Raw genomic sequence first — 62,108 nt, 5'->3', positions numbered from 1 at the left:
ATACAGAGAAGGAATGTTCTGGGCACACAATAAGCTGTACCCCCATACTGTACTGTCTAAGGGAAACACTATGGCACCCCCTACCCATATGTATAAATACAAATATACAGAGAAGGAATGTTCTGGGCACACAATAAGCTGTACCCCCATACTGTACTGTCTAAGGGAAACACTATGGCACCCCCTACCCATATGTATAAATACAAATATACAGAGAGGGAATGTTCTGGGCACACAATAAGCTGTACCCTCATACTGTACTGTCTAAGGGAAACACTATGGCACCCCCTACCCATATGTATAAATACAAATATACAGAGAGGGAATGTTCTGGGCACACAATAAGCTGTACCCCCATACTGTACTGTCTAAGGGAAACACTATGGCACCTCCTACCCATATGTATAAATACAAATATACAGAGAAGGAATGTTCTGGGCACACAATAAGCCGATTCGGATATAGTTAACCCCTCGTTAGTGGCCAATGGGTTAACTCTCACATCTGTTAGTTTCTCCGCCCTTTCACCTACTTTCATTGCCCAGGAGCCACAACAACTAAAAGTGCTTTTAAAGAAAAACACGGCCTTCAATCCCGCAATGTTCCGGAAAACAACTCGTCTTGTTGTCATATTCGGGCTGCCGGGGGGGGGGGGTGCAGGGGCAAACGAGTATTATTCTGGGACTTTGACACCCGCAGCACAAATATTGAAATTTGGAAGAGGAAAAAAACTTTTGGTCCATAATAATCAAGAGATTTGTCCAAAGTTCTGCAGGTGTATAGTGTAATGAAGGGCAAAATACCCCACAGGGGGTTATAGTTCAGCTACACACCATGTAACCTGTGCACAGTCACCCCCATGAACCTCTGTATTTCATGACAGTCACCCCAGTATGTCACAGCACCTTGGGTCCTAAACCACATGGCACAATGATCACAGCATTTCCTTACTTAGTGATCCCTCAGTGGCCCAATCATTTCATGGCACAGTGGCCCCAGCATTTCATGGCACAGTGGCCCCAGCATTTCATGGCACAGTGGCCCAATCATTTCATGGCACAGTGGCCCCGGCATTTCATGGCACAGTGGCCCCAGCATTTCATGGCACAGTGGCCCAATCATTTCATGGCACAGTGGCCCAATCATTTCATGGCACAGTAGCCCCAGCATTTCATGGCACAGTGGCCCCAGCATTTCATGGCACAGTGGCCCCAGCATTTCATGGCACAGCGGCCCCAGCATTTCATGGCACAGTGGCCCAGCATTCATGGCACAGCGGCCCCAGCATTTCATGGCACAGCGGCCCAGCTTTTCATGGCAGCAGCGGACCCCGAGCATTTCATGGCACAAGCGGCCCCAGGCATTTCATGGCACAGGTGGCCCCAGCATTTCATGGGCCACAGCGGCCCCAGCTTTCATGCACAGTGGCCCCAGCATTTCATGCACAGCGGCCCAGCATTTCATGGCACCCAGTGGCCCCAGCATTTTCATGGCACAGTAAGCCCCCAGCATTTCCATGGCACAGCAGCCCAGCATTTCATGCCACAGCGGCCCCAGCATTTCATGGCACAGCGGCCCCAGCTTTCATGGCACAGCGCCCCAGCATTTCATGGCACAGCGCCCCCAGCATTTCATGGCACAGCTGGCCCAGCATTTCATGCACAGCGGCCCCAGCATTTCATGGCACAGCGCCCCAGCATTTCCATGGCACAGCGGCCCCAGCTTTTCATGGCACAGCGGCTCCCAGCTTTCATGCACAGCGCCCCAGCATTTCATGGCACAGCGACCCCAGCATTTCATGGCACAGTGGCCCAGCTTTCATGCACAGGCCCCACATTTCATGGCACAGTGGCCCCAATCATTTCATGGCACAGTGGCCCCGCATTTCATGGCACAGTGGCCCCAGCATTTCATGGCACAGTGGCCCAATCATTTCATGGCACAGTGGCCCAATCATTTCATGGCACAGCGGCCCCAGCTTTTCATGGCACAGCGGCCCCAGCATTTCATGGCACAGTGGCCCCAGCTTTTCATGGCACAGCGGCCCCAGCATTTCATGGCACAGTGGCCCAATCATTTCATGGCACAGTGGCCCCAGCATTTCATGGCACAGCGACCCCAGCATTTCATGGCACAGTGGCCCCAGCTTTTCATGGCACAGCGGCCCCAGCATTTCATGGCACAGTGGCCCAATCATTTCATGGCACAGTGGCCCCGGCATTTCATGGCACAGTGGCCCCAGCATTTCATGGCACAGTGGCCCAATCATTTCATGGCACAGTGGCCCAATCATTTCATGGCACAGCGGCCCCAGCTTTTCATGGCACAGCGGCCCCAGCATTTCATGGCACAGTGGCCCCAGCTTTTCATGGCACAGCGGCCCCAGCATTTCATGGCACAGTGGCCCAATCATTTCATGGCACAGTGGCCCCGGCATTTCATGGCACAGTGGCCCCAGCATTTCATGGCACAGTGGCCCAATCATTTCATGGCACAGTGGCCCAATCATTTCATGGCACAGCGGCCCCAGCATTTCATGGCACAGCGGCCCCAGCATTTCATGGCACAGTGGCCCAATCATTTCATGGCACAGTAGCCCCAGCATTTCATGGCACAGTGGCCCCAGCATTTCATGGCACAGTGGCCCCAGCATTTCATGGCACAGTGGCCCAATCATTTCATGGCACAGTGGCCCAATCATTTCATGGCACAGTAGCCCCAGCATTTCATGGCACAGTGGCCCCAGCATTTCATGGCACAGTGGCCCCAGCATTTCATGGCACAGCGGCCCCAGCATTTCATGGCACAGTGGCCCCAGCATTTCATGGCACAGCGGCCCCAGCATTTCATGGCACAGTAGCCCCAGCATTTCATGGCACAGCGGCCCCAGCTTTTCATGGCACAGCGGCCCCAGCTTTTCATGGCACAGCGGCCCCAGCATTTCATGGCACAGCGACCCCAGCATTTCATGGCACAGTGGCCCCAGCATTTCATGGCACAGTGGCCCCAGCTTTTCATGGCACAGCGGCCCCAGCATTTCATGGCACAGTGGCCCCAGCATTTCATGGCACAGTGGCCCCAGCATTTCATGGCACAGTAGCCCCAGCATTTCATGGCACAGCAGCCCCAGCATTTCATGGCACAGCGGCCCCAGCATTTCATGGCACAGCGGCCCCAGCTTTTCATGGCACAGCGGCCCCAGCATTTCATGGCACAGCGGCCCCAGCATTTCATGGCACAGCTGCCCCAGCATTTCATGGCACAGCGGCCCCAGCATTTCATGGCACAGCGGCCCCAGCATTTCATGGCACAGCGGCCCCAGCTTTTCATGGCACAGCGGCCCCAGCTTTTCATGGCACAGCGGCCCCAGCATTTCATGGCACAGCGACCCCAGCATTTCATGGCACAGTGGCCCCAGCTTTTCATGGCACAGCGGCCCCAGCATTTCATGGCACAGTGGCCCCAGCATTTCATGGCACTTCCCCCACCCTTATAGCACTGCCAATGCTGCTGACACAAGGCTTTGCTGCCCGTTCTTTGCCCCGGTAGTGCCGGCAGTGCACGAGCCCTTGTATCAGTGCTGTTAGGCAGGTGCTTTATGGGGGCTTTTGTGCGTCTGATTTAGTAAAGTTGAGGGGCAACACAACATACAGTACAGGCATTTCTAAAGGGGGTATCTGAGATTGGGCTGGGCAGTGTAATTACTAAATAGAATGCTGCTGCCTGTAATATATATGTATATAACCGTATCAGGCAACAGCGCTCTGCAACTGCTCTCATATACAGGCCGGCACCTCACTGTGACTATCCAATAAGCTGCACTTATGCAAATCCCTGGGCTATAAATAAAAGCCCCGCCCACCCCAGTGCCCCGGTTAACCCTTTGTTTGCTGCACCCTGCAGTGCTAATAAGGCTATGGTCTGTCCCCTACCCTAAGTTTCTTATTCACGATTGCTAATAGTTTTCTACTGCAGAGGTGCAAGTAGCAGGGCGCAGCTGCCTGGCAGAGTTGGGCCCCGGGGAGGTTCTGCAGCAGAACAGCCCAGCAATAGGCGATGCCTTTAATCAGGCAGAGTTTCCTTGCCAATAGCAGACACACACCTTGATCGAGCCTCCGTGTCCCATCCAATCAGCTGGCTGCAAGCAGACTGGGCCTACCTGCCCCGGCCCAGCCTCCCCTTGATGTCATAACTGGCTCCAAAGTCACAGCCGGGCCCCTCTTGCATCAGGTTGCAACTGGGCCAAAGGGGAGTGTGCCCTCAGGCTGCCCCGCATACAGGAACATTGGGAGACTCAGTCCGATTGATTATCTAGAAATACAATTAGTATTGGCTTCCATCCCCAGAGGCACCCATGCTGCCCCGGGGCAAACCGGCACGGGTACTGTTACTGCTACTGATGCCCCAGGGATCCCCAGTACTCTCTGCAGGATCCGACTAAATCCATAGGGATCCCCAGTACTCTCTGCAGGATCCGACTAAATCCATAGGGATCCCCAGTACTCTCTGCAGGATCCGACTAAATCCATAGGGATCCCCAGTACTCTCTGCAGGATCCGACTAAATCCATAGGGATCCCCAGTACTCTCTGCAGGATCCGACTAAATCCATAGGGATCCCCAGTACTCTCTGCAGGATCCGACTAAATCCATAGGGATCCCCAGTACTCTCTGCAGGATCCGACTAATCATAGGATCCCAGTACCTGCAGGCGACTAATCCAGGCCCAGTACTCTCTGCAGGATCTGACTAAATCCATAGGGATCCCCAGTACTCTCTGCAGGATTCGACTAAATCCATAGGGATCCCGAGTACTCTCTGCAGGATCCCCAGTACTCTCTGCAGGATCTGACTAAATTCATAGGGATCCCCAGTACTCTCTGCAGGATCCGACTAAATCCATAGGGATCCCCAGTACTCTCTGCAGGATCTGACTAAATCCATAGGGATCCCCAGTACTCTCTGCAGGATTCGACTAAATCCATAGGGATCCCGAGTACTCTCTGCAGGATCCGACTAAATCCATAGGGATCCCCAGTACTCTCTGCAGGATCTGACTAAATCCATAGGGATCCCCAGTACTTTCTGCAGGATTCGACTAAATCCATAGGGATCCCGAGTACTCTCTGCAGGATCCGACTAAATCCATAGGGATCCCCAGTACTCTCTGCAGGATCCGACTAAATCCATAGGGATCCCCAGTACTCTCTGCAGGATCTGACTAAATCCATAGGGATCCCCAGTACTCTCTGCAGGATTCAACTAAATCCATAGGGATCCCCAGTACTCTCTGCAGGATCTGACTAAATCCATAGGGATCCCCAGTACTCTCTGCAGGATTCGACTAAATCCATAGGGATCCTGAGTACTCTCTGCAGGATCCCCAGTACTCTCTGCAGGATCCGACTAAATTCATAGGGATCCCCATTACTCTCTGCAGGATCCGACTAAATCCATAGGGATCCCAGAAGCCCAGTGATTGCCAGAACTGAGTCCTGAGGGGTCAGGGGAAGCAGGTTTTTGGGGGGATTCTGGTCAAATTTGAATATACAAATTATCTGTTTACTGTCTGACACTCTCCCCGGTTGTACAGCACCGTCTGACACTCTCCCCGGTTGTACAGCACCGTCTGACACTCTCCCCGGTTGTACAGCACCGTCTGACACTCTCCCCGGTTGTACAGCACCGTCTGACACTCTCCCCGGTTGTACAGCACCGTCTGACACTCTCCCCGGTTGTACAGCACCGTCTGACACTCTCCCCGGTTGTACAGCACCGTCTGACACTCTGCTAGTAATGGGGCTGAGAGACTGCTTAATAATCACTTTAGTTACTTACAAGTCAGTCAGGAATCAGTTCAGCTGCTGCAGGTTTGGTTACTGGCAGAGAATCTCCCTGCCCTGTAGTTGGGTGCAGAGAACCAGCCATGAAACACATGGCCCAATGGGCAAGGGATGGCATATACTGAATATACTGAGTGTAACCCCCTCATATACTGATCTGGGATTCCTCATGTTTGTTAACCTGCTCTTCTCACTGGGACTCACACTCGGGGGGGGGGGGTCACCATTGAGGACCTAGACCTTTGGGCAATGAGGCCCCTCTGTGCAAAATCTGTTATGAAATATCAGGTCACATTCTACTCTTACACTCTCTTTCTGTAGCGACATTACCAACTGCCCTGCTTACAATGGGGCAGCATAGAACAGCAGCTGTGGTAGGAAGAGATAGCAGCCATTATAGTAACAGTAGGACAAGATGGGGACAGTAGGGCAAGATGGAGACAGTAGGGCAAGATGGAGACAGTAGGGCAAGATGGGGACAGTAGGGCAAGATGGAGACAGTAGGGCAAGATGGAGACAGTAGGACAAGATGGAGACAGTAGGGCAAGATGGAGACAGTAGGGCAAGATGGAGACAGTAGGACAAGATGGAGACAGTAGGGCAAGATGGAGACAGTAGGGCAAGATGGAGACAGTAGGGCAAGATGGAGACAGTAGGACAAGATGGATACAGTAGGACAAGATGGAGACTGTAGGACAAGATGGAGACAGTAGGGCAAGATGGAGACAGTAGGACAAGATGGAGACAGTAGGGCAAGATGGAGACAGTAGGACAAGATGGATACAGTAGGGCAAGATGGAGACAGTAGGGCAAGATGGAGACAGCAGGGCATGATGGGATTAGCAGAGTACAATGGCAGGTAAGACAAAGCCGGTTGCCCTACACCAGGCTGCGCGGGGCTGTACATGAGTACCAAGCGCACATTTCCCGGGATCAGCAGTTTGTATTTAGCCGAGGGCCAGTTGAGTTTAAAAGTGTTGATTTGAGATTTTTGTTTGTGGCCGGCAGAACTTTGGCTGCAGTGTGCCCCAGTGGGGCAATTAGTGTCACAACAAGGTGATAATGAGTGAGCACTGCCTGTTCCCTCGTCTGTCACTTGTTAAATCATTAAACTCTTAAAGGAATTTTGTTGTTTAAAAATATCTGCTGTGACAAAGCATGTTTGTGCCCCTGGGAGCAGGACAGTGACGTTGGGGCAAATTTACAGGAGCTGTTTTTTAACCCTTAGTCAAAAAAAAAAATGAGGGAGGGGCAGTGTGGGGGAGGCGGGGCTTAGGGTATTTAAGCCTTACCGGCATCACAAGAAGCAACAGAGGAAAGAACAGATAGAGAATTCTTCCCTGGAGAAGAACATTAGAGAGAAGAAAGTTTCCTACAGTGAAGGAACCTACAGTGAGTATCTGCAGCTAAATATTATTATTATTATTATTAGTGTTAATATTGTCTCTTTATTGGGCTTTCTACTCTCTATTGTATATAATTCTGCATTGAACTGATCTCATGGGTTCCCAATATATATATTGTGCATTGTTGTCGCCCATTCTTTGTATTTAATTCTGCTATATATATATATATGTGTGTGTGTGTTAAATATACAAATATATATGTATATAGATAGATAGATAGATAGATATGTGCAACAGAGCTTACAATCTAATGCAAATTGGAATCACAAGTGGCTTTTTAGATGGGAGCTAATAGAGCTTGTAGTGCGAGAGACATAGTAATTCATCATTCATGGAAATCTTTGGTGAAATCATGAGTATTCCTGTTCCAGGGTTTCAGGGGGTTTATGGGTATGGGGTACCCACAAAGAAATAGTGAGTAAGTAGGTTTCCCAGCAGTGATGTATTGTACCAGTTGCTATGCTGCATAGGGCAAGAGGGTAAAAATAATAACCTCACAAGGATACATCGTTTCCACCCTACAGAGAGTCTATCGACCCCAGCCATGCCCTCACAAATAATGACAGAGCTGCAGATTGCCGGTGCAGTGAAACAGGGCAACCTGAATCGGCTCAGCCCTGCCGTACAGAACTTTATCCTTGCCAATGCCAAGATCTGCCAGCCCGACTATATCCATATCTGCGATGGCTCCGAGGAGGAGAATAAGAAGCTTCTTCACTTGATGGAGGAAACGGGCATGATCCGCAGACTGCACAAGTACGAGAACTGGTAAGTGGCCACTATAGATATATAGATATATCTGTCTGTCTTTCTATCCAGTGCTACTCATATATTGTATATAGATATATCTGTCTGTCTTTCTATCCAGTGCTACTCATATATTGTATATAGATATATCTGTCTGTCTTTCTATCCAGTGCTACTCATATATTGTATATAGATATATCTGTCTGTCTTTCTATCCAGGGCTACTCATATATTGTATATAGATATATCTATCTGTCTTTCTATCCAGTGCTACTCGCATATTGTATATAGATATATCTGTCTGTCTTTCTATCCAGGGCTACTCATATATTGTATATAGATATATCTGTCTGTCTTTCTATCCAGTGCTACTCGCATATTGTATATAGATATATCTGTCTGTCTTTCTATCCAGGGCTACTCATATATTGTATATAGATATATCTGTCTGTCTTTCTATCCAGTGCTACTCGCATATTGTATATAGATATATCTGTCTGTCTTTCTATCCAGTGCTACTCGCATATTGTATATAGATATATCTGTCTGTCTTTCTATCCAGGGCTACTCCCATATTGTATATAGATATATCTGTCTGTCTTTCTATCCAGGGCTACTCCCATATTGTATATAGATATATCTGTCTGTCTTTCTATCCAGTGATACTCGCATATTGTATATAGATATATCTGTCTGTCTTTCTATCCAGTGCTTCTCATATATTGTATATAGATATATCTGTCTGTCTTTCTATCCAGGGCTACTCCCATATTGTATATAGATATATCTGTCTGTCTTTCTATCCAGTGCTACTCGCATATTGTATATAGATATATCTGTCTGTCTTTCTATCCAGTGCTACTCGCATATTGTATATAGATATATCTGTCTGTCTTTCTATCCAGGGCTACTCATATATTGTATATAGATATATCTGTCTGTCTTTCTATCCAGGGCTACTTATATATTGTATATAGATATATCTGTCTGTCTTTCTATCCAGTCCTACTTCCATATTGTATATAGATACAGTATATCTGTCTGTCTTTCTATCCAGTGCTACTCGCATATTGTATATAGATATATCTGCCTAGGCAGTGCTTAGAGACATTCATGTATACCCTCTCTCCCTGGCACAGCTGGTTGGCACGGACAGACCCACAGGACGTGGCCAGGATAGAAAGTAAGACTGTGATCGTCACTCAGGAGCAGAGAGACACCGTTCCCCTGGCCAAGAGCGGACAGAGCCAGTTGGGGCGCTGGATGTCAGAGGAGGATTTCAAAAAAGCCTTTAAATCCAGGTTCCCTGGTTGTATGAAAGGTGAGTGCTACTTACCTTCCCACTGGAGGTACCTAAGGGAGGGAGCTGCCATGTATGTTGGCCTACAGCTAACCCTTTCCCTACTGTCATACACACAGGTCGCACAATGTACGTGATTCCATTTAGCATGGGGCCAATCGGATCCCCCCTGTCCAAGATCGGGATTGAGTTGACGGACTCCCCGTATGTGGTGGCCAGCATGAGAATCATGACTCGGATGGGCACGGCCGTACTGGAGACTCTGGGAGACGGGGAATTTGTCAAGTGTCTGCATTCTGTCGGCTGCCCCCTGCCCCTGAAAAGTGAGTGCTAAAGTGGGACTGTCTGACCAACTGCCCTATCAGCTGTCAGTGTGCACAGTACTACAACTCCCAGAACTCCCCACATCTTTTCATTTTCACTGACCGCTTGGCATTGTATTTCAACAACAAGGACTGCAGTCATCTTGCCCTACTGCCTCCATCTTGCCCTACTGTCTCCATCTTGCCCTACTGTCTCCATCTTGTCCTACTGTCTCCATCATGCCCTACTGTCTCCATCTTGTCCTACTCCATCTTGTCCTACTGTCTCCATCTTGCCCTACTGTCTCCATCTTGCTCTATTGTCTCCATCTTGCCCTACTGTCTCCATCTTGTCCTACTGTCTCCATCTTGTCCTACTGTCTCCATCTTGCCCTACTGTCTCCATCTTGCCCCACTGTCTCCATCTTGTCCTACTGTCTCCATCATGCCCTACTGTCTCCATCTTGTTCTATTGTCTCCATCTTATCCTACTGTCTTCATCATTCCCTACTGTCTTCATCTTGTCCTACTGTCCCCATCTTGTCTTACTGTCTCCATCTTGCTCTATTGTCTCCACCTTGTCCTACTGTCCCCATCTTGTCTTACTGTCTCCATCTTGCTCTATTGTCTCCACCTTGTCCTACTGTCTCCATCATTCCCTACTGTCCCCATCTTGTCTTACTGTCTCCATCTTGCTCTATTGTCTCCACCTTGTCCTACTGTCTCCATCATTCCCTACTGTCCCCATCTTGTCTTACTGTCTCCATCTTGCTCTATTGTCTCCACCTTGCCCTACTGTCTCCATCTTGTCCTACTGTCTCCATCTTTCCCTACTTGTCCCACATCACTAATTTCTGTCTCCTTCTTCTAGAACCTCTAGTAAACAACTGGCCGTGTAATCCTGAGCAGACTCTCATCGCCCACATCCCTGAACAGAGAGAGATCATTTCCTTTGGAAGTGGTTATGGAGGAAATTCCCTGCTGGGGAAAAAGTGCTTTGCCCTCAGAATTGCCAGCCGCATTGCCAAAGAAGAAGGGTGGCTAGCTGAGCATATGCTGGTAAGAGAAGCCCTCCATGTAGAACTTATTTTATGGTAGTCATGTGGCTTCTTTTAAGACAGCAGTCCTGCCCTGCTTTATGGCTGAGACTCTAGCTATCTTTATTACATTTTGTATGGCATAACCATATGGCAATAAAGATGACAGTTTGGCTGGTTCTTTGCAGATCTTGGGTATCACCAATCCAGAAGGTGAGAAGAAATATTTTGCGGCGGCGTTCCCCAGTGCCTGCGGAAAAACAAATCTGGCTATGATGAAGCCTTCTGTTCCGGGCTGGAAGATCGAATGCGTCGGGGATGACATTGCGTGGATGAAGTTTGATGAACACGGTAATAATAATTGGTTTATTACACTTTAGGCCTAAGGATCTTCAACCTTCTGGGCTCTTCTAATTCAGCCCCTGACAAGTCTTCTCCACACATTCCTGTTTGTCTTTTAATTTCACCCAACTGGTGGCCTGACGCTTACTTTCCATTGACCTGTAGGAAACCTAAGGGCCATCAACCCAGAAAATGGCTTCTTTGGGGTTGCACCCGGCACATCCGCCAAGACAAACCCATACGCCATGGAGACCATTCGAAATAACACCGTTTTTACCAATGTGGGAGAAACCAGCGACGGTGGCATCTACTGGGAGGGCATTAACGAGTCTTTGGATCCAGGCGTCACGTTGACCTCTTGGAAGAACAAGGAATGGACACCAGAAGATGGTAAGCACTCCCAGCATGCACTTCAACAAATCTTTGGCTTTGCCAAGATCCCTTTATCTTCTCCTTTAGTTCTCTGGCTAAACTGTAACTCCCAGCAATCCTTGCTCATATATATTTACCCTTATATAAGCTCTATAGGTATAACTGTCTTTCTCTTTTCTAGGGGAACCTTGCGCCCACCCCAACTCCCGGTTCTGCACGCCTGCAAGTCAGTGCCCAATCATTGACCCTGAGTGGGAGTCCCAGGAAGGCGTGCCCATTGAGGGCATCATTTTTGGAGGACGCAGGCCTACAGGTTAGTGTTTTATATTTTCTATATTACATGTCACCTTAGGGTTTCTGTTATATGAGGCTATTAAGACTGTTCTAGCTGCAGGGCTTTGTTTGTGACCCCTACATTGCCAATCCAGTCTAGCTGAATCACAACTCCCAGAATCCTCTGTCAGCTGGGGTTATAGGTTCAATTCCCACCCAACCAATATATTATTTTGGCCCTTGTAGCCCTTTCATTCGCAGACTTTGGATTGTATTGCTTTATGTAATGCTTCCCTTCTGGTCGATGCGCAGGTGTCCCACTGGTCTACGAGGCTCTGAATTGGCAACATGGTGTTTTTGTCGGATCTGCAATGAGGTCCGAAGCAACAGCGGCAGCTGAACATAAAGGTAAATGGATACCACAGACCTGTGTTCCCTTCTAAGATTGTCTAGAAGATATGGTTTCCTCAGTCCGGCCATTTTATCCCATGTTCAAGGGCACCATGCCAACATCTGATGGAAGTTCATCGCTATCATGGCAAATGGTGGTCCACAGAGCAGAATACATGCAACTTGTAGACTTTTAGAAGAGTAGCTATCCCTTGGTCCAGACCATAGGAGGGCACAGAGAGGGGTCAGGGGCCAACTGAAGAGCATGATGGGTTGGTGGAAATAGTGAAGGCAAATTCATACATTTATTGGCAAATCAAAGTTCGATGAGGGCTCAAGTGGGAGTTTTGAAATGCACCAGTTGGACCATACTGAGATAGCCCACCTCTGCTAGCATTCCTATAACAACTGAAGTCTCTATTGAACCTCTATTTATGAATGGTGGTAGGGTTGCTACCACCGTTCGTAAATTGAGGTTTAGCCAGATGACAATATAAAAGGGAAAATGTCTAAAGATCCTTTACATTTCTTAACAGGCAAGGTTATCATGCACGATCCTTTTGCAATGAGACCTTTCTTTGGTTACAACTTCGGGAAATACCTTGCTCACTGGCTCAGCATGGAACACCTTCCCTCCACCAAGATGCCAAAGATCTTTCACGTCAACTGGTTCCGCAAAGACAAAGAAGGCAACTTCCTGTGGCCAGGCTACGGGGAGAACATCCGCGTCCTTGAATGGATGTTCAAGAGAATCAATGGAGAAGACTGCGCCAAAGAGACGCCCATCGGCTACATCCCGGCTGAAGGTGCCCTGAACCTGAAAGGACTTGGAGATGTCAACGTAGAAGAACTTTTTGAACTATCTAAGGAATTCTGGGAAGATGAAGTGAAGGACATTAAAAAATACCTGGATGACCAGGTCAATGCCGACCTGCCGTATGAAATTGAAAGGGAGTTGTCTGCGTTAGAGGAGAGGCTGAAGCAGTTGTGAGTGAGGGTGGGAGGACCTTAGACTCTATCCAATAGAAGTGGGCGGTGGGCCGGCAGCCCGGGCTTAACGTACGGTACTATAATTGGTGATGGTTGGGTCACGATTATACGAGCTGTGAGCAAATATTTTTAGAGTAGAAGTTTAAGATAAAAAATAATTTTTGTCTTCCTTACTCAATGACCCAGAGTCCTCTGGGTGATTCCACGAGGCGGGGGATGGATTAGTAGGGGGGACCCCCGTACTGTATCTATAGGAACCCTGTCTTACTGTAAACCACTTTCTCTTTGGGGTGCACCTTCTGTTTCTTATGGGCGGTACGAGAGTTCTGTGGGGTAAGGGTGCGGTAGGAGGAGCCTCCTCTTTATTAGAGGCGGGTCATCTAGTGAGATCCCACCCATGAGTAAATGCAAATGGTTCCTGCTTTTAGTTTCATGGTTTCCATGGTTTCCATAACAATTTGGGTGCCAATTAATTTATATGACAAGGGAGAGTGGGAGGAGCCATTGAGGGAGAGTGGGAGGAGCCATTCGGCCATGGAAGCTGAGGAGGAGGAGAAAGGGCAAGTAATATACTAGGCAATTAGGATTTTTTTATATTAAATATACAAGATTGTATATCGCCTTTTTATATCCTGATTATATATTTTTATTGTGACTGTTTTTCTCGATGTTTTTGTTTCAATGTGAAATCAAATATAAATTTTTATACAAAAAAAAAGTAATTTTGTGGTTTTATTTTTGTCCATGGAAATTATCAGCAGACACACCCAATCGCTCCCTTCAACATGTTTAAAGGGGAAGTATACTGTATAGAAAACCCTGTGCCCTTTTTTACTGCCTGGCAGTTGTGGGTGGCATTGGGATGGGGTAAATACCACTGGGTTTGGGGCTAACCCTATACCTTTGTTCCATAGGGCACTGCTGTCAGAGAGCTTGATGCAATAGCCAGCAGCCTTTACATACTCTCAGCCAGTCTCTAGGCAGGCTCTGGTTAAACAACCCCCCCCCCCCCGGGTTATTTATGGATATTTGTCGCTCAGTGATGTCAATCTATGGAGCAATTCTCGTTCATTGCATAGATCTTGGCTCGGTTACAGATCGACTTGCCCTCTGCAGTCAATAAAGCAAATATTTGCCCTGCTGTAAACTCAGTGATGTGAGAAGCTACAACCATCTGTACTAAAGGGCAGTCGTATGTGAATCTCCTGCACCTTTATGGGCTCAGTTAAACCCCATGAAATTGTGCCCCGAAATAACTGTGTCCCCATATCACCATGTACTTTCTGCCCCGGGGGCATTTCAGCTGCTAGTGATTAGAGGGAACCAAATTAAATCATTTTTACCTGCACAGGCAACAACTGGGCATCTGGGCTGCTGGTATTATTACCATTATTATTGTTATTATTATAATTAAGCAAAATTCAGCAGGAACAACCCCCTAAGTTTGCTCATAGCCTGTACAGAGAGATACCATAAAACTATGGCACATAGGGATTCCCCTGTACTAAGCACAATTCAGCAGGAACAGCCCCCTAAGTTTGCTCATAGCCTGTACAGAGAGATACCATAAAACTATGGCACATAGGGATTCCCCTGTACTAAGCACAATTCAGCAGGAACAGCCCCCTAAGTTTGCTCATAGCCTGTACAGAGAGATACCATAAAACTATGGCACATAGGGATTCCCCTGTACTAAGCACAATTCAGCAGGAACAGCCCCCTAAGTTTGCTCATAGCCTGTACAGAGAGATACCATAAAACTATGGCACATAGGGATTCCCCTGTACTAAGCACAATTCAGCAGGAACAGCCCCCTAAGTTTGCTCATAGCCTGTACAGAGAGATACCATAAAACTATGGCACATAGGGATTCCCCTGTACTAAGCACAATTCAGCAGGAACAGCCCCCTAAGTTTGCCCATAGCCTGTACAGAGAGATACCATAAAACTATGGCACATAGGGATTCCCCTGAACTAAGCACAATTCAGCAGGAACAGCCCCCTAAGTTTGCCCATAGCCTGTACAGAGAGATACCATAAAACTATGGCACATAGGGATTCCCCTGTACTAAGCATAATTCAGCAGGAACAGCCCCCTAAGTTTGCTCATAGCCTGTACAGAGAGATACCATAAAACTATGGCACATAGGGTTTCCCCTGTGCTAAGCACAATTCAGCAGGAACAGCCCCCTAAGTTTGCTCATAGCCTGTACAGAGAGATACCATAAAACTATGGCACATAGGGATTCCCCTGTGCTAAGCACAATTCAGCAGGAACAGCCCCCTAAGTTTGCCCATAGCCTGTACAGAGAGATACCATAAAACTATGGCACATAGGGATTCCCCTCTACTAAGCATAATTCAGCAGGAACAGCCCCCTAAGTTTGCTCATAGCCTGTACAGAAAGACCAAGACCAAAACCAAGCACAAACACGGTGCCGGACACTGGGAAAACACAGTGGGAAATGATGGGAGAAGCAGGGAATGCTGGGAGAGACTCTGAATTGCAGAATATTACTATTATACAAATATAACCTTTGTATCTTGGCTTTTTACCATTTCCACCTATTGGGTCTTTCAAATAAAACTCCGACCGGGTCACTTGGCTCAATGAACCTGCCGTGCCGGGCTTGGGCAACCCAGTGGGATTACGTGCGTTCCTCCATCTGCGCAGACACGTGCCTCCGGAGCCTCCCACCGATTGGCTGCAAGCAAGACCCTTCTGTGGCTGGCACCCCAGGCATTAGGGTTAAATAGCCATTAAACATGCTCTGAACTGCACAAGCACTGCATTCTCCCATTTAATTAATATTAAAGCGGAATTTATTTTGATTGTTTGCAATGTGGACAATTAGCAATTGAATCTCTTACCAGAGAAGGCATAGAAGTTCCATTTGCTGCACTCAGTAGGCCAGCTCTTTGGCAGAGAAAGTGAATATAATATATGTATGTAAAGCAGAATTAGCTGAATGCTTGGCTGTCCAACATCTCATTCCCAAACCAAGGGGATTCATAAGAAGTTACCGCTCCCTTTTGCTGGGGAGGTTCCTACTAGGTGTTGGTGAGGTTGGGCACTGATTTTGGGGATCGGGCCAGTCACAATTCCAATTCATCTTATAGCTGTTATTATATATTTATATAGCACAAATATATTCCTCAGCACTGTACAGGGATTATACATCATTCCCATCAGCCCCTGCCCCAGTGAGCTTACAATCTAAGGCCCCTATCACATTCCCATCAGTCCCTGCCCCAGTGAGCTTACAATCTGAGGCCCCTATCACATTCCCATCAGTCTCTGCCGCAGTGAGCTTACAATCTAAGGTCCCTATCTCATTCCCATCAGTCCCTGCCCCAGTGAGCTTACAATCTAAGGTCCCTATCCCATTCCCATCAGCCCCTGCCCCGGTGAGCTTACAATCTAAAGTCCCTATCACATTCCTATCAGTCTCTGCCGCAGTGAGCTTACAATCTAAGGTCCCTATCCCATTCCCATCAGTCCCTGCCCCAGTGAGCTTACAATCTAAGGTCCCTATCACATTCCCATCAATCCCTGCCCCAGTGAGCTTACAATCTAAGGTCCCTATCACATTCCTATCAGTCCCTGCCCCAGTGAGCTTACAATCTAAGGTCCTTATCACATTCCCATCAGTCTCTGCCCCAGTGAGCTTACAATCTAAGGTCCCTATCACATTCCCATCAGTCCCTGCCCCAGTGAGCTTACAATCTAAGGTCCCTATCACATTCCCATCAGTCCCTGCCCCAGTGAGCTTACAATCTAAGGTCCCTATCCCATTCCCATCAGTCCCTGCCCCAGTGAGCTTACAATCTAAGGTCCCTATCACATTCCCATCAGTCCCTGCCCCAGTGAGCTTACAATCTAAGGTCCCTATCACATTCCCATCAGTCCCTGCCCCAGTGAGCTTACAATCTAAGGTCCCTATCACATTCCCATCAGTCCCTGCCCCAGTGAGCTTACAATCTAAGGTCCCTATCACATTCCCATCAGTCCCTGCCCCAGTGAGCTTACAATCTAAGGTCCCTATCACATTCCCATCAGTCCCTGCCCCAGTGAGCTTACAATCTAAGGTCCCTATCCCATTCCCATCAGTCCCTGCCCCAGTGAGCTTACAATCTAAGGTCCCTATCACATTCCCATCAGTCCCTGCCCCAGTGAGCTTACAATCTAAGGTCCCTATCACATTCCCATGAGTCCCTGCCCCAGTGAGCTTACAATCTAAGGTCCCTATCACATTCCCATCAGTCCCTGCCCCAGTGAGCTTACAATCTAAGGTCCCTATCCCATTCCCATCAGTCCCTGCCCCAGTGAGCTTACAATCTAAGGTCCCTATCACATTCCCATCAGTCCCTGCCCCAGTGAGCTTACAATCTAAGGTCCCTATCACATTCCCATGAGTCCCTGCCCCAGTGAGCTTACAATCTAAGGGCCCTATCACATTCCCATCAGTCCCTGCCCCAGTGAGCTTACAATCTAAGGTCCCTATCACATTCCCATGAGTCCCTGCCCCAGTGAGCTTACAATCTAAGGTCCCTATCCCATTCCCATCAGTCCCTGCCCCAGTGAGCTTACAATCTAAGGTCCATCTTCCCAACACCCAGTGACACTTGGACATAGGAGACGCTGCGCTTTTCATAGAGAATAAAGCAGTTTCTTTTTTCAACTTTACACCGACTGTACGCGGTCACACCACCCTCCCATTCCCTTCCTTCTCTCATTGCCTCATATAGATTATACATTAAAACAGTGAAGGACGAATGGCAGGCCTCCAGTTGGGGTTGAACTACAGGTCCCCAGAACTGTCATTAAAGCGATACTGTCATGATTTTTATGGGATACTTTTTAACAGTTACACAGCAAATAATTCCCTCTGCCATTTAACCTTTTATTCTTGAACCAACAAATGTATTTGTAGCTGTAATATTGGTGTGTAGGCGCCATCTCAGTGCCTTGTGCCTGAGTCTGAGCTTTCAGCCAGCGCTACCCATTAGAACTGCTTTCAGCTAACCTATTGTTTCTCCTACTCCCATGTAACTGGAGGAGTCCCAAGCCGGACTTGGATTTCTTACTATTGAGTGCTATTCTGATACCTACTGGGAGCTGCTATCTTGCTCCCTTCCCATTGTTCTGCTGATCGGCTGCTGGGGGGAGGGGGGATATCACTCCAACTTGCAGCGCAGCAGTAAAGTGTGCCTGAGTCTGAGCTTTTGGAAGGAGCCAGCGTTACACATTAGAACTGCTTTCAGCTAACCTATTGTCTCTCCTACTCCCATGTAACTGGAGGAGTCCCAAGCCGGACTTGGATTTCTTACTATTGAGTGCTATTCTGATACCTACTGGGAGCTGCTATCTTGCTCCCTTCCCATTGTTCTGCTGATCGGCTGCTGGGGGGAGGGGGGATATCACTCCAACTTGCAGCGCAGCAGTAAAGTGTGCCTGAGTCTGAGCTTTTGGAAGGAGCCAGCGTTACACATTAGAACTGCTTTCAGCTAACCTATTGTCTCTCCTACTCCCATGTAACTGGAGGAGTCCCAAGCCGGACTTGGATTTCTTACTATTGAGTGCTATTCTGATACCTACTGGGAGCTGGGTGGACAGGTGTGGACCGGGCCAGGGGTGACGTAGGACGCCGGCCTATGGGTGCCCTCAGGGGAAATTTGGCCCTGGTAGGACAAGATTGAAATAGCAGGGCAAGACAGAGATTGTAGGGCAAATTAGTTAAAACAGGGCAGTAAGGAACAATGGTCATTGTAGGACAACCTAGAGACTGGAGGGCAATATAATGACAGGAGTGTTCTGTTTGGTCTGTAGGTACTTGAGAGACACCCCCTAAAGCTGCTGCACCGGGCACAGCCCTGTAATGGAAATATGGCCCTGATGAGAGCAGGACAAGGTGGCCAACACTTTGGCAACAGGGCAACAGCAGGAGAAGATGACTATAAAGAGAGAAGGCAATAGAAGAACAAAATGGCAACCATAGGCCAAGATGGCTACAGTAACACTTAATATTGTTCTTAACCAATCTGCAACCCTTCAGCTGTTGCTGAATTACAACTCCCACCATTGAGGGGTTTCTGGGACTTGTCATTCAACACAACTTAAGAAGCTCCTGGGCAAATGAATGCTGGAGATCCAAAGGCTGGATTATAGCTAAATATGGCCCCATAAAGCAAAATGCTAAAGGCCCATTCCACATGGGGCAGCCCTACAGTCACATAGGGGAATCTGGCAGTGTGAGGGTTAAGTAACCAGGGGCAGGAGAGGGGTGTGAGCTGCAACCAATCAGAGGCTGTATAGATCTTGGCTGGGGGCCAGCTGTAATCTCACCTTATATTGCATCACTCAGTGCAAGAGCCAACTCCGTAAAATTAAATAAACTACTGATATAAGATTGATGAGTAACAGGGGGTAAAGGGCAGCACTGAAGCCAAGAGCTTACACTCTATCAGCCTCTGTTTTTCTTCTTTCCTGTTTAACTTTCACCTCCATAAATATTTACTGTTTTACCTCTGTCCCTCGTTGTCAATAGGGAAGAAACCGGCTTTGAGCACCATGAACTTAGCTGGCAGTCAAACAGGGAGGAGTAACTCTGCTGCGCAAAACAAAGGGACAGAGTGCAACACGGGCGATTTCATGTTGTGCGTCTGTATTGTGTGAACAGAGGAAACAAGTGCAATAATACGGGGAACTGGCTGGAACCGAACTTACAAAATACACAGGTCAAGGAATAAAGTAAATATCAAAGAGATCCATGGAGCTGATTGGACAAATGTCCAAAGTTTTTGAATGAGAGCAGAGCCATCAGTAACCCTTCCAACACTTTCCCCTGTCTCTGCCCCTATATATTAGGTACCTACCTAGTGCTACCAACCCCTATTTCTGTAGGGAAATGAGAGCAGGGCAGGCAGTAACCCTTCCAACACTTTCCCCTGTCTCTGCCCCTATATATTAGGTACCTACCTAGTGCTACCAACCCCTATTTCTGTAGGGGAATGAGAGCAGGGCAGGCAGTAACCCTTCCAACACTTTCCCCTGTCTCTGCCCCTATATATTAGGTACCTACCTAGTGCTACCAACCCCTATTTCTGTAGGGAAATGAGAGCAGGGCAGGCAGTAACCCTTCCAACACTTTCCCCTGTCTCTGCCCCTATATATTAGGTACCTACCTAGTGCTACCAACCCCTATTTCTGTAGGGAAATGAGAGCAGGGCAGGCAGTAACCCTTCCAACACTTTCCCCTGTCTCTGCCCCTATATATTAGGTACCTACCTAGTGCTACCAACCCCTATTTCTGTAGGGAAATGAGAGCAGAGCAGGCAGTAACCCTTCCAACACTTTCCCCTGTCTCTTCCCCTATATATTAGGTACCTACCTAGTGCTACCAACCCCTATTTCTGTAGGGAAATGAGAGCAGGGCAGGCAGTAACCCTTCCAACACTTTCCCCTGTCTCTGCCCCTATATATTAGGTACCTACCTAGTGCTACCAACCCCTATTTCTGTAGGGAAATGAAAGCAGAGGAGGCAGCCAGTAACCCTTCCAACACAATCTCCAATTCTCTTTCCATCTATAAGTTACTGTATCTATCAAGCACTAACAAACCCTAATTCAACCTACGCAGTTATAATGCCATCTAGTGGTTAGTTTGCACACATGATTCTATAAGTGACAAAGCTATCCATGCTACATTGCAAAACCAGTACCAGTAAGTGGGAGACACAAGGTATGGAGTATATATGGGAGATACAAGGTTTGCAGTATTTATGGGAGACACAAGGTATGTCCCATATCTATATGTCTATATATACAGAAGATCCACTGTTCCAAGATACTGGAGAAGCCAAAGAAAATGTGTGTCTGTTGGAAAAAGTAAAAATGATACTTGACTGGAGCTGTGATATAACACGTTTCTGCCCCATAAGCAGATAAGAGGTGCTGCCAGGGGGTACAATGATGCAGATACAGGGTGCCACAGAGGGAGGTCCGTGCCAGCCTGTGTAGCTGCTATGAATACTCTCCATGGTTCTGAATGCAGAGCTAAGAGAAGTTCCCATGAGCAAGGATTCTTGTTGGACAGCAGATAATACTGTACCTAACTTGGGGTGTTGGGAGTCATGCCGCGCACAATGGGGGTCATTCAGCACATGCTTGGGACCATGCAGAGCATTTCTACCTCAAAATGGTTTGACTGGGGGGCACAGGTTTGGGGAATGGGTGTCAGGCCTTGACAACCATTGTTCTACCTGTAGATCCCTGCTTTATCTCCTCCTAAGCTGCACCCATTATATTCCCATGCTACTACAAACAGATCATTTAGGAAATATCTTGCGGACAGCGATAAGCCATAATCATGTTGTGGCCATACAAAGTAGAAGTCTTGCCCTACTATACCTACTGTATCCTGCAGGGCACAATGGAGACAGTAGGGCAAAATGGAGGTGGAAGGGCAAGATGGAGACAGTAGGACAAGATTCAGACAGTAGGGCAATATGGAGACATTAGGGCAAGATGGAGACAGTAGGACAAGATAGAGACAGTAGGGCAAGATGGAGACAGTATGGCTAGATGTATACCATATAGGGCAAAATGGAGCCAGTAGGGCAAGATGACTATAGCAGGAAAAGATGGAGACAGTAGGGCATGATAGGCAGAGCAGGGCCACATGGAGACAGTAGAGCTAGAGAGATACCATAGGGCAAAATAGAGCCAATTGGGCAAGATGAAGACAGTATGCAGACAGTATGGTTAGATAGATACCATGAGGCAAAATGGAGCCAGTAGGGCAAGATGGAGCCAGTAGGGCAAGATGACTATAGCAGGGCAAGATGGAGACAGACTGGGTCGGACCTTGTGGGCCCCGGCAGCCCAGACCCAACGTGCCCTGACACGTTTCACTTACACGCGCTCATGGAGGACATTGGGTGGGTGGCGGGGGCTCCGGTGGGCCCTGCACTCCCCAGTCCGACCCTGAATACAGAGGTAGCTCTGTTTAGGGTAACATATCCCAGAGGTGTGACAATAGAGACAGCTGATATCACAGCTATTGTGTTAGGACTGGGGAGCCCCAACTGTTTAACACTTGAGTGTCAGGGACCCAATATCTGCTCCATTAAAAGACTCCCATTAAAGTAATTTTAGTGTAGATTAGCCTGCCCATGATTCCTATTACTGTGCCACATAACAGACTATAAGCTCATTGCGTGTTGAAGCCTAAATATAGGACACACTCTTTTCTATGGTGTAAGCCACATGTATTACAAACTGTATCACACACTGTCAAGAGAAGAAAATGGCAAATATGAATTTGATATATGGCTGGGGAAAGCTTGAGGCCTGATTAGTGGTGTTGGGGCCCAATCATAAGCTGAATTTTGGGGCTGTGTTGTTTTTATAAAGTATAGCCCTTTAGGTGTTGTTGAACTATAACTCTCAGTAGGTGTAGGTGGAGAAGGTCTGCAGACTGGGCAACACCCACATAAAGTATTACCATTGCCATGTTGTGCTACTCTTTTTTATTATGGTGCAGTCTTCCTAAATGCAACTGGCGCTCCCACCATGCAACTGGATTTACGGGCACTAAAGGGTTAATGGGCTAATTGGAGCTAATGTCCAACTCCTGTTTCTATAAGAGGGTGGGAGGGAAGGGGCCTGGGCAAATAGAGAGTGAGAGTGTGGTGTCTATAGAGAAATTTACACAGAGAAAAGGGGAAATTTGTTGGAGACAAACACTTTTCCCCCCCAAACCTATTCTGGAAATATGGATGAAAACAGCCCCCCTGGGGGTTGCAGTAAAGTTACCCTAAAGGAGATTTTACAGGGTTATGGGCAGCCAATCAGCGAGGAGCAAGCCTGGGCCCTGTGCTATCAGTGCTGTACCAAACTCAAGCAGATGCTATGGGGTGCCAAGCAGGTTCCGTTTGTACGTGGGGTGGAACATATTCACCTTCACCAGGATGGCACCGCGTCCTTTGCGGTCAGTAAGGAGCAGAGAGGTGCCCGTAACGGTAATGTTCTTTCCTATTTATCCATACAAAGGGCAGGGTACCCCCTTATCTAAACCTGACCTATATTACATCTATATCTGTATGGCTAATTAGTACAGGTATGGGATCCCTTATCTGGAAACCTGTTATCCAGAAAGTTCCGTATTATGGAAAGGCCATCTGCCGTAGACTCTATTATAAGAAAATAATTCAACTTTTTAAAAATGATTCCATTTTCTCTGTAATAATAAGAGTATCTGTACTTGATCCCAACTAAGATATAATTACCCCTTATTGGGGGCAGAACAGCCCTATTGGGTTTATTTCATGGTTAAATGATTCCCTTTTCTCTGTAATAATAAAACAGTACCTGTACTTGATCCCAACTAAGATATAATTACCCCTTATTGGGGGCAGAACAGCCCTATTGGGTTTATTTCATGGTTAAATGATTCCCTTTTCTCTGTAATAATAAAACAGTACCTGTACTTGATCCCAACTAAGATATAATTACCCCTTATTGGGGCAGAACAGCCCTATTGGGTTTATTTCATGGTTAAATGATTCCCTTTTCTCTGTAATAATAAAACAGTACCTGTACTTGATCCCAACTAAGATATAATTACCCCTTATTGGGGGCAGAACAGCCCTATTGGGTTTATTTCATGGTTAAATGATTCCCTTTTCTCTGTAATAATACAACAGTACCTGTACTTGATCCCAACTAAGATATAATTACCCCTTATTGGGGGCAGAACAGCCCTATTGGGTTTATTTCATGGTTAAATGATTCCCTTTTCTCTGTAATAATACAACAGTACCTGTACTTGATCCCAACTAAGATATAATTACCCCTTATTGGGGGCAGAACAGCCCTATTGGGTTTATTTCATGGTTAAATGATTCCCTTTTCTCTGTAATAATAAAACAGTACCTGTACTTGATCCCAACTAAGATATAATTACCCCTTATTGGGGGCAGAACAGCCCTATTGGGTTTATTTAATGGTTAAATGATTCCTTTTTCTCTGTAATAATAAAACAGTACCTGTACTTGATCCCAACTAAGATATAATTACCCCTTATTGGGGGCAGAACAGTCCTATTGGGTTTATTTCATGGTTAAATGATTCCCTTTTCTCTGTAATAATAAAACAGTACCTGTACTTGATCCCAACTAAGATATAATTACCCCTTATTGGGGCAGAACAGCCCTATTGGGTTTATTTCATGGTTAAATGATTCCCTTTTCTCTGTAATAATAAAACAGTACCTGTACTTGATCCCAACTAAGATATAATTACCCCTTATTGGAGGCAAAAGAAGCCTATTAGGTTTATTTAATATTTAAATGATTTTTAGCAGGCTTAAGTTAAGGGATCTTTCTGTAATTTGGATCTCCATATCTGGAAAACCCCAGGTCCCGAGCATTCTGGATAACGGGTCCCATATCTGGCATGTGATATGTACTGTATAATAAATGTGTGGTGACGTGACTAACCCTAAACCGCTACGTTATGATGTTTGTATAGGCCATACCGGCTTACTTTAAGGTCATGGTAACCATGATGTTCCTGGACTACAGCTCCCAGCATGCCTCAAACCTTTATTACATGTTAAATTGTTCTAAGATTTGTAGTCCAGCAACTACACATCAGCGGACTGGTTTAAAGGGCATACAAAGTAGTTTTCTATACATTCGGATATGTTTGTGTTACACATGGCTTCCTGAGGTCATTCACCGCCTAGGATTAAAGTGACAGTGTAACATTCTCCTTTCAGGATCCCAGGACATAAATCAGGCTGAGAGAAAGGTAAAGTTGCCCTTTTTCTATAACCCCTACCTGTGTATTTGGTTTATATTGCACCTAGGATACAGTTGTGATGAGTGCAAGTCCCTATTTGTTGTGTTGCAGAAACTGTTGGCCACCACTTTGCGGTGCACTAGATGTGCCGGGTCTTGGTGAATGTATGGCAGGTAGGGGGCTCTCCTCCCTTGGACCCTAAACAAGAGAGAAAAGGGGGTCTGGGGATGTACTTACTGGGTTGTGCATGTTTAGGCTGAACAATGGTATTGTCGGAATAGGCACAAGGGTAAAAATGGCTGCTATATTTTCCACTAAAGATCCTATTTAACTCTTAAAGATCATCGAGCACCTTGGGCAAGTCATATACACCGCACTGGACTGGGGTCTGACCAGCGACATGGAACGCGTCTTAAGCGAGCCCCTCGATAAGCTTCTGTATAGCATGCTGGGCCTCCATGCCGTCGCCATTGACTACAGCCTCCACTTCCAGTGTCCAATCATGCTGAAGGACATCATAAAGGTATATTGCCCGGCAATGAACTCTCAACCCAGGAAAGGCGGGTATTCTGCGAGTTATAGTTCATTAACAGGTTGGACAGGCAGGTTGGGCACAAGTTAACAGAGCTCTGGTTTATTTCAGCAATGTGCAGACAGACTGTTTACCCCTTCAGAAGCCTACATCCATTACAGAGCAGTCTGCCAGGTCCTCTTTGCAGAACACAAAGAATTTTGCAACCTCCTCCTCACCATAGAGAGGTCTAAACAGGTAGGAATGTCCTTTTCTTCCCTTGTTGGTTTACTGGATATGACCATGAGAAGGGCTTGATGTATATCTACACTGAGGCCAAAGTGCCCAAGGGCTGTCCAATCGGTGGCCCACAGAACCAAAGATAACCATCCAAGGGATCTTTCTTTACCTTGGGCTTCTCAAGGGCTCCATTGAATTTATTATATAACTCTAAGGGCTGTCCAACTGGTGGCCAGTAGGGCCAGATGTGACCCACCAAGGAATGTTAATTGCCCCTGGTCTCCTCAAGGGTTCCATAGACTTCATTATATCACATCATAAAATCGGTGCTGTGCTTGTCCTCCAAGATATCCGTTATATGTATTTAACAATGTTTTCCTACTGTGTGGCTTATTGTAGAGCCTGAGAAAGCTGGAAGCAGAAGATATTCTGGATAAAGATGCCATAATTTTGTATGACAACTGGGTAAGGTTTTTTGGGTTAACTATAATTATTCAGGGCAGAAAGTTGCCCAATGACACTTTGAAGGGGAATTGGATTTACCCCATTTCAAGGGCAATCCTTTTACTTTATTCCTTGCAGGGAAACCTATGGAGCAATGTTATAAAGGAGCTTAGGTTGGGCATCAGGCTCCGCAACTCCAAGGATCGTTCCTATGTGGGTCTCCCTGCTGAGTATGAGCTTACTCCATATGAGCTGTTGATGAACGATATCCGGGCCAAGCGCTATACCCTTCGGGAAGTCAAGGTGAGCTGGGGTGGTGGGCCTCCATTGGTGGAGGGATAAAATGTCTCTCTGGTTCCTCAGCTTAAAAAGCAACTTACATTTCTAATTGCTTTAGTTGGTGGGGTCGGTGACCCTGGCAACCATATAGCTTTAATGGCATATGATTGAAACCAATGACAAAATAAGCCAACTGAAACAATTCGTAGAATAGATCCATCTATACCAGTGGTTCTCAACCTTCCTAATGCCGCGACCCTGTAATACAGTTCCTCATGATGTGGTGACCCCCAACCACAAAGTTATTCCTAAGACCATCGGAAACGTGTTTTTCAGTGGTCTTAGGCGACCCCCCAAAGGGTCGCAACCCACAGGTTGAGAACTGCTGATCTATACCCTACTAATGGCTCATTTTAAAGGTAACCTTCTCCTGTAGCTTCACTCATGGTCTCCTCATTTTCTCCCATGCAGGAAAGTCAAAAAAGAAAAATGAGCGAGAGTGTTGAAAACTTCATCATGGACTTTATCCGTTTGCAGCCCCTGAGACCGGTAACTGATCAGTCGTCTTTGGGTTTCGGGGGCAGATATTGGCAGCTTTCAACTCAAGGCTTTGCGTTTATTTATATATGTTGTTATATAGTCCCCATCATAGATCTACCAGCTATTTGTGCAAAGTGTTCTTTACTTGTCCCTGTTTGTGTGCGTCAGGCATCAGAGCGCAAACTAAAGGAAAAGTCTCAGGAGGAACCCAGTCTCCATGAGCTTCTAATGACTGAAATTAAGTCCGGCAAGAAGCTAAGAGCAACACGGAGAAGAAAGAGAAATTGCCTACAAGGTGCCATATTTTTCTCCTCATCGTTACTGCATATGATTTCCATTTTGGCTTTCTCCAAAGTTTAATTGTTTCTATGACCAGGAACCGATTCTGTAGTCTTTTATGGTGGGTGTCCGGTAACAAGGTCCCACAAGGATTGTGGCACAGACCATGAAAAGTAGGTAGTGAACTCCCACCAGGGTAGATTCTAAATGGCAGCTCACAAAGCGGATAGAGCTACAAATGTCCCCAGAGGGCAGTATCAGGGTGCCACACACTTAAGCCATCACATCAGTGTAAAGTTCCTAATATACTATATAGTTTTTCCATGGCGCTTGGACCAGGAGTCCATAAGCAGAAGAGCAAATAGTCTCAAGAAATTTGTGTAATGGGAGGACATGGCATTCCATCCCAGAGGCCAACCAGCCTTTGTACAAAGGTACCTGCTTCAGGTAGATGTTTCTTCCATAAGGAGTCGGTTAAATATAGATCCTCTATGTAGCCAACCCTTGGGTGTACTATAGTAGTAGTGTGCTTCCGCTTGTGATGTGCCCTGGGCACTATAGGGCCTAGGGAGCAACTCCTAGTAAAATAGATATTACCTCTGGTTCTTCTCACTCTTGTAGATACCCACTGCACTGCTGGGGGGAAAAGAATTAAACACCTTGGATATCTGTCAAAAGACAGTTGAAGCAAATTAATGAAGTGGAGTAGGGACTTCATAACAAATGAACTTTATCCCAGGCATATACCTTCTGGTGATCTAAAGACTTTTCACATAAACTGTGTTCTCCCTTTTATACAAAAACACACTGCCCTGTCTATTGGGCTTTTCTTGGAAACTATCAAATTATTGACCCTGGGAAAACTACCCAGGGGTTTACAAAGGACTGCCTAAGGTGTCCAAACTATAGAGGAACAGTCTGAGTTGAAAGGTAGCTAGATTCTTGGTCTTTACATCTAGATATGTTAGTCTCCCATTTACTGGTAAGGTGACTATCTAAACCTATGTAAGTCCTTTAATATATTAACTTACAATGTTTAAATTAAGGGTACCAAGAACAGGCCTTGCAAGGGTGGTGCTTTGCACCTTGTTATTAGGTTATGTAATGCAGAGCTGTCTTTTGGCGGGGGGTTCAAACTTCAAACAGAACTGAATGATTTGACCCAATGGTGGCAGCAGAGCAAGATGGTGATGGAACATTTCATTGCTCAGCCTGCAGCCCTGTACCTGTTGGAGTAAATATAAAAGCTGAAAGTCACAGGTAGTAGTAGTGTAAATGAGGAACTCTAGGGTGGATCTATTTTATTGCTGGCCTTGACCTAATTATGGAAGGTCCTGTAGCCTGGGCTGCCTTCAGTGTCCCTAGAATTTACCTTCAAATACAATTTTTTTTTCTACTACATTTTGTTTGGTAAAATTAACAATTGGTGTTCTGATATCTCCCTTCCCTCCTTCACCAGATGACGATTCTTTATCGTCCCAAAGTTTCTCCCAAAGTGATGATTCCCTTTCCCCTCTGGACTACAGAATGAGCTGCAGCAGGAGCACCCCACAGGCCTCTGATCTGGGCAGCAATGAAAGCGATGTAAGTGATGTAAGTGCTCCTTTCCGTTAATGTTATCCTGATTTATAGAGAGAATATTGCAAGACAATGTGGGTATCTGCCAACATAAATTATATATTAAAAATATAGGTGGGATTCGTTGACTACATGGGCATTGGGTGATGCATATTATAACCTTTTGCTTATAGGATCCTGGGTTGATTATAAAATGTATAATTGGCACTCATTGGCTTGCATTTGTAGGTGAAAATCAGCTGGCAGTCAGACTTCAGCTCTGAAAACTCATCGGACAGCAAATTTTCAGACTTGACTTCGAGCAGTACAGGTACCAAATAACTCAACTGTTGAGCACAATGAAGGGATTACAGATTTGATATATACAGGCTAATTTAAATTTGATGCAACTGTTGTTTAGGCTACATATGTAGCCCTCTTCTGCTACTAACTGAGATGTAATAAGCGTGTGGCGCTACAGGATTCCTGTGCCTCCGCTTATTGGAAGAGCAGGTACACTGTTAACTGGCGTGCCTCCACCCAGGGTCAGGGCAGGTTGGATTTAGATACCCCTCCCTGGGGTTTTCTCTGGGTTAATCAGTGCAGGCTTCCCTTTGGGCAGACTCCCTGCAACTCCCGAGACCTTACTCCCCTATCTTAGGAGTGGGTGCTTACCAGGCAGTTGAGGATCCTCTCGTTTAGGAATTGACTGGAAGTTGCTGATTAACCAAATAAACTTTTTTATTGTATCGCACAGTATCCAGTAATATGATATGCAGGTTCAGGTATCGCTCCCTTTACTTCCCTTAGGAGATCTTCTCGCTTAGGACCCTTCCTGGTACTCCCGCCAAAAGACCCTCTCTTAGAAAATCTCCCTTAGCACTAGCTACCACCTGAGCTAGCCTCTGAATGTACCTGAACTATGGCCAGTAATGCCGGGAGGTGGTAACCTCGCTAATCTCCTTGGAGGGGCTTCAGACTGCCCTTACTAGATACCCTATCTATCCTTTCACTCCTAGAGTGACTATAATAGATCTAACTGAACTATCTAACTAAATCCTGAAGCTAACCACTGACAGAGGTGTGGTCCCAGGACCAAAGACCTCAAAGCTTGTGAGTCATCTTCTTTTATATTGCAGCACACTGCCACCTAGTGGCTGCTGTTAAATTACAGAGACTCTCTCTTAACCTGGAAAGGGCACACACAATCAGGACCACCCTTAGGTGCCCATATCCCACAAGGCCACCCTCTGGTTTGCCTGTCTAAAGGGGAACCCAGTCTAAGGGGCCCAAATCTTGGGATCCCTACACATACTAAAATGAAGCTTTCCGTGCAACTCCGTAGAGGTGGGGTACTAGAGGCCACTATTACATATTTCAATAAGGAACCAGTATTAATCAGTTTGTATGCAAAATGCAAATTTCATATGGAGTTTTAAGCTTTTTATTTTTTCACTTAATTTAAAGAAACTATCCTAGAATATTGACACACATCCCCTTTGAGGTACTGCCATATCTTCATAGAATGACCATCTGAGATGGCTTAATGCCTTCTGGTAATGCTGCTCTTGCCACAATTTTGCAGACCTGATGTTTGTTCCGGTGTTGACATCATCCCAAGTGGACCTTAAAAACAGCAGCTTCCTAAATGCCGACATGCTGAAATATTCATCCCACAAGCGCTCCAGTTCCTATGAAAGTCCCCTCCAGAAGAAATACACTGATCATGTAGGTGTATCAAGTAATTCAATGCAAAATGTCCTACAATTGGGCCTAAATTTCTTTTTTCCCCTTGCGGAGTGGTAACTAAAAGTTCAAGGCATCAGTTTTCCCTTCTAAATCTGAATTCTCCACAGAATTGCCGCTATCCCAAAATCCGGCCAATCCCTACAATTGCCGAACTGGTGCCGACTCGCCGTGACATTGTTAAAGCCGAGATGGCAGACTTTCTGCAGAATTATGGATTCTCTGGAAGCAGGGTAACATCTTAATAAAAGATTTACTTTGAAATTCATTATTGGTGTTGCAACTGGCAATGGATGTAGCCCATAATCAATTAGTGATGTCATTTAATTGCTGGATCAGTTCAATTTGGACCACCTCCTGGGTGGCCAAATCAAAAATCCACTTGCTTGATGGCCTCAGCAAGCAACTCTAGTCTTCCTTAAGTTCATTCTAACACGGATCAATCCTTCTAGATCTGCTTCTGCTGCCACAAGAAAAGGCTGTTCTTCACCTGGCCCTACACTTGCAAAATATGCGAAAGGTAATATAACTTTTAATAGTCTTTCTCGCCCAGGAGGGATAGTTCTTGCTCGGATAGGGGTTACCATTGGCTGAGGCCTAAGCACTATAAAGAGAAACATATGACCAAAGAGACATTCATGGATAAATTCTAGAAAGATATGTGGCCTTTGTGGGATTATAATTTGTACTTTGTCTCATGATATAAATAAATGAGTTGGTAACCACCTAATTTATAATACATTGCCCTTATACCCACCTTCTATATAAAGGTATTTCCCTTCCTTCTTCCCACATAGCTTCTGGGTCCGATTCCTAGTAGATTTGGTACTTTGGTCTTGCTTGGGAAGAGGGTTTGCCGAGATGTCCTTTTCAAATAAATGTATTATGGTTGATTAAAATGGTTACTATTACTTGCTAGTCAGTGTAATGCTTGGTCTTGGTAAGGCAAGAATCATGGGGGACTGTTTTGATTCCTTCTTGGTTATCTGTGGTAATATGCTCTTTCTGACACTGGGGTTATTGAGGCTTAAACTGCTCAGAAGCATTACCAACCACTTACTATATACACAGCTCTGGTGAAGCTCTTCTAAAATAACTTTTTTTCTGTTTGTTTTTAACCAGAGTGATCTGCCCCGAGTGCTGTGTTGAGGTAAACACTGTTTAAAAAAGGCTGCTGTTGTTGTGAATGGGACTGGTGATGTTGCCCAAAGAACAAAGGGCATTAATAAAAACTTATTATGAAAGAATAGACAAGTGCCAAACTGCATTGTTGTGCTCTAAATGGGTTGTGCGTTCCCCTCATATTTTGCAATAGACATGAAAGTCGCATAATCCAAAAGTAACATTGGAATGACCCATTTAGGAGACAAGAGTACTCTGAATATGACTGGGAGGTACCCAATGTACTGTCTTTGTCTTTATTTAGATGCTGATGCCTTTTAAGCAGTGTATGCACCTTCCACTCAGCTTCTTCAAGACTCTGGTCCTGACCAGGGATGATGATCCTTCATGTCAGGAGCAGAGAACCCAATTGTTCTGCAGAGAAACATTACAGTGGGACTGTTCCAGGTGAGCATTTTGACCACTTCTTAACAATGTTAATGTCTCATTCTTTATCTTCATTAGTCCATAATTTATGGATGGCACAAAACATTCCAAAAAATGACATTTGCACTGCACTTTGCACGGCCATGCACTTTCTTATTGTGTCCTTCTCTGTATATTTGTATTTATACATATGGGTAGGAGGTGCCATAGTGTTTCCCTTAGACAGTACAGTATGGGGGTACAGCTTATTGTGTGCCCAGAACATTCCTTCTCTGTATATTTGTATTTATACATATGGGTAGGGGGTGCCATAGTGTTTCCCTTAGACAGTACAGTATGGGGGTACAGCTTATTGTGTGCCCAGAACATTCCTTCTCTGTATATTTGTATTTATACATATGGGTAGGGGGTGCCATAGTGTTTCCCTTAGACAGTACAGTATGGGGGTACAGCTTATTGTGTGCCCAGAACATTCCTTCTCTGTATATTTGTATTTATACATATGGGTAGGGGGTGCCATAGTGTTTCCCTTAGACAGTACAGTATGGGGGTACAGCTTATTGTGTGCCCAGAACATTCCTTCTCTGTATATTTGTATTTATACATATGGGTAGGGGGTGCCATAGTGTTTCCCTTAGACAGTACAGTATGGGGGTACAGCTTGTGTGCCCAGAACATTCCTTCTCTGTATATTTGTATTTATACATATGGGTAGGAGGTGCCATAGTGTTTCCCTTAGACAGTACAGTATGGGGGTACAGCTTATTGTGTGCCCAGGACATTCCTTCTGTTTAGTTTTTGTTTTGTTTCTTTATAGCTATACATATGGCTGGTAACTGCCATATTTTCCCTTACACTGTTTGGCAGCTTGTGGGCACAGAAATCTTTTGTAAAATTTGTTGCCATTTTCTTTTAAGCGTTCCATTGGTGTTTGAGCCCCAGGATCTCTCCGATAATATTCCATTTCACAAACGGACAATGAAAAACTGGACATGCATGGACATCTGTACCAAATGTGAAGACTTCATCTTGGATACAGTGGACTTGAGCCATCCAAGTAATGTCACCAGCAATGGGCTCAAGTCCCGCTGTTTATCCCAATCCTAACAACCCCACCAAAGTGACAGGGTTCCTTCTGTGAGATCTTTGTTGGGATAATCCTTGACTGGAAGACAGTTCTCCATTTGGACGATGCAATGATCATATGAACTTGATGGGACAAAGACTTGACATTCTTAAAAGGGTATTTTATTCTATGTCTTCTCCATGTGCTGTATATGTTGTGTGTACGTTTTTGTTTAGATGACCGGGCTCCTGAGAATAAAATTGTCAATGTACTTTTGAGATCTCCAAAAACACATTCAACTTTTTTCCTGTCGGTGACTTGAGCCTCACTGCACCTAAATATTGGCCAGTAATCAAGACCCGCCCACTGCGATAGCAGAAAATGCTTGAAATATTTGCTTTCACTTTTTCCTTTTTTATGTCTGTTTTTGTTGTTTGTGCACAAAGTTGTGAAATACGTTTTTTTTTTATAAATTATTTTATTAAACCTGTATTCTTGCTTGTATTTCTCAGTAGCCACATGGATCATGATGAGTCACAACACTAGGATTACAAGGGAATTTTTTTTTTTTTTATTTAGAGTATTCACCACAAGTTCACTCAGTCACATTTGACACTAGTATGGTGGTGTTCTAGTAGAATTTTTTAATTTATTTTTTGTCTTCCCTTCCCTGAATGTGTTTTTAATGTTCCACTGTGTAATCCTGAAGTATTTCTGCATTTTTATTCAGCCCTTCTCTGAAGTGTTTGAGAGCAAATCTTGTTTTTGTCCTGTGTATGTATCATCAACCATAAAATAAAGAGCAGGAATATGATGTGTTGCCATGATTTATAACATTCTTTATTTATGTGGGTGAAGGAGAGTTTGTATATGCGTGTGCCCCCCAGGAGTGGCCCCCAGAAGTCCATGGTTAGTGTGTGTAATCCTTTGCACTTCAGATCAGACAAGGACATAACCATGGTGCTTTGGTGTAGGCCAAGGGCCAACTGGAAGGGCTCAAGCCTTAAGCTGGCCATACACGCACCGATGATATTGTATAATATTCGGTGCATGTATGGCGGCTCAACGAGGCAACCGATATCGCAAAACGCTGCGGATATCTGTTGACTTGTCAGATCAGCCAGGTCAAAAGATTTTGATCTGCTGATTCAGCCCTGAATGTAGATTTTTGCTTGGGCGCCTTCAATGGCGCCCAAGCAAAATCTACATTCAGGGCTGAATTGGCAGAAGGAGGTAGAATTTCTGTTTCTACCTCCCATATTGGACGATTCAGCCCTGAACGTCAGTGGAGGGTGGGAACAATCTTTTGTGTGTCAAATGGTCGCACGAAAGATCGATGTTGCTACGTGTATGGCCACCTTTACTCTAAGACCTAAGGTTTAAGTCCTGACCAGTGCTGGCTTAGTTTGTTAAACTGCAGGAGAGGTGAAATGGCAGATTGGCTCTGGGGAATCCCTCCTAGTGCAGCCCACCCATATCCAGTCATGGGCAAGATCATGCACTAGATCATACCCTCTGGCTGGTTAAAACTACATTCATTTGGCATCTGCTTAATCCAGAGTGAGGGTTCAGCTCAGTGGGGGCAGAGTGAATGGATAGGTCTGGTTGGGAAACTGCAGGGTGGCTTTAAATGTTAGAGAGATTTTATTGCAAATCCCTGTACATTATTACACCCACATTCCCTCAATAACCTGCTTTGTATAATATGTTATGTCCCTACCCCTTGAATCAAAACTAAACTTTTTTTTTTTTTTAAATGGCCACTCAGCAATGATTTTGGATACAGGTGGCACTGGTAGTTTCAGGTGATGCTTAATGGTCAAAGGTACCCCAACTTTATTTTTTTTTTTTTAACTTCTGTTATGTCATCTCGTATACAATAATTTTGCAAAACACCCAAACAATGACAGTCCACAAACATTTAGTGAAATCCAGGATTTTTCTAGTGTTCTGATTTTGTTCAGTCCCAAAAAATAGGACAAATTTCTACTTCTCTCCAACTTAAGTGTTTAAAGAGGCAAATAGATAGACTTTTTCTATTTTTTGCAAATTTCTACAAACTTGCGGTGAGATGGGAGCCCCGCCTCATATTTGAGAGAATGTGTGTATGAACCTGTCGTTTGCCGTGTTGGTTATTGTGTGTTCCTCCAAGTTGGAGATAAGTCTTGCAATTTTTGATTAACCAATCAGTAGCACTTGCACAAGTACATTCTTGGGGTGTCTAGGGTACTGCAGACCTGGATGGCACAGTTCCAGGACACTGGTCAAGTTTAGCAATTTACTAGAGGCGTGTTAGAGGCTGTGTAGTCTGCAGCAGGATTTGTAGAGAGGGCAGTGTTGTACAGGTATGGGATCCCTTATCCAGAAAGCTCAGAATTACGGAAAGCCTGTCTCCCATAGACTCCATTTTAATCAAAAAATTCAGAATTTTAAAACTGATTTTCTTTTTCTCTGTAGTAATAAAACAGTATCTTGTAATTGATCCCAACTAAGATATAATTACCCCTTATTGGGGGCAGAACAGCCCTATTGGGTTTATTTCATGGTTAAATGATTCCCTTTTCTCTGTAATAATAAAACAGTACCTGTACTTGATCCCAACTAAGATATAATTACCCCTTATTGGGGCAGAACAGCCCTACTGGGTTTATTTCATGGTTAAATGATTCCTTTTTCTCTAATAATAAAATGGTACCTGTACTTGATCCCAACTAAGATATAATTACCCCTTATTGGGGGCAGAACCGCCCTATTGGGTTTATTTAATGGTTAAATGATTCCCTTTTCTCTGTAATAATAAACAGTACCTGTACTTGATCCCAACTAAGATATAATTACCCCTTATTGGATGCAAAACAATCCTACTGGGTTTAATGTTTAATTGATTTTTTAGTAGACTTAAGGTATGGAGATCCAAATTACGGAAAGACCCATTATCCGGAATACCCTTTGTCCCAAGCATTCTGGATAACCGGTCCTATACCTGTACTAAGGGTGACTGATGAAGAATCACCACAAAGTATAGTACCTTTTAGGGGTGCCTGCAGCTTAAATCTGACCCTGTTTATGTGACACTGAGCTTTTTGCATGTTACTCATATACAGTACTTTATGCAATAAAGCTCGGGGGGGATCGGTGTTTGAGACAATAAGAATAATGAACAGCACATGTATGTTTCTGGCCAAGCAGGGTTGGACTGGTGGGTGAAGGTGCCCCTGCCGGCCATGTCCCCTGCACCCCCTAACCCCCCTGCAAGGCCCTCCCCTGAGCACATATAAGTTTAAGGCATCAGGGAAGGAACAGTCGGCTGAGGGAGACCGGCAAGGGTCGGGTATGGGCCGCTGGGGCCCGCCAGGTTTTTTCCCGGTGGCCCAGTCCGACCCTGTGGCCAAGAGCCACTGCCATTCTCTATCATTGCAAGTAATTAAGAGTGATTGTGCTGCCTGCCATTTTTGTCCCTATCTAATATACATGATAATATAAATAGACTGGGATACATAGAATGTAGTTCAGACTTTTAACTGAAGATTAGTGTATTTTCATGGGGCAGGAGATATATTGTGGGTCTAGTTCAAATCCCACACTCTACTATCCCAGATATTCACTCACATCTGGGTTGGTGCAGCATTAGGGTATAAGCACAGGTGCGGGGTGTTATATACCAGTATATACCAGTATAGTCTAGGGAGGCCTAGCAGCCACTGCACTGAGCACTTCAGATTATTTTCCTCAATAGAAAAAAAGGCGGGAAAGTGAACAGGTGGGAGGGGCTTCATGTGTGAGGAGAGGAGCTGCTTGTGTCTGTTGTGAGCAAGGTTGGTGGTTTTTCCACCAAATTGGGCTACTAATTTAAAGCCCTGGTGGGTTTCCAAATTACAAACCCACCAAGGTACAGTTTTGGGCTATTTTTTGGAGCCTTGGCAAGTTTTTTACCCTAGTGTGCCTGTTCCACTGCATCCTGGGTAATGTAGTTGGTTTCTAACAATTAGCCTACAGCTAGGATTAATATAAAACTACAATATCCAGCATGCAATTGGGCAGCATAGACAGAGGCTCCATTTTGTGTTTCTGTTTGCTCTTTCAGGCTCAACCTGTCTGTTCTACCCCCTGCTCCCTGCTCTATAGGATATGTGATTGTACCATTATTTTCTACTGGGATGTGGGGGCAGTTCTGCAGTTGGTCCTTAAGCTATAACTCTCAGGGTATCTTGGGGCTGCTGATAGTTGTAGTACAACGCACCCATATGTATATCATGTCTGGGGTTAATGCAACATTCTGAATCTATTTCTGTAGTGATTTCCCAGCTGGACTGGGCACAGAGGGAATTATCAGCCATCCCAGTAACTGGGGAGGGGGCACAGGGCACGGGGAGTGATTATAGCAGCAGATACAGAAAGCACTGAGGTGAATAGAAAATCACAGAAATGGGCAGTTTTATAGTAATGTGAATGTGAGTTCAATAACCTGTAGTTAATAGATGACCAGGCCATTACAGGTATAGGGCCTGTTATCCAGAATGCTCGGGAACTGGGGTTTTCCAGATAAGGGATCTTTCTGTAGTTTGGATCTCCAGATCTTAAGTCTACTAAAAAATAGTTTAAACATGAAATAAACCCAATAGGATTGTTCTGCCCCCAATAAGGGGTAATTATATCTTAGTTGGGATCAAGTACAGGTACTGTTTTATTATTACAGAGAAAAGGGAATCATTTAACCATTAAATAAACCCAATAGGGCTGTTCTGCCCCCAATAAGGGGTAATTATATCTTAGTTGGGATCAAGTACAGGTACTGTTTTATTATTACAGAGAAAAGGGAATCATTTAACCATGAAATAAACCCAATAGGGCTGTTCTGCCCCCAATAAGGGGTAATTATATCTTAGTTGGGATCAAGTACAGGTACTGTTTTATTATTACAGAGAAAAGGGAATCATTTAACCATGAAATAAACCCAATAGGGCTGTTCTGCCCCCAATAAGGGGTAATTATATCTTAGTTGGGATCAAGTACAGGTACTGTTTTATTATTACAGAGAAAAGGGAATCATTTAACCATGAAATAAACCCAATAGGGCTGTTCTGCCCCCAATAAGGGGTAATTATATCTTAGTTGGGATCAAGTACAGGTACTGTTTTATTATTACAGAGAAAAGGGAATCATTTAACCATTAAATAAACCCAATAGGGCTGTTCTGCCCCAATAAGGGGTAATTATATCTTAGTTGGGATCAAGTACAGGTACTGTTTTATTATTACAGAGAAAAGGGAATCATTTAACCATGAAATAAACCCAATAGGGCTGTTCTGCCCCCAATAAGGGGTAATTATATCTTAGTTGGGATCAAGTACAGGTACTGTTTTATTATTACAGAGAAAAGGGAATCATTTAACCATGAAATAAACCCAATAGGGCTGTTCTGCCCCCAATAAGGGGTAATTATATCTTAGTTGGGATCAACTACAGGTACTGTTTTATTATTACAGAGAAAAGGGAATCATTTAACCATTAAATAAACCCAATAGGGCTGTTCTGCCCCAATAAGGGGTAATTATATCTTAGTTGGGATCAACTACAGGTACTGTTCAAATCAACCAAGGAATAAGAGTAATGTTCCCCCTTTGGAGTTCCATGACCTGTTGGTATCCTCATATTTTACAACATTATTATAATCCACAAGTTTCAGTGAGTCATGTGAGAGAAGTGATATCACTAAGCACCTTTCATAATGATATAATTTACAAGATGTTCTTGTGTATTACAAATACATTATTTCATTAATTCATTCAAACAACTAATGTAACTAAAGTGACATTCTGCTGCTACAGATGCGCCAATAAATTCCTAAAGCGTTACCCTAAGGGAACGTAAACTTAATAAATTGCACAAAAAAATGGATTGGTGCGGTGGGATTTCATCTGCCGTGTTCATTTATAAGGCTTGATTAGAACAAGCCTTATAAATGAACAATAACACAGAGAGTAAGGGCTAAGACACATGGAGCTACTTAGTAGCAGCTACTTGTCATGACAATTGCCTCTGCTAAAACACAGTTCCTGGGCTCATTGTGGGCTTCGCCGTCTGTCCTGCAGAGATTGATTATCGTACAGTGTAATGGATTATGCCCCCCTATTATTGATGGAAAAATGACAGAGCAGAAAATTCTTAAATTAAATATATCTGTTTTTTGCATTGAACAAAATCCCAAAACAAAATAAATGGGCAAAATACCCCTCTGACTGCAGTTGTACATGGAGTTACAGAAAGTAAACAGTTTATTTCTTAACCATAATATACCCCCCCTCTTTGTGCTTTAGCCCTCAGCCGTACCGAGCCAGCAGATTGCAATAACCAAGAACATGTCTTCCCAAAGAGACAGAGGATGGGAGAGACGAGCCGGAACCTTCTTCTGCCCTCCAAGGGCAAGTTTAACTGGAAGTGCCTGGTAATGCTTTATATTCTCAATTAAAGTCTTCAGTTAGATGGATATATTATTACACCTGTGTTCTACACAATTCCAAAGATCCAATAGGATTTACAGCATCCACCTGGGTGGCTAATAGTTTCAGCAGCGATTTGGTTACTAGGATCCAAATTACCCTAGCAACCAGGGTGTGAAAGACTGATATATGAATAGGAGAGGGGGCTGAATAGAAAAATAATTAATATAAAGGAACAATAACAATAAAACTGGAGCCTCACAGAGCAATAGTTTTTTGGCTGCCGGGGTCAGTGACCCCCATTTGAAGAAGAAGGCAAATAATTCAAAAACTATGAAAAACAAATATTGAAGACTAATTGAAAAGTTGCTTAGAATTGGCCTTTCTATAACATTCTAAAAGTTAACTTAAAGGGGAACCACCCCTGCTGTTGATTAGCAGAACAATTAGAAGGGAGCAAGATAGCAGCTCCCAGTAGGTATAAAACATAATTTTGCCCTCCCTGGTAAGGCCTCACCTTGAGTATGGGGGGCAGTTTTGGGCTCCAGTCCTTAAGAAAGATATTAATGAGTTGGAGAGACTGCAACTACACTGGTAAGGGGGATGGAAGGGTTAAACTATGAGGTTAGAATGTCAGGGTTGGGGTTGTTTTCTCTGGAAAAAAGGGGCTTGTTGAGGGGACATGATTACTCTGTACAAGTACATTAGGGGGGATTATAGACAGATGGGGGGTTTACTTGGAAGGGTTGAACTTGATGGACTGTGGTCTTTTTTCAACCCTATGTAACTATAACTCTAATATACGTTGCATATATCAGCTACAGCAATGTCGATGATGTTTGTATAAGTAAGTTGATGTTAAATTCTTTGTGTTTTATTCCTTATTCTGAGGTATATCCATTATGTCTCCCTGCTATTCTCTCTTCTCCACCCATCTCGTTAATCTCATGTTGCTTCAATCTGCAATTAAGGGGCTTTATAAGCCTGCTTCTGGCAACCTTTGTTGCTTGCTCATTAAGCCTTATTGCCTGATGTTGTCTGTGAGAGCCATTGTTCCTGTGATTCCCTTGCCTGGTTCCTGTTTCCCTTGCCTTTCTCTGCTGGATGATCTCCTGGTATTTGACCCCGGCCTGCTTACTGGACCACCCTCCATTTTCTGCCTGACCCTGGCCTGCTTACTGGACCACCCTCCATCTTCTGTCTGACCTTGGCCTGCTTACTGGACCACCCTCCATCTTCTGCCTGACCCCGGCCTGCTTACTGGACAACCCTCCATCTTCTGCCTAACCCCGGCCTGCTTACTGGACCACCCTCCATCTTCTGCCTGACCCCGGCCTGCTTACTGGACCACCCTCCATCTTCTGTCTGACCTTGGCCTGCTTACTGGACCACCCTCCATCTTCTGCCTGACTTTGGCCTGCTTACTGGACCACCCTCCATCTTCTGCCTGTCCTTGGCCTGCTTACTGGACCACCCTCCATCTTCTGCCTGACCCCGGTCTGCTTACAGGACCACCCTCCATCTTCTGCCTGACCCCGGCCTGCTTACTGGACCACCCTCCATTTTCTGCCTGACCCCGGCCTGCTTACTGGACCACCCTCCATTTTCTGCCTGACCCCGGCCTGCTTACTGGACCACCCTCCATTTTCTGCCTGACCCCGGCCTGCTTACTGGACCACCCTCCATTTTCTGCCTGACCTTGGCCTGTTTACTGGACCACCCTCCATTTTCTGCCTGACCCCGGCCTGCTTACTGGACCACCCTCCATTTTCTGCCTGACCTCGGCCTGTTTACCAGACGCTCCTTACTTGCTGCCAGTCCAGACCCTGTTTATTGAATTGTGATTGTTTGCTGGCTGCCTCTGATCACTGGCCCGGTGTAAGGACTTTGCATTTGTTATATCTTGGTCTATTATTTGCCTTCATCTACATCAGCGTGGCAACCCTATCCTCTTCCTGTGGGTATTTAACACTGGACTGTATCCGTAACAGTAGGCTTGATAAAGGGCTGAATTGAAGCCCAAAACGTTGCCTTTTTGGCACTTAAGTAAAGTCATCACTTTTCAAAATAACCGGAGAGCTGCTTCTATATCATTCTATCGTATTACTTTACCCAGAGTGCACCTGGGGCCACAAAGAGCTGGATTTCCATTTTGTACTAATTCTTTCAATGAGATGGATCATTATCTCCTCTGGCATTATTGGTGGCTTCTCCAGCTATAGCGATATCTTCAAGTTTATTACAGATCTCCGAGAGGTCCGAAGGTTGCAAACTGTCAGAGGATCCCATTGGCTCCGTTTGGGTTTCTAGAAAAGATATCATTAGGACTACGTCATTTTAGATATTCTCGGCATTCTATGAATCTTTCAAGAAAAAAAGCAAGGGGAAGTTAAACAGTGGCAGAAGGAGAAACAAAAGAAAAGTAGGACATCACAACTGCTCAGATGTTATGCTTCCCACCATATTTGATTTCATTTGGGTTTTACTTGCTCCATGTTATCCATCTTTCAGCTATCTAATGGAACCCAGCTTAGTAAGGGGATAGGACAGTTTGTTCCTAGGTCCCTTCCAGACCCTTGGTTCCTCTCTCACTGTCAGCCACAATGATCCTTAGTTTCTTTCTCACTGTCAGCCACAATGATCCTTAGTTTCTTTCTCACTGTCAGCCACAATGATCCTTGGTTCTTTTCTCTCACTGTCAGCCACAATGATCCCAAGTTCCTCTCTCACTGTTGGCCACAATGACCCCTGGTTCCTCTCTCACTGTCAGCCACAATGATCTCTAGTTCCTCTCTCACTGTCAGCCACAATGATCTCTAGTTCCTCTCTCACTGTCAGCCACAATGATCTCTAGTTCCTCTCTTACTGTCAGCCACAATGATCTCTAGTTCCTCTCTTACTGTCAGCCACAATGATCTCTAGTTCCTCTCTTACTGTCAGCCACAATGATCTCTAGTTCCTCTCTTACTGTCAGCCACAATGATCTCTAGTTCCTCTCTTACTGTCAGCCACAATGATCTCTAGTTCCTCTCTTACTGTCAGCCACAATGATCTCTAGTTCCTCTCTTACTGTCAGCCACAATGATCTCTAGTTCCTCTCTTACTGTCAGCCACAATGATCCTTGGTTCTTCTCTCACTGACAGCCTCAATGATTTCTTGTTTCTTACTTACTTAACCACAATAATCCATGTGACACTATTTATTGGGCTTGTGGGGGCAGGCCTGGACTGGCAATCTGTAGGTTCTGGCAAATGCCAGAGGGCTGCTGCAAAATGCCACAGACAGTCACTATTTATTGGGCTGGGGGGGGGGGCTGTTTGTGCCTCTGGGTACTGGGAATGCCAGGGGGGCTGTAAGGTGCCACAGACAGTCACTATTTATTGGGCTGGGGGGGCTGTTTGTGCCTCTGGGTACTGGGAATGCCGGGGGGGCTGTAAGGTGCCACAGACAGTCACTATTTATTGGGCTGGGGGGGGGCCTGTTTGTGCCTCTGGGTACTGGGAATGCCAGGGGGGCTGTAAGGTGCCACAGACAGTCACTATTTATTGGGCTGGGGGGGGCTGTTTGTGCCTCTGGGTACTGGGAATGCCAGGGGGGCTGTAAGGTGCCACAGACAGTCACTATTTATTGGGCTGGGGGGGCTGTTTGTGCCTCTGGGTACTGGGAATGCCAGGGGGGCTGTAAGGTGCCACAGACAGTCACTATTTATTGGGCTGGGGGGGCTGTTTGTGCCTCTGGGTACTGGGAATGCCAGGGGGGGCTGTAAGGTGCCACAGACAGTCACTATTTATTGGGCTGGGGGGGGCTGTTTGTGCCTCTGGGTACTGGGAATGCCAGGGGGGCTGTAAGGTGCCACAGACAGTCACTATTTATTGGGCTGCGGGGGGGCTGTTTGGGTCTCTGGGTACTGGGAATGCCAGGGGGGCTGTAAGGTGCCACAGACAGTCACTATTTATTGGGCTGGGGGGGCTGTTTGTGCCTCTGGGTACTGGGAATGCCAGGGGGGCTGTAAGGTGCCACAGACAGTCACTATTTATTGGGCTGCGGGGGGGCTGTTTGGGTCTCTGTACTGAAAATGCCAGGGCCTATTTTGTCCCCCAGTCCAGACCTGTGTGGGGGGCTGCTTGGACCCCTCATACTTAAAATATCCTGAAATGTGACCTGTTCAACCCAATAATAACGTTAGTGGCCTATATCTGTGAGTGAGGTGGGGAGACTTGCACTCACCGTCCGTGTTACCCATTGCGTCGTTGCCAAGACTTAGGCTTTGCTCGAGCTCACACAAGTAGCAGTTACAGGGTTTAATGTCTGTCCCCGCAGGGTTACAAACAGCCAGTTTTGTGTCTCTTTCTTTATCAATTCCTGGATGCAAAAAGAAAAAAAGTATATTATTTACCTCTGAAATGAAAGTGAGTAAAGCCCTGTAGGGCGTTCTTGCCAACTGGCCAAAAATATACAGTAGACAACTTCCTTCTGATTCCTTTTAGACATGACTGTTTTGAACATGCTAAAGGTTTATATGTAGGCTAATTTCCCCTTTAATATGCGCCTCCATATCACCAGGATTAAAAAGAACTGCAGTCTAGCACCGTCCATTTCACCCACTTCTTCACAGTCCCCTTAATATATCATACCGCCCAACATTTGAAAAATGAAAAGAGGGACAAAAAGTTTTGGCGCGCACAGCGTGGGAATTTTTTTGACAATGCCCACTTTGTGGCCACGCCCCAATTACCACCGCCCCCCCCTCTTTTTTTTTTGTTTTTTTAAATACCCTTTTTTATATAGTTGAAATGGTGGGATCAGAAAACAAAATAGCAACTCCTACATATAAAATACAAATATAGAGAGAAGGCAGTCGGTTTATAAGTGAGTTATAACTATGTACCAGTTTTGCCACCAGTGGCCCAATAGACAGTACCCCCCCATACATAGTGCCCCCATAGAGAGTACCCCCCATACACACTGCCCCATAGACAATACCCCCATACATAGTGCCCCCATAGAGTACCCCCCATACATAGTGCCCCCATAGAGAGTACCCCCCATACATAGTGCCCCCATACACAGTACCCCCCCATACACAGTACCCCCCATACATAGTGCCCCCATAGACAGTACACACCATAGAAAGTGCCCCCAATTGCCCCATAGACAGTAGCCCCCATACACAGTGCCCCCATAGAAAGTTCCCCCCATAAACAGTACCCCCCATACACAGTGCCCCCAATTGCCTCCATAGACAGTACCCCCCATACACAGTAACCCCATAGAAAGTACCCCCAATGCACATTAACCCCACAAACAGTACCCCCTATACACGGTGCCCCCATAGACAGTAGCCCCCATAGGCAGTGCCCCCAATTGCCTCCATAGACAGAAATCTATTACAGAAATGCGGGACATTCATTCAACTACCCGGGACAGCGGGATGCACTATAAAAACCAGGACAGTCCCGTGGAAAGCGGCACAGTTAGTGGGTATGATATATAATAATAGCAGGTTATAGTTACCCTTTCCACTGTCTTTGTCCTTCCTGCAATCCCTCCATTTCTGTTTTGGTAGGGAACCAGCGACATCTTGTGGCACATCTGTATAACTACAGTGTGTCTTTTCTTTCACAAAATTATCACTGGTTTCTTTCTTAGATTCTAGGGGAAAAAAAGATATTTCTACTATATATTGTAGCTCTATGAAAGGTTGCTCACACAGGGGAATCCTAATCCAAGAGATGTATTACCATTAACATCAGTTGGGGCTGAGTAATCTCTGTTGCCGCTCACGTTCATAATGTTACCGTGCCCGACCTGAACATTTTGAGTGTAAATTGTGTAATAATTGTTAATCTGGGCATGAGGCTTCCAAGGCTGTTCCATTGCTTTATTGCCTGTAATGAAAAAAGAACTTTAGAAATGAAGGGTATAAGTTTATAAAAACTTCTTTTTTTTGTGAAGTGAAACCTACAATATACAGTATGACAACCCTTAGCAAATCAAAGGTGATCAACTGACCCCCCTTTTGCACTTGCATTCCTAATACAGATAGAGCAACTGAGAGAAGTTTCCATTTGCAAGCAGGGGTATTTGACTCTAACAGTTCCCAATGTTGGATGTTTTCTGCCCCTAGTGCCCCCCAGGTAAAACACCACCTAAGGCAAGGTTTCATATTAACAATGGCTTCCTGTACGGCTATGACAAATGTATAACAACCATGATAAGAAAGACAGGGGGGTCCTGTACAATTTATATTGGGCAAGTTACTGGTTCTAACTCCTTGTGTGGGGGTGGGACAATCCAAAACTAAAGTAAATTAAATTCTCATTTTTTTCTTCTTGCAGTGTTACACATAGATGGAAACAGAAAACTCACCATTCTGTGAAAAAGTGGTTCCCGATGCATATTTATTTTCTGGCTCCCCATTATGGTTATCTACCATATCTGGAAGTAAAGGGAAAAATAGGGCTGGAATCAGGCCATCATTATACAGGTATATATATATATATATATATTGTAATTTCCTTATCATTTACAGTAGGGGGTACAGTATCCCTTATAATACATGAGTGATACTCAGAGTTCCCTGTATAACTCAGCCTGCAGCCTTGTGCCTTTATATGGGGGGCACAGAACCCCTCAGTGACTGCTAATATCCTTATCATTTACAGTAGGGGGTACATTATCCCTTATAATACATGAGTGATACTCAGAGTTCCCTGTATAACTCAGCCTGCAGCCTTGTGCCTTTATATGGGGGGCACAGAACCCCTCAGTGACTGCTAATATCCTTATCATTTACATCTACATTAAGGAATCTCTCAATACCTTCTATCCCTATACTGTATAGGGGGCCCACTGGGGAAAAGGGGGCAGAGTTGGTAAGTATGGATGTTAATACATCTGTACAAACCTGGTTTGACAGACCACAACTTGGTCGAGGAATCTCTTTGAAGCAAATTCATGTCCTTCAGTTGATACAAATCAGGATTCACTTCAGACGCTGAGCTTTTATTAATGCCCCGGGCGATGCTGATGGATTTCTGTGGGCTGTTGTTCTTTAGAAACAAGTAGATATCGTTCTCTGTAAAGAATGAAGCAGTTGAACTATAGGAATTGATAGAGATACAAAATACAAACTGATGGCAGATCTGGTTCAGTTCTTCCTATTCCTGAGATTTAAAGAATGAAAGAATTTTATTATTAATTAGACCCAGCTGCCCAGGGGGCACTTTGGGGAGAGCCAAGCAACTTCACAGGAGTAAAAATTAGGCAACAAGATAGAGATATACTCACGTTGCTTTGTTAGTCTGGCACCGTGCTCTGAATCTGACAGCCTTCTGTCTGTGGAACTCTGTCTGTCTGACGGCAGCAAATCCCCTACAGAATAAATACGGCTACTGTGTTTGTGCAGAGATATTTTATATTAATGCTTTATGTCCTAAAGTGATGCTGCAGCTACATTGACTTATGGAAATACCAAATGAACCTGAAGGCCAGTTAGGGGGGGGATTTGGGGTGAGGGTTTGTTTGTGCCCTGGGTACCCCTGGAACTATAGCAGGGTGACTGTTACCCCAATGTTTCTATATATCTGTAACCTTGTTATGGGCTAAGGGGGCCCAGCCTGAAGGCCAGTTAGGGGGGATTTGGGGTGAGTGCTTATTTGTGCCCTGGGTACCCCTGGAACTATAGCAGGGTGACTGTTACCCCAATGTTTCTATATATCTGTAACCTTGTTATGGGCTAAGGGGGCCCAGCCTGAAGGCCAGTTAGGGGGGGATTTGGGGTGAGTGCTTATTTGTGCCCTGGGTACCCCTGGAACTATAGCAGGGTGACTGTTACCCCAATGTTTCTATATATCTGTAACCTTGTTATGGGCTAAGGGGGCCAGCCTGAAGGCCAGTTAGGGGGGGATTTGGGGTGAGTGCTTATTTGTGCCCTGGGTACCCCTGGAACTATAGCAGGGTGACTGTTACCCCAATGTTTCTATATATCTGTAACCTTGTTATGGGCTAAGGGGGCCCAGCCTGAAGGCCAGTTAGGGGGGGATTTGGGGTGAGTGCTTATTTGTGCCCTGGGTACCCCTGGAACTATAGCGGGGTGACTGTTACCCCAATGTTTCTATATATCTGTAACCTTGTTATGGGCTAAGGGGGCCCAGCCTGAAGGCCAGTTAGGGGGGGATTTGGGGTGAGTGCTTATTGTGCCCTGGGTACCCCTGGAACTATAGCGGGGTGACTGTTAGCCCATAACAAGGTTACAGATATATAGAAACATTGGGGTAACAGTCACCCCGCTATAGTTCCAGGGGTACCCAGGGCACAATAAGCACTCACCCCAAATCCCCCCTAACTGGCCTTCAGGCTGGGCCCCCTTAGCCCATAACAAGGTTACAGATATATAGAAACATTGGGGTAAGGGGGCCCAGCCTGAAGGCCAGTTAGGGGGGGATTTGGGGTGAGTGCTTATTGTGCCCTGGGTACCCCTGGAACTATAGCGGGGTGACTGTTACCCCAATGTTTCTATATATCTGTAACCTTGTTATGGGCTAAGGGGGCCCAGCCTGAACGCTAGTGATGGGGCTTGAGCCTAAAGAGTGTGCTGGCCCTGTCAGACAAAATAATCTGTTCTGCCTGTATAATAAAGGATAGCCATACTGGCCAAACAAATCGTTTAATACCAATCTATACATCTGATTTCTGACCTGAGCTGATCTCCTCCTTTTTGACTGACCAGACTATCTTCTCATCGTGAGTGAGTAGGTTCTTCTTTTTCATGTCGTACAGTGCCGGGTTGATTTTACTTTTTTCCGTTTTCAACTCCTTTGCAATAGCGGCAGCTTTCTGTTGGCCATTATTCTGCAGAAAGTTGTAGATCTGAGTTTCTGTGGGGGAGAGGGAGCACAGATATAGTGCTAATAAAAATATACATCACGCGGGAAGGTTCACTCGTTTGGCAAGGTTACCCAGCAAGTGAATATTCATAATAAGGCACCCAAGGGCCTGTGCCTAATGTGGTATGTTTGAGGGGGTGGCCCTCGGGTGCCTATATTTTCTTTTTTTTTTTTTTTATTAAACTAAAAATGCCCCCAGCCTGTGCCACGAATATCCAGAGGAAAATCTAGCGACGGAGCTGGGGGTTAGGGGGTCACAGGCCTAGCGCAGCACCAGAACTAAATCCGCCCCTAATGACCAGCCATCATTTTACTTCACTTATTTAATACTTACGTAGCTCAGTCGTCGAGCCTGGTACTGGGGATTCTGGGCGTCTTTGCCCTACATGGGAGAAAAGAAACATTTAGGGGGTTGCACAGACAGGGAGCATTCTCTTTTTTTTTTTGCTGAAAACAAAGTATAAAAATGCATAAAGTAGTGTTTGATCAGTTACTTGAACTAGGACTTTAGCTGTTGTTTTGGGTCCTTCAGCTGATTCAACAGCTTATCCGCCGGTGTATAGGCACCCCCAACAGGCCTACCGACTGAAATCTGGCAGATCTCAATCAGGCAGGTTTGATTTTCCCATCAGATCGGAGACTGCGTTGGCTCATTGATGCAATCCTTGGTCAAATGGCCCATATACCTTGAAGGCTCATTAATGGAACAGTAAAGGTGGCCATACACGTTACAATTATGATTTTTCCCACGACCATTGGTTGCAGGAAAGATCTCTTACGTTCAGAGCTGAATCGTCCGATATGCAGGAAGAAACAATAGAATTCTACCCCATCTGACAATTCAGCATTATCCTCCTGCCTTTGAAGGCACCCAATCAAATTTTTCCACCTTGGCCGATTGATGAGACAACCGATATCCAGCCGATAACAGTTGCCTTGTCAACCCACCATATACACACCGAATATCATACCTTGTTTCATACAATAATAATCTATGGGCACTTGAGGCTTATGGCAGATGGGGAGATTTGTCACCTTCGGTTAAATCTGTGCTACTGTGGGGTCTTAAATCTCCCCGAACTGCTTTCTTACTGGCAATAAAGTAAATCACCAGTGGGGAAACACACGTGGCACTTTGCTTTCCAAAGGAAAGCAAAGGAAAGAAGCAAATTTTGAGCTTCTTTGAGATTTGGAGAGGCAAAAAGCCACCTCTGGTAACTATAAGAATTTCTGTTTTCTAAAATGGAAGCTCTCCTAGTGCAGACAGTGCACCAGGGCCGGAACTAGGGGTGGGAAGAGCCACCTGTCTAGGGTGCAACAACAGGGGGCGCCAGGCAGGAACCTCTCCAGCCCACCCCTAGACCGCACTCCCATTCCCCCGCTGTTTGCCTTTGAGTGGCATCTGCCCAGTGGCGATGCTGAGGGGTGAAGTGGCCGGCTGGGCTGCCTAGGGTGCCCGGTCGGCTTAGCCTGCCCCTGCTGTGCACTAGCAATGCGGCGCCCCCTGGAGCCACTCCAACACTGAAGAAGTACGCTTGTAGCGGGTAGGGAGCTGCATCGGGGCTGCTGCCGCTGCATTTCCCTGTAATAGCCAAACACCAAAATATTAAAGTGTTTTTAAATAATTAAAGTATAATTTACTGTAACCCTGCACTGGTAAAACTGGTCTGTTTGCTTCAGAAACCCCATTATAGTTTATGTAAACAAGCTGCTGTGCAGCCCCGGGGGCAAATAAAATAGGGATAAATGGCACAGAGTAAATAGTGGATAGCAGACAACATCATTACATTGTATTATATTAAAACGCAGGTTACAAAACATCCCATGTGCCCTTGCCCTGAAGGCTTGAGAAAGCAATTCTGTTAGGCTGATGCCACACAAGGTGTATGGCGTATATTTTCGGCAAGCGGAAAAACGCTTGCCAAAAATACCGCCATACGCCACCTACCTGTGCCTGCACCCGAATGCAGGCACATATAGCCGAAATATGCATAAAAATGGGAGACTTTGCATTCTCTTTTTATGCGGATATCGGCTACATGTGCCTATCTATTTGGTAAAGGCCGCCTTTAGGCCATAACAATTAGCTCTTAACAACAAGGTTAGGTTATTGAAACATTGGGGTAACAGTCACCCTGCTATAGTTCCAGGGGTACCCAGGGCACAAATAAGCACTCACCCTAAATCCCCCCCTAGCTGGCCTTCAGGCTGGGCCCCCTTAGCCCATAACAAGGTTACAGATATATAGAAACATTGGGGTAACAGTCACCCCGCTATAGTTCCAGGGGTACCCAGGGCACAAATAAGCACTCACCCCAAATCCCCCCCTAACTGGCCTTCAGGCTGGGCCCCCTTAGCCCATAACAAGGTTACAGATATATAGAAACATTGGGGTAACAGTCACCCCGCTATAGTTCCAGGGGTACCCAGGGCACAAATAAGCACTCACCCCAAATCCCCCCCTAACTGGCCTTCAGGCTGGGCCCCCTTAGCCCATAACAAGGTTACAGATATATAGAAACATTGGGGTAACAGTCACCCCGCTATAGTTCCAGGGGTACCCAGGGCATAAATAAGCACTCACCCCAAATCCCCCCTAACTGGCCTTCAGGCTGGGCCCCCTTAGCCCATAACAAGGTTACAGATATATAGAAACATTGGGGTAACAGTCACCCCGCTATAGTTCCAGGGGTACCCAGGGCACAAATAAGCACTCACCCCAAATCCCCCCCTAACTGGCCTTCAGGCTGGGCCCCCTTAGCCCATAACAAGGTTACAGATATATAGAAACATTGGGGTAACAGTCACCCTGCTATAGTTCCAGGGGTACCCAGGGCACAAATAAGCACTCACCCCAAATCCCCCCCTAACTGGCCTTCAGGCTGGGCCCCCTTAGCCCATAACAAGGTTACAGATATATAGAAACATTGGGGTAACAGTCACCCCGCTATAGTTCCAGGGGTACCCAGGGCACAAATAAGCACTCACCCCAAATCCCCCCCTAACTGGCCTTCAGGCTGGACCCCCTTAGCCCATAACAAGGTTACAGATATATAGAAACATTGGGGTAACAGTCACCCCGCTATAGTTCCAGGGGTACCCAGGGCACAAATAAGCACTCACCCCAAATCTCCCCCTAACTGTCCGTCCCAATACTTATTCATTAACAATGTTTGACGGCTTTTAAAGTTATTTGTAAATTGATTTGCTATTGAAATTAGTATCTATCTGTAGGACTGGTTCTGACTCCTAAAACAATGTAGCAGAAGCTAAGTACATAGAATGGCAGAGAATATTCTTTGGCTTGGGTCTCTCTATATACGGACAGTAGAAAGGCGAGGGGCTTACCTGGTGAGCAGCCTCTCTCGGCCATGACCTGCTGATCTGTTTAAATGGTTTGGTGTAATGAACAGGTTAATAAGAGACACTCCCGGCTGAACACGCTGTTTCTCGGGATGTGAGTGGAAGAACGAGAAGAGAGAACAGAAACTGATACTAAAACTGTTCCTAGAAATACCAGCAGGCAGGACTGGTTACGTAGGGAGTGGGACGTCCTTTGCCTTATGCAGTTATGTGGAGCAGCAGCAGCCAATAGCAAAAGGGCATGAGATTCCTAACTGCACTAGACTGATCAAAGCTAATTTTGATTGGTTGATACAGATTACTGCAATACATTATTATTATTATGCATCCCACAGCTCTCCAGTTTGTAATATCAAGCACTCTAGGGGCTATAAGGATCGCCACTGGTATTATTTAATCTGGCAATCAGTTTAAATTGTGGTTGCTAGGCTAACTAGCCTTAGCAACAAGATAGCAATTTACAATTTAGATGAAAAACAGATTCTCAAAAGACCATTGAATACATTTATAAACAGAATATTAGTTTAGACTGCAGGATACTAAAAGTTCCTTTTTAGTTTAACTTACCCTTTAATGCACATAAGTTGCCAACTCTGCCCCCTCCAAGATTAGCTGTTATTAGCTTATTATAATCATGTGTTATAAAGTGCCAACATATTCCACAGCATTGTACAATAAATGGATGTATACATACAGGTTTACATACAAAGCAGCCAATAACTACTTCCAATCATCCATCATTAAAGGGGTTGTTCACCTATGAGTTATAGTATGATGTAGAGAGTAATATTCCAAGACAATTTGCAATTGGTCTTTATTTTTTATTATTTGTAGTTTTGTAAGTTTGTTCAGCAGCTCCCCAGTTCGTAGTTATACCAGTAATCTGGTTGCTAGGATCCAAATTACCTTACCAACCAGGAAGGGGTTTGAATGAGAGACTGGTATATAAATAGGAGAGGGACTGAATAGGAAAAAAGTTATAAAAAGTAACAATAACAATAAAACTGGAGCCTCACAGAGCAATAGGGTTTGGCTGCCGGGGTCAGTGACCCCCATTTGAAAGCTGCAAAGAGTCAGAAGAAGAAGGCAAATAATCGGCTTTTCTGAAACAGTTTGCAACCAAAGTGTCACTGTGTTTGTTTCCAGCTCAAGAGAAATCTGGGATTGTGCAGGCAGGTCATGACTAACGTTCCCTCATAGTCACCAAACATCGACTGTCATTCGATTCATAGACACGTTATATGTCATCTCTCTGAGCCACAACGGGATTGGTCGACAGTCTGAACAAGAAAACACAGGTCAGTGTAAAATAAATCAGCCATAAAGCAGGGCGGGACTGCTGCTTACAATGGGGGGATCAGATAGGATCTGTGCCACTGTGACAGAATGCTCTGTTATACAGATAGCTAGAATCTCAGCCATAAAGCAGGGCAGGACTGCTGCTTACAATGGGGGGGATCAGATAGGATCTGTGCCACTGTGACAGAATGCTCTGTTATACAGATAGCTAGAATCTCAGCCATAAAGCAGGGCAGGACTGCTGCTTACAATGGGGGGATCAGATAGGATCTGTGCCACTGTGACAGAATGCTCTGTTATACAGATAGCTAGAATCTCAGCCATAAAGCAGGGCAGGACTGCTGCTTACAATGGGGGGATCAGATAGGATCTGTGCCACTGTGACAGAATGCTCTGTTATACAGATAGCTAGAATCTCAGCCATAAAGCAGGGCAGGACTGCTGCTTACAATGGGGGGATCAGATAGGATCTGTGCCACTGTGACAGAATGCTCTGTTATACAGATAGCTAGAATCTCAGCCATAAAGCAGGGCAGGACTGCTGCTTACAATGGGGGGATCAGATAGGATCTGTGCCACTGTGACAGAATGCTCTGTTATACAGATAGCTAGAATCTCAGCCATAAAGCAGGGCAGGACTGCTGCTTACAATGGGGGGATCAGATAGGATCTGTGCCACTGTGACAGAATGCTCTGTTATACAGATAGCTAGAATCTCAGCCATAAAGCAGGGCAGGACTGCTGCTTACAATGGGGGGATCAGATAGGATCTGTGCCACTGTGACAGAATGCTCTGTTATACAGATAGCTAGAATCTCAGCCATAAAGCAGGGCAGGACTGCTGCTTACAATGGGGGGATCAGATAGGATCTGTGCCACTGTGACAGAATGCTCTGTTATACAGATAGCTAGAATCTCAGCCATAAAGCAGGGCAGGACTGCTGCTTACAATGGGGGGGGGGGGATCAGATAGGATCTGTGCCACTGTGACAGAATGCTCTGTTATACAGATAGCTAGAATCTCAGCCATAAAGCAGGGCAGGACTGCTGCTTACAATGGGGGGGGGGGGGGATAGGATCTGTGCCACTGTGACAGAATGCTCTGTTATACAGATAGCTAGAATCTCAGCCATAAAGCAGGGCAGGACTGCTGCTTACAATGGGGGGATCAGATAGGATCTGTGCCACTGTGACAGAATGCTCTGTTATACAGATAGCTAGAATCTCAGCCATAAAGCAGGGCAGGACTGCTGCTTACAATGGGGGGATCAGATAGGATCTGTGCCACTGTGACAGAATGCTCTGTTATACAGATAGCTAGAATCTCAGCCATAAAGCAGGGCAGGACTGCTGCAGTCTGTCATTCTCCAGCTGTTGCTGTACTACAAGTCCCAGCATCCCCTCCCTAACAGCCTCTGTACACCTTGTCAGACTATTGTTATAATTATATGCTTTTTGTGCTTTTATTTTTCCTAAGGGGCCCTAAAATTGGCCCTGAATATGCTGGTAGCCGACTGCCTGTGGAGGTAGGAGTGACTGGCAGAGTGGGCCGACCAAGCTGACATGTTTATCCTTACGGTACTGGTAAATAAGAGCCGGGGGCGCTACTGCTGGGCCGGGCCGGTAATTACAGGAGTCAGTACCGTAGGCTGATTAGCCGCTATCCCAGGCTCTCCGTTGCTTTATACAGCAGCTGCTGGAGCTTTTTGTTCAGCAGCTCTGGAATTTCAGCAGTTATCTGGTTGCTAGGGTCCAAATTACTTTAGCGACCAGCCATTGGTTTGAATGAGAGACTGGTACATTTATAGGAGAGGGCCTAAACAGAAAGAAAAGTAATAAACAATTAAATTGTAGCCTCACAGAGTAATAGTTGTTTGGCTGCCGGGGTCAGTGACCCCCGTTTGACAGCTGTAAAGAGCCAGAAGAAGGCAAATACGGTCATTTAAAAACTATAAATAATAGATTTTTAGTTAATGAAGACCAATTGAAAAGTTGCTTCAAATAAGGCAAATAATTTAAAAACTAAATAATGAAGACCAATTGAAAAGTTGCTTCAAATTGACCATTCTATATTAACTGAAAGTTTTAGCCAATGGGTGCATTTTGGATTTGGGTTTTAGTGGTTTTTCCCCCTGTATGTACCCCACATATAGCTCTGGCACTCAAGGCTGGCACAGGGGGGGGGGGCAAATGGGACTGTTGTAGGGGGCATATTTTAGGTAGCAATATTTTTGACCCAGACAGCCCTACCAAAAACTGGACTGTCCGGGTCAAAACTCTAGGCCCCTCCCAGTCCTAGGTAGGCGGGGCAATATCTGGGCCACCATGCTGCTGACTTATGGCCCCTGTGACTTAACCCTTTAGGGACAGACACTTGTGAGCATTTAGGGATGTACTGAATGCTGTGACTGGGGCACTAGGCCAGGAGGAGGAGCCAGGGGTGTGGTCCTAGGTTATAACCCTGCCCCTCTGGCTTTGGCCTGCTGTTTTGTTCCTGCTGCAAAAGTTTCAATACTGCTGTGAATCCCAGCGGGAGTGGGAGGGGTTATAGCCAAGCCACACCTGTGCAGATACGGCGGCGTGGGCATTTTTATTGGCTGCCCATTGTACCGTGCCTACTGAGCCAGACTGTAGGGCTCCTCAGAAAAGAAACACTGATTGGCTCAGCTAGAAAGCTGCATGGCAGCATGGAATCCAGTGCAGTTTGCAGCAACCAACTGCTTTAGTCACTGTTTCATAAGAATAAAAAATGCATTTTACTGGATAGAAATGGGATCTAATGGCTAAAAAAGGGAAAGGAAGGAATTTGCACCTTCCCTCTCTCACAAATTAACATTAGGGAACAGGTGAGAATAAAAACACCTTAATCTGTGTAAAAATCATAGAATTAAAACCAGTTCCGGCACCTCTGCAGAGTAGGAAGCGCGTCTGTCTCCCTCTTGTGGTCGGATTTAGCATCGCAGCCTCTATTTTGGGAACGCCAAAGAGTTTTAGGAAAACTTTTCTTAAACTTGCCGGTACGTGCCCTCTAGTGGCGGAGAGGAGCAGTGCAGCAAGGGAACATTGTCCTTAAACAACCTGGGAAAGTTTTGTGCAACTGCAGACAGATGGAAGCAAAAAAAAAAGTATAATGCAACCTTGTCTGTTATTGTGTTGCTACGTTCCCTCTGTGCTTTGGCCCCTCGCTGCTGAACTGCACTGACTCCAGTCTTTACATAGTGACAGCTTTGTATTTTCTATAGGACATTACTATGAATTTCCTGTCCTTTCCTTTCAGACTCACACTGACTCTCATTGTCTGAGGAATTTGTTGATGTTATGAAGCAAATTCTGTTCCCTGCAGCCTTGTACCCTGACAGCACAGTTTGGCCAGGATACTTTCCTGCTTCAGGGTTTCTTAAAGAGACACAATCTTCCCTTATTAATCTTATTTCACTTATTATTGTTTATTATATTAGCCTTAAGGCCCCCATACACAGGCCAATTCTAGCTGCCGATATGGGTCCCTTAGACAGATTTGGCAGCTAATCGGCCCGTGTATGGGCACTACCGACGGGACTGCCTGACCGATATCTGGCCTGAAATTGGGCAGATCTCGATCGCGAAGGTCTAGTCGGATCAGGGACCGCTTCGGCTAATTGATGCGGTCCCGGACCGACTTTTCCTATGCCCGTGGTTATAATTCGATCGTTTGGCCCTGGATTCTCCGAAATCGCTCACCCGTAGGTGGGGATATCGGGAGAAGATCCACTCGCTTGGTGACATCGCCAAGCGAGCGGATCTGCCCGTGTATGGGGACCTTTAGCCATATCAGTGCCATAAGTTTTCTAACTCAGTCTTGGCGTCTTATTTATGTATTGATTGGTAATTTTGCTTGCTGGGGTCTCAGTGTAGGGTACAGGGGTGGGAAGATTGTGGAAGGACTGTTAAGGTGGCCATACACGCTAAGATCTGCTCGCTTGGTGCCCTCTCCTGATATCCCCACCTACGGGTGGGCGATATCGGGCTAATTTGGTAGTTTGGCCCTGGGGCCAAATTATCTAATTAGAATGACGGGTATAATTGCCGTCGGTTTGGGAGCTGCATCAACAAGCCAATGCAGTCCCCGATATGATGGAAAAATCAAACCTGCCCAACCGAGATCTGCCCTATTTTTGGCCCATACACGGGCAGATAAGCTGCTGAATCTGCCTAAAGGACCCATAGAATGGGCCTGTGTATGGGCACCTTTACTTATTGCTCCCCTGTGACTAGGATTGCCAGCTTTCTAAAATATTTATACTGACTGGTGGGGGGGGGGACACAAAAGGGGGCGGTGACATAAAAGGGGTGGGGCAGTGACGCATGGGCTGATGGAGGATGAGTTTAAAGAGGATCAGGGGAGAAAAAAAGGTAACATTGGGGTATTAAAGGGTATTAAAAATGTACGGGCAACTACATTGCCAGTAAGTTTGTAATACCGGCCATAAAGGTGCCCATACATGGGCAGATTTCATCTGCCAATTTGGGTCCTTCAGAGCGATTCAGCAGCTTATCTACCTGTGTATGGCCACCGCTGATGGGCCTACCTGACCAACATCTGGCCTATAATTGGGCAGGTTTGATCTTCCCGTCTGATCAACGGCCCAAATACCCGCTGTTTTAATTCAATCGTTTGGCCCTAGGGCCGATATCAGCCACCGTAGGTCACCAAACAAGCGGATCGCATCATGTACGGCCACATTAATCCAGATTTTGGGACTTCTCTAGAGCTCTGCTGAAAGCAATAAACATGAGACATGAGAATGGGTGGGTGTTTGTTTATCCAGCAGATACAAGATCCTGTTGGCAGCTGAAGCCGGTTTGTTTGTAGTGTGATAAAAGCTAAGGCAGAGGCGCTCATATTGCCCATAGGGTTACACTGTAACATGCTACCTTGTTACAAGGGCTGCGACACCGGGGGCATTATTACTGGCAAATCTTATTGCATATTAGTGTTCACTAACGGTGCTAGGCAGTTCCTACCGGAGCCAACAGGAGGCGGCAGCTTCATTTTAGGGTGCTACACCCCCGGCTCAGTGAAGTTTATGGGAGCAACGTCCTTTGATTTTTTTTATTAACTTATATTAAAAGGGTATATAATCTTCTGTGGGGTGGCCAGCCTTATGCAGTAGGACTTTATTACCTACAGCAGCATAGGGGGTTCCTGCCGGGGGTTGTTGGGAGGGCAGATTCTGTAAATGCAGAATATCCAAAGCTATTAGCAATACTAATATCTACGGTTAGTATAGATATTGGTATACAGGTATGGGATCTGTTATCCGCAAACCCGTTATCCAGAAAGTTCAGAATTATGGGAGGGCCATCTCCCATAGACTCCATTATAATGAAATAATTAATATTTTTAAAAATGATTCCCTCCTTTCTCTGTAATAATAAAACATTACCTGTACTTGATCCCAACTAAGATATAATTACCCCTTATTGGGGGCAGAACAGCCCTATTGGGTTTATTTCATGGTTAAATGATTCCCTTTTCTCTGTAATAATAAAACAGTACCTGTACTTGATCCCAACTAAGATATAATTACCCCTTATTGGGGCAGAACAGCCCTATTGGGTTTATTTCATGGTTAAATGATTCCCTTTTCTCTGTAATAATAAAACAGTACCTGTACTTGATCCCAACTAAGATATAATTACCCCTTATTGGGGGCAGAACAGCCCTATTGGGTTTATTTCATGGTTAAATGATTCCCTTTTCTCAGTAATAATAACACAGTACTATAAGCACACACCGATAGAGACGTGAGGGTCAGGCTGTTGAGCTGTACCTCCTGCCTCCCATATATAAGTGCTCGGTGCTTACAGGAGAGGAGCCTAATGGTAAGTGCCCAGCGCTGCCCCTCTGCCTTCACATATATTTTTGACTCGGGAACATTTTGCACAGAGCGGCCACTGCTGAGAGTCTTACATATAATTTCCTCTGGAAGCAAACCTTAAAATAAAATGGCTAAAAATGCACTTAAATATCATGTGCAACGGCCTCTGGGGGCAGAGCTAGACACAAAGTTCTGGTCTTCTAGCCCACCCATCTCCTTTGCACTGGAGCATAGAAACTGGGGGCCAACACTAAAATACCAATTCTTTACCCGTGTTTTTATTATAAATTGCATTAACATGTGTTTTATTTCCCTCTTAAATACTGTCTATATACCATAGGATGCATCAAGCTACTGGCCTTTTGTACAATTATTTTCTCTTAACTTGCCAGTACAGTATGGGGGTACAGCTTATTGTGTGCCCAGAACATTCCTTCTCTGTATATTTGTATTTATACATATGGGTAGGGGGTGCCATAGTGTTTCCCTTAGACAGTACAGTATGGGGGTACAGCTTATTGTGTGCCCAGAACATTCCTTCTCTGTATATTTGTATTTATACATATGGGTAGGGGGTGCCATAGTGTTTCCCTTAGACAGTACAGTATGGGGGTACAGCTTATTGTGTGCCCAGAACATTCCTTCTCTGTATATTTGTATTTATACATATGGGTAGGAGGTGCCATAGTGTTTCCCTTAGACAGTACAGTATGGGGGTACAGCTTATTGTGTGCCCAGAACATTCCCTCTCTGTATATTTGTATTTATACATATGGGTAGGGGGTGCCATAGTGTTTCCCTTAGACAGTACAGTATGGGGGTACAGCTTATTGTGTGCCCAGAACATTCCTTCTCTGTATATTTGTATTTATACATATGGGTAGGAGGTGCCATAGTGTTTCCCTTAGACAGTACAGTATGGGGGTACAGCTTGTGTGCCCAGAACATTCCCTCTCTGTATATTTGTATTTATACATATGGGTAGGGGGTGCCATAGTGTTTCCCTTAGACAGTACAGTATGGGGGTACAGCTTGTGTGCCCAGAACATTCCCTCTCTGTATATTTGTATTTATACATATGGGTAGGGGGTGCCATAGTGTTTCCCTTAGACAGTACAGTATGGGGGTACAGCTTATTGTGTGCCCAGAACATTCCTTCTCTGTATATTTGTATTTATACATATGGGTAGGGGGTGCCATAGTGTTTCCCTTAGACAGTACAGTATGGGGGTACAGCTTATTGTGTGCCCAGAACATTCCTTCTCTGTATATTTGTATTTATACATATGGGTAGGGGGTGCCATAGTGTTTCCCTTAGACAGTACAGTATGGGGGTACAGCTTATTGTGTGCCCAGAACATTCCTTCTCTGTATATTTGTATTTATACATATGGGTAGGGGTGCCATAGTGTTTCCCTTAGACAGTACAGTATGGGGGTACAGCTTATTGTGTGCCCAGAACATGCCTTCTCTGTATATTTGTATTTATACATATGGGTAGGAGGTGCCATAGTGTTTCCCTTAGACAGTACAGTATGGGGGTACACCGTATACTTTAGGGGTACATATTCCCTTTTACAATATTCTGTCCTTGAAGGTTCCATGCCTTCGGCAGTGAAGGAGTTAAGGGTAGTTGCTAAGGCAATCAGGGAAATCTTCGGTGGGTCTCTGGGCGTTTGGAGTCCTTGGCACGCGGACGCGGTTATTGTCTGGGCTTGGCAGTGGCGAGGGATGCAGCTGCAGGAAGCGACTGTGGTTCCGGTGGGCCGTTCCAGAAAACTGTCATCATCCGACGCTTTAGAAGTAAAATCAGTTGACCTCAGCACAGTGAGATCTCAGGCAGAGCAGCAGCCAAGCCTCCCAAAAATGCTTTAACTAAACGTCTGGCACAGAACCCCAGTCACCTTCTGAGGCGCACCTGGGCCGCGGGCCGACGTGTTCCACCAGTACTTTATATGGCTGGAAAGTAACCAGGGAGAGGCTGTGCTGTTCTACTCTGGGAATGTCTGCCCCAAATGTTTGTGCCTTGTTTATAAATGTATTTATGGCTAATTTAGTCGGTTATACAGATAGCTAGAATCTCAGCCATAAAGCAGGGCAGGACTGCTGCTTACAATGGGGGGATCAGATAGGATCTGTGCCACTGTGACAGAATGCTCTGTTATACAGATAGCTAGAATCTCAGCCATAAAGCAGGGCAGGACTGCTGCTTACAATGTGGGGATCAGATAGGATCTGTGCCACTGTGACAGAATGCTCTGTTATACAGATAGCTAGAATCTCAGCCATAAAGCAGGGCAGGACTGCTGCTTACAATGGGGGGGATCAGATAGGATCTGTGCCACTGTGACAGAATGCTCTGTTATACAGATAGCTAGAATCTCAGCCATAAAGCAGGGCAGGACTGCTGCTTACAATGGGGTGGATCAGATAGGATCTGTGCCACTGTGACAGAATGCTCTGTTATACAGATAGCTAGAATCTCAGCCATAAAGCAGGGCAGGACTGCTGCTTACCAATGGGGGGATCAGATAGGATCTGTGCCACTGTGACAGAATGCTCTGTTATACAGATAGCTAGAATCTCAGCCATAAAGCAGGGCAGGACTGCTGCTTACAATGGGGGGATCAGATAGGATCTGTGCCACTGTGACAGAATGCTCTGTTATACAGATAGCTAGAATCTCAGCCATAAAGCAGGGCAGGACTGCTGCTTACAATGGGGGGATCAGATAGGATCTGTGCCACTGTGACAGAATGCTCTGTTATACAGATAGCTAGAATCTCAGCCATAAAGCAGGGCAGGACTGTTGCCTTTTAGTGTTACTCCATTCTGACTAAGGCAGTGTAGTGTGTTATTGCTTCCTATATCTGTGCCTATATATTATACAGTTACATTATGTGCATATATGATATGGGGGTTACACTGTGACAGTGGGGGGGGGGGGGGGGAAGATGGGGGGTATATCTGTGCCTATATATTATACAGTTACATTATGTGCATATATGATATGGGGGTTACACTGTGACAGTGGGGGGGGCTGGGGGAAAGATGGGGGGTATATCTGTGCCTATATATTATACAGTTACATTATGTGCATATATGATATGGGGGTTACACTGTGACAGTGGGGGGGGGGGGGGGGAAGATGGGGGGTATATCTGTGCCTATATATTATACAGTTACATTATGTGCATATATGATATGGGGGTTACACTGTGACAGTGGGGGGGGGGGGAA

The 62,108-nt window shown here is 45.5% G+C and overlaps 3 protein-coding genes across 4 annotated transcripts; 2 read left to right on the top strand and 1 right to left on the bottom strand.

Annotated features, from left to right (window-relative positions):
• The first annotated feature begins 7,209 nt into the window (after positions 1-7,209).
• On the top strand, positions 7,210-13,719 carry pck1 (phosphoenolpyruvate carboxykinase 1). Its single transcript, NM_001079568.1, is given in 10 exon segments — positions 7,210-7,234; positions 7,773-8,016; positions 9,135-9,316; positions 9,415-9,618; positions 10,469-10,656; positions 10,823-10,985; positions 11,142-11,366; positions 11,530-11,661; positions 11,934-12,029; positions 12,548-13,719. Coding segments are annotated over 9 exon segments (1,869 nt in total). The 5' UTR covers positions 7,210-7,234; positions 7,773-7,792; the 3' UTR covers positions 13,003-13,719.
• An 8,954-nt stretch (positions 13,720-22,673) lies between these two features.
• Positions 22,674-33,843, top strand: LOC100485551 (protein spire homolog 1). Of its 2 annotated transcripts, none has more exons than XM_004918719.4 (16): positions 22,674-23,023; positions 24,784-24,815; positions 25,147-25,329; positions 25,450-25,575; positions 25,957-26,022; positions 26,140-26,304; positions 26,752-26,829; positions 26,989-27,115; positions 28,559-28,683; positions 28,906-28,987; positions 30,242-30,384; positions 30,513-30,635; positions 30,855-30,922; positions 31,525-31,552; positions 31,829-31,971; positions 32,868-33,843. In XM_004918719.4, the coding sequence occupies exons 1-16, from the start codon at positions 22,777-22,779 to the stop codon at positions 33,055-33,057; spliced, it is 1,926 nt and encodes a 641-aa protein (XP_004918776.1). In that variant the 5' UTR covers positions 22,674-22,776; the 3' UTR covers positions 33,058-33,843. The 2 variants fall into 2 exon arrangements, with proteins under 2 accessions (XP_004918776.1, XP_004918775.1); XM_004918718.4 differs by having other exon boundaries at positions 28,559-28,692.
• Positions 33,844-41,365: 7,522 nt separating this feature from the next.
• zbp1 (Z-DNA binding protein 1) lies at positions 41,366-51,856 on the bottom strand. Its single transcript, XM_031894267.1, has 10 exons — positions 51,694-51,856; positions 48,680-48,727; positions 48,157-48,336; positions 46,748-46,831; positions 46,365-46,535; positions 45,827-45,895; positions 45,199-45,345; positions 44,972-45,109; positions 43,685-43,819; positions 41,366-41,762 (listed from the first exon to the last, which is right to left on the bottom strand). Exons 1-10 carry the CDS (start codon positions 51,716-51,718, stop codon positions 41,623-41,625), a joined length of 1,137 nt encoding a protein of 378 aa, XP_031750127.1. The 5' UTR covers positions 51,719-51,856; the 3' UTR covers positions 41,366-41,622.
• Between the last annotated feature and the right edge of the window lie 10,252 nt (positions 51,857-62,108).

The sequence above is a fragment of the Xenopus tropicalis genome, chromosome 10 (assembly GCF_000004195.4).
Source record: "Xenopus tropicalis strain Nigerian chromosome 10, UCB_Xtro_10.0, whole genome shotgun sequence".
NCBI classification, from domain to species: Eukaryota; Metazoa; Chordata; class Amphibia; order Anura; family Pipidae; genus Xenopus; species Xenopus tropicalis.
Note: the sequence above shows the minus strand (reverse complement) of the source record. Positions and strands in the feature narration are given on the sequence as shown.

Bases quoted from the DNA above. Each gene is read 5' to 3' on its own strand.
- LOC100485551 (XM_004918718.4), top strand. From the start codon at position 22,777: ATGGATGAAAACAGCCCCCCTGGGGGTTGCAGTAAAGTTACCCTAAAG. The intron at 28,988-30,241 runs GTACCAAATAAC...ACAATTTTGCAG, and splicing joins CTTGACTTCGAGCAGTACAG to ACCTGATGTTTGTTCCGGTG. The intron at 31,553-31,828 runs GTAAACACTGTT...GTCTTTATTTAG, and splicing joins GCCCCGAGTGCTGTGTTGAG to ATGCTGATGCCTTTTAAGCA.
- zbp1 (XM_031894267.1), bottom strand. From the start codon at position 51,718: ATGGCCGAGAGAGGCTGCTCACCAG. The intron at 45,346-45,826 runs GTGAGTTTTCTG...TTTTCATTACAG, and splicing joins AACCACTTTTTCACAGAATG to GCAATAAAGCAATGGAACAG. The intron at 43,820-44,971 runs GTAACTATAACC...TTTTGCATCCAG, and splicing joins GGACAAAGACAGTGGAAAGG to GAATTGATAAAGAAAGAGAC.